Genomic DNA, 72,089 nt, shown 5'->3' with positions numbered 1-72,089 from the left:
CCAACATCCTCTATCTTTTCTAATAATACTAACCCTAACCCTAGCTAAGGGATTGGGTAGTTAGGGTTAGGGGTCAGATTTTCTTCAATGCAACCTAACACTCATTTAAGCAGAAAATATAACCCAGGGCATCAAGATATTAGTCAGAAAAGACTTAGCAGCCTTCCCACACCAAACAAAATGTATCAACTGTGGTACAATTTCATTTTTTCAGAAGTATTCTGTTTCTGAAAATTTTGCGTGGAATTGTACTCTCCATGAGCACGGTATCAGCGATAAATAAGTTAAGAATCTGGAAAACCCAATAAATTGTAGCTACAACTGTTAAAAACCAACTGCATTCAATGCCAAATGCAAGACAGTGAGACATGTAACCACTTTCTTTCAAATCTATTGCTTTTCGGGGATTTGGAGAACATTCCCATTTTTGGTAATGCAGTATATAGAGACATATATGCAAGAAAAAAAAGTGCAGTGAACATTAAAATATCACTCTTCCTAAATTTCACTTCTGTCCTAAAACACAGCCATGCCATCCAACATCCTCTATCTTTTCTAATAATACTAACCCTAACCCTAGCTAAGGGATTGGGTAGTTAGGGTTAGGGGTCAGATTTTCTTCAATGCAACCTAACATCATTTAAGCAGAAAATATAACCCAGAGCATCAAGATATTAGTCGGAAAAGACTTAGCAGCCTTCCCACACCAAACAAAATGTATCAACTGTGGTACAATTTCATTTTTTCAGAAGTATTCTGTTTCTGAAAATTTTGCGTGGAATTGTACTCTCCATGAGCACGGTATCAGCGATAAATAGGTTAAGAATCTGGAAAACCCAATAAATTGTAGCTACAACTGTTAAAAACCAACTGCATTCAGTGCCAAATGCAAGACAGTGAGACATGTAACCACTTTCTTTCAAATCTATTGCTTTTCGGGGATTTGGAGAACATTCCCATTTTTGGTAATGCAGTATATAGAGACATATATGCAAGAAAAAAAAAGTGCAGTGAACATTAAAATATCACTCTTCCTAAATTTCACTTCTGTCCTAAAACACAGCCATGCCATCCAACATCCTCTATCTTTTCTAATAATACTAACCCTAACCCTAGCTAAGGGATTGGGTAGTTAGGGTTAGGGGTCAGATTTTCTTCAATGCAACCTAACACTCATTTAAGCAGAAAATATAACCCAGGGCATCAAGATATTAGTCAGAAAAGACTTAGCAGCCTTCCCACACCAAACAAAATGTATCAACTGTGGTACAATTTCATTTTTTCAGAAGTATTCTGTTTCTGAAAATTTTGCGTGGAATTGTACTCTCCATGAGCACGGTATCAGCGATAAATAGGTTAAGAATCTGGAAAACCCAATAAATTGTAGCTACAACTGTTAAAAACCAACTGCATTCAATGCCAAATGCAAGACAGTGAGACATGTAACCACTTTCTTTCAAATCTATTGCTTTTCGGGGATTTGGAGAACATTCCCATTTTTGGTAATGCAGTATATAGAGACATATATGCAAGAAAAAAAAGTGCAGTGAACATTAAAATATCACTTTTCCTAAATTTCACTTCTGTCCTAAAACACAGCCATGCCATCCAACATCCTCTATCTTTTCTAATAATACTAACCCTAACCCTAGCTAAGGGATTGGGTAGTTAGGGTTAGGGGTCAGATTTTCTTCAATGCAACCTAACATCATTTAAGCAGAAAATATAACCCAGAGCAACAAGATATTAGTCGGAAAAGACTTAGCAGCCTTCCCACACCAAACAAAATGTATCAACTGTGGTACAATTTCATTTTTTCAGAAGTATTCTGTTTCTGAAAATTTTGCGTGGAATTGTACTCTCCATGAGCACGGTATCAGCGATAAATAAGTTAAGAATCTGGAAAACCCAATAAATTGTAGCTACAACTGTTAAAAACCAACTGCATTCAATGCCAAATGCAAGACAGTGAGACATGAAACCACTTTCTTTCAAATCAATTGCTTTTCGGGGATTTGGACAACATTCCCATTTTTGGTAATGCAGTATATAGAGACATATATGCAAGAAAAAAAAAGTGCAGTGAACATTAAAATATCACTCTTCCTAAATTTCACTTCTGTCCTAAAACACAGCCATGCCATCCAACATCCTCTATCTTTTCTAATAATACTAACCCTAACCCTAGCTAAGGGATTGGGTAGTTAGGGTTAGGGGTCAGATTTTCTTCAATGCAACCTAACATCATTTAAGCAGAAAATATAACCCAGAGCAACAAGATATTAGTCGGAAAAGACTTAGCAGCCTTCCCACACCAAACAAAATGTATCAACTGTGGTACAATTTCATTTTTTCAGAAGTATTCTGTTTCTGAAAATTTTGCGTGGAATTGTACTCTCCATGAGCACGGTATCAGCGATAAATAAGTTAAGAATCTGGAAAACCCAATAAATTGTAGCTACAACTGTTAAAAACCAACTGCATTCAATGCCAAATGCAAGACAGTGAGACATGAAACCACTTTCTTTCAAATCAATTGCTTTTCGGGGATTTGGACAACATTCCCATTTTTGGTAATGCAGTATATAGAGACATATATGCAAGAAAAAAAAAGTGCAGTGAACATTAAAATATCACTCTTCCTAAATTTCACTTCTGTCCTAAAACACAGCCATGCCATCCAACATCCTCTATCTTTTCTAATAATACTAACCCTAACCCTAGCTAAGGGATTGGGTAGTTAGGGTTAGGGGTCAGATTTTCTTCCATGCAACCTAACACTCATTTAAGCAGAAAATATAACCCAGGGCATCAAGATATTAGTCGGAAAAGACTTAGCAGCCTTCCCACACCAAACAAAATGTATCAACTGTGGTACAATTTCATTTTTTCAGAAGTATTCTGTTTCTGAAAATTTTGCGTGGAATTGTACTCTCCATGAGCACGGTATCAGCGATAAATAAGTTAAGAATCTGGAAAACCCAATAAATTGTAGCTACAACTGTTAAAAACCAACTGCATTCAATGCCAAATGCAAGACAGTGAGACATTAAACCACTTTCTTTCAAATCTTTTACTTTTCGAGGATTTGTACAACATTCCCATTTTGGGCAATGCAGTATATAGAGACATATATGCAAGAAAAAAAAAGTGCAGTGAACATTAAAATATCACTCTTCCTAAATTTCACTTCTGTCCTAAAACACAGCCATGCCATCCAACATCCTCTATCTTTTCTAATAATACTAACCCTAACCCTAGCTAAGGGATTGGGTAGTTAGGGTTAGGGGTCAGATTTTCTTCAATGCAACCTAACACTCATTTAAGCAGAAAATATAACCCAGGGCATCAAGATATTAGTTGGAAAAGACTTAGCAGCCTTCCCACACCAAACAAAATGTATCAACTGTGGTACAATTTCATTTTTTCAGAAGTATTCTGTTTCTGAAAATTTTGAGTGGAATTGTACTCTCCATGAGCACGGTATCAGCGATAAATAGGTTAAGAATCTGGAAAACCCAATAAATTGTAGCTACAACTGTTAAAAACCAACTGCATTCAATGCCAAATGCAAGACAGTGAGACATGTAACCACTTTCTTTCAAATCTATTGCTTTTCGGGGATTTGAAGAACATTCCCATTTTTGGTAATGCAGTATATAGAGACATATATGCAAGAAAAAAAAAGTGCAGTGAACATTAAAATATCACTCTTCCTAAATTTCACTTCTGTCCTAAAACACAGCCATGCCATCCAACATCCTCTATCTTTTCTAATAATACTAACCCTAACCCTAGCTAAGGGATTGGGTAGTTAGGGTTAGGGGTCAGATTTTCTTCAATGCAACCTAACACTCATTTAAGCAGAAAATATAACCCAGGGCATCAAGATATTAGTCAGAAAAGACTTAGCAGCCTTCCCACACCAAACAAAATGTATCAACTGTGGTACAATTTCATTTTTTCAGAAGTATTCTGTTTCTGAAAATTTTGCGTGGAATTGTACTCTCCATGAGCACGGTATCAGCGATAAATAAGTTAAGAATCTGGAAAACCCAATAAATTGTAGCTACAAATGTTAAAAACCAAATGCATTCAATGCCAAATGCAAGACAGTGAGACATGTAACCACTTTCTTTCAAATCTATTGCTTTTCGGGGATTTGGAGAATATTCCCATTTTTGGTAATGCAGTATATAGAGACATATATGCAAGAAAAAAAAGTGCAGTGAACATTAAAATATCACTCTTCCTTAATTTCACTTCTGTCCTAAAACACAGCCATGCCATCCAACATCCTCTATCTTTTCTAATAATACTAACCCTAACCCTAGCTAAGGGATTGGGTAGTTAGGGTTAGGGGTCAGATTTTCTTCAATGCCACATAACACTCATTTAAGCAGAAAATATAACCCAGGGCATCAAGATATTAGTTGGAAAAGACTTAGCAGCCTTCCCACACCAAACAAAATGTATCAACTGTGGTACAATTTCATTTTTTCAGAAGTATTCTGTTTCTGAAAATTTTGCGTGGAATTGTACTCTCCATGAGCACGGTATCAGCGATAAATAAGTTAAGAATCTGGAAAACCCAATAAATTGTAGCTACAACTGTTAAAAACCAACTGCATTCAATCCCAAATGCAAGACAGTGAGACATTTAACCACTTTCTTTCAAATCTTTTACTTTTCGAGGATTTGTACAACATTCCCATTTTGGGCAATGCAGTATATAGAGACATATATGCAAGAAAAAAAAAGTGCAGTGAACATTAAAATATCACTTTTCCTAAATTTCACTTCTGTCCTAAAACACAGCCATGCCATCCAACATCCTCTATCTTTTCTAATAATACTAACCCTAACCCTAGCTAAGGGATTGGGTAGTTAGGGTTAGGGGTCAGATTTTCTTCAATGCAACCTAACATCATTTAAGCAGAAAATATAACCCAGAGCATCAAGATATTAGTCGGAAAAGACTTAGCAGCCTTCCCACACCAAACAAAATGTATCAACTGTGGTACAATTTCATTTTTTCAGAAGTATTCTGTTTCTGAAAATTTTGCGTGGAATTGTACTCTCCATGAGCACGGTATCAGCGATAAATAGGTTAAGAATCTGGAAAACCCAATAAATTGTAGCTACAACTGTTAAAAACCAACTGCATTCAATGCCAAATGCAAGACAGTGAGACATGTAACCACTTTCTTTCAAATCAATTGCTTTTCGGGGATTTGGACAACATTCCCATTTTTGGTAATGCAGTATATAGAGACATATATGCAAGAAAAAAAAGTGCAGTGAACATTAAAATATCACTCTTCCTAAATTTCACTTCTGTCCTAAAACACAGCCATGCCATCCAACATCCTCTATCTTTTCTAATAATACTAACCCTAACCCTAGCTAAGGGATTGGGTAGTTAGGGTTAGGGGTCAGATTTTCTTCAATGCAACCTAACACTCATTTAAGCAGAAAATATAACCCAGGGCATCAAGATATTAGTTGGAAAAGACTTAGCAGCCTTCCCACACCAAACAAAATGTATCAACTGTGGTACAATTTCATTTTTTCAGAAGTATTCTGTTTCTGAAAATTTTGAGTGGAATTGTACTCTCCATGAGCACGGTATCAGCGATAAATAGGTTAAGAATCTGGAAAACCCAATAAATTGTAGCTACAACTGTTAAAAACCAACTGCATTCAATGCCAAATGCAAGACAGTGAGACATGTAACCACTTTCTTTCAAATCTATTGCTTTTCGGGGATTTGGAGAATATTCCCATTTTTGGTAATGCAGTATATAGAGACATATATGCAAGAAAAAAAAGTGCAGTGAACATTAAAATATCACTCTTCCTTAATTTCACTTCTGTCCTAAAACACAGCCATGCCATCCAACATCCTCTATCTTTTCTAATAATACTAACCCTAACCCTAGCTAAGGGATTGGGTAGTTAGGGTTAGGGGTCAGATTTTCTTCAATGCCACATAACACTCATTTAAGCAGAAAATATAACCCAGGGCATCAAGATATTAGTTGGAAAAGACTTAGCACCCTTCCCACACCAAACAAAATGTATCAACTGTGGTACAATTTCATTTTTTCAGAAGTATTCTGTTTCTGAAAATTTTGTGTGGAATTGTACTCTCCATGAGCACGGTATCAGCGATAAATAGGTTAAGAGTCTGGAAAACCCAATAAATTGTAGCTACAACTGTTAAACAACAACTGCATTCAATGCCAAATGCAAGACAGTGAGACATGTAACCACTTTCTTTCAAATCAATTGCTTTTCGGGGATTTGGACAACATTCCCATTTTTGGTAATGCAGTATATAGAGACATATATGCAAGAAGAAAAAGTGCAGTGAACATTAAAATATCACTCTTCCTAAATTTCACTTCTGTCCTAAAACACAGCCATGCCATCCAACATCCTCTATCTTTTCTAATAATACTAACCCTAACCCTAGCTAAGGGATTGGGTAGTTAGGGTTAGGGGTCAGATTTTCTTCAATGCAACCTAACACTCATTTAAGCAGAAAATATAACCCAGGGCATCAAGATATTAGTCAGAAAAGACTTAGCAGCCTTCCCACACCAAACAAAATGTATCAACTGTGGTACAATTTCATTTTTTCAGAAGTATTCTGTTTCTGAAAATTTTGCGTGGAATTGTACTCTCCATGAGCACGGTATCAGCGATAAATAAGTTAAGAATCTGGAAAACCCAATAAATTGTAGCTACAACTGTTAAAAACCAACTGCATTCAATGCCAAATGCAAGACAGTGAGACATGTAACCACTTTCTTTCAAATCTATTGCTTTTCGGGGATTTGGAGAACATTCCCATTTTTGGTAATGCAGTATATAGAGACATATATGCAAGAAAAAAAAGTGCAGTGAACATTAAAATATCACTCTTCCTAAATTTCACTTCTGTCCTAAAACACAGCCATGCCATCCAACATCCTCTATCTTTTCTAATAATACTAACCCTAACCCTAGCTAAGGGATTGGGTAGTTAGGGTTAGGGGTCAGATTTTCTTCAATGCAACCTAACATCATTTAAGCAGAAAATATAACCCAGAGCATAAAGATATTAGTCGGAAAAGACTTAGCAGCCTTCCCACACCAAACAAAATGTATCAACTGTGGTACAATTTCATTTTTTCAGAAGTATTCTGTTTCTGAAAATTTTGCGTGGAATTGTACTCTCCATGAGCACGGTATCAGCGATAAATAGGTTAAGAATCTGGAAAACCCAATAAATTGTAGCTACAACTGTTAAAAACCAACTGCATTCAGTGCCAAATGCAAGACAGTGAGACATGTAACCACTTTCTTTCAAATCTATTGCTTTTCGGGGATTTGGAGAACATTCCCATTTTTGGTAATGCAGTATATAGAGACATATATGCAAGAAAAAAAAAGTGCAGTGAACATTAAAATATCACTCTTCCTAAATTTCACTTCTGTCCTAAAACACAGCCATGCCATCCAACATCCTCTATCTTTTCTAATAATACTAACCCTAACCCTAGCTAAGGGATTGGGTAGTTAGGGTTAGGGGTCAGATTTTCTTCAATGCAACCTAACACTCATTTAAGCAGAAAATATAACCCAGGGCATCAAGATATTAGTCAGAAAAGACTTAGCAGCCTTCCCACACCAAACAAAATGTATCAACTGTGGTACAATTTCATTTTTTCAGAAGTATTCTGTTTCTGAAAATTTTGCGTGGAATTGTACTCTCCATGAGCACGGTATCAGCGATAAATAAGTTAAGAATCTGGAAAACCCAATAAATTGTAGCTACAACTGTTAAAAACCAACTGCATTCAATGCCAAATGCAAGACAGTGAGACATGTAACCACTTTCTTTCAAATCTATTGCTTTTCGGGGATTTGGAGAACATTCCCATTTTTGGAAATGCAGTATATAGAGACATATATGCAAGAAAAAAAAGTGCAGTGAACATTAAAATATCACTCTTCCTAAATTTCACTTCTGTCCTAAAACACAGCCATGCCATCCAACATCCTCTATCTTTTCTAATAATACTAACCCTAACCCTAGCTAAGGGATTGGGTAGTTAGGGTTAGGGGTCAGATTTTCTTCAATGCAACCTAACATCATTTAAGCAGAAAATATAACCCAGAGCATCAAGATATTAGTCGGAAAAGACTTAGCAGCCTTCCCACACCAAACAAAATGTATCAACTGTGGTACAATTTCATTTTTTCAGAAGTATTCTGTTTCTGAAAATTTTGCGTGGAATTGTACTCTCCATGAGCACGGTATCAGCGATAAATAGGTTAAGAATCTGGAAAACCCAATAAATTGTAGCTACAACTGTTAAAAACCAACTGCATTCAGTGCCAAATGCAAGACAGTGAGACATGTAACCACTTTCTTTCAAATCTATTGCTTTTCGGGGATTTGGAGAACATTCCCATTTTTGGTAATGCAGTATATAGAGACATATATGCAAGAAAAAAAAAGTGCAGTGAACATTAAAATATCACACTTCCTAAATTTCACTTCTGTCCTAAAACACAGCCATGCCATCCAACATCCTCTATCTTTTCTAATAATACTAACCCTAACCCTAGCTAAGGGATTGGGTAGTTAGGGTTAGGGGTCAGATTTTCTTCAATGCAACCTAACATCATTTAAGCAGAAAATATAACCCAGAGCATCAAGATATTAGTAGGAAAAGACTTAGCAGCCTTCCCACACCAAACAAAATGTATCAACTGTGGTACAATTTCATTTTTTCAGAAGTATTCTGTTTCTGAAAATTTTGCGTGGAATTGTACTCTCCATGAGCACGGTATCAGCGATAAATAAGTTAAGAATCTGGAAAACCCAATAAATTGTAGCTACAACTGTTAAAAACCAACTGCATTCAATGTCAAATGCAAGACAGTGAGACATGTAACCACTTTCTTTCAAATCTATTGCTTTTCGGGGATTTGGAGAATATTCCCATTTTTGGTAATGCAGTATATATAGACATATATGCAAGAAAAAAAAAGTGCAGTGAACATTAAAATATCACTCTTCCTAAATTTCACTTCTGTCCTAAAACACAGCCATGCCATCCAACATCCTCTATCTTTTCTAATAATACTAACCCTAACCCTAGCTAAGGGATTGGGTAGTTAGGGTTAGGGGTCAGATTTTCTTCAATGCCACCTAACACTCATTTAAGCAGAAAATATAACCCAGGGCATCAAGATATTAGTTGGAAAAGACTTAGCAGCCTTCCCACACCAAACAAAATGTATCAACTGTGGTACAATTTCATTTTTTCAGAAGTATTCTGTTTCTGAAAATTTTGCGTGGAATTGTACTCTCCATGAGCACGGTATCAGCGATAAATAGGTTAAGAATCTGGAAAACCCAATAAATTGTAGCTACAACTGTTAAAAACCAACTGCATTCAGTGCCAAATGCAAGACAGTGAGACATGTAACCACTTTCTTTCAAATCTATTGCTTTTCGGGGATTTGGAGAACATTCCCATTTTTGGTAATGCAGTATATAGAGACATATATGCAAGAAAAAAAAAGTGCAGTGAACATTAAAATATCACACTTCCTAAATTTCACTTCTGTCCTAAAACACAGCCATGCCATCCAACATCCTCTATCTTTTCTAATAATACTAACCCTAACCCTAGCTAAGGGATTGGGTAGTTAGGGTTAGGGGTCAGATTTTCTTCAATGCAACCTAACATCATTTAAGCAGAAAATATAACCCAGAGCATCAAGATATTAGTCGGAAAAGACTTAGCAGCCTTCCCACACCAAACAAAATGTATCAACTGTGGTACAATTTCATTTTTTCAGAAGTATTCTGTTTCTGAAAATTTTGCGTGGAATTGTACTCTCCATGAGCACGGTATCAGCGATAAATAAGTTAAGAATCTGGAAAACCCAATAAATTGTAGCTACAACTGTTAAAAACCAACTGCATTCAATGCCAAATGCAAGACAGTGAGACATTTAACCACTTTCTTTCAAATCTTTTACTTTTCGAGGATTTGTACAACATTCCCATTTTGGGCAATGCAGTATATAGAGACATATATGCAAGAAAAAAAAAGTGCAGTGAACATTAAAATATCACTTTTCCTAAATTTCACTTCTGTCCTAAAACACAGCCATGCCATCCAACATCCTCTATCTTTTCTAATAATACTAACCCTAACCCTAGCTAAGGGATTGGGTAGTTAGGGTTAGGGGTCAGATTTTCTTCAATGCAACCTAACATCATTTAAGCAGAAAATATAACCCAGAGCATCAAGATATTAGTCGGAAAAGACTTAGCAGCCTTCCCACACCAAACAAAATGTATCAACTGTGGTACAATTTCATTTTTTCAGAAGTATTCTGTTTCTGAAAAGTTTGCGTGGAATTGTACTCTCCATAAGCACGGTATCAGCGATAAATAGGTTAAGAATCTGGAAAACCCAATAAATTGTAGCTACAACTGTTAAAAACCAACTGCATTCAATGCCAAATGCAAGACAGTGAGACATGTAACCACTTTCTTTCAAATCTATTGCTTTTCGGGGATTTGGAGAACATTCCCATTTTTGGTAATGCAGTATATAGAGACATATATGCAAGAAAAAAAAGTGCAGTGAACATTAAAATATCACTCTTCCTAAATTTCACTTCTGTCCTAAAACACAGCCATGCCATCCAACATCCTCTATCTTTTCTAATAATACTAACCCTAACCCTAGCTAAGGGATTGGGTAGTTAGGGTTAGGGGTCAGATTTTCTTCAATGCCACCTACAACTCATTTAAGCAGAAAATATAACCCAGGGCATCAAGATATTAGTTGGAAAAGACTTAGGACCCTTCCCACACCAAACAAAATGTATCAACTGTGGTACAATTTCATTTTTTCAGAAGTATTCTGTTTCTGAAAATTTTGCGTGGAATTGTACTCTCCATGAGCACGGTATCAGCGATAAATAGGTTAAGAGTCTGGAAAACCCAATAAATTGTAGCTACAACTGTTAAAAACCAACTGCATTCAATGCCAAATGCAAGACAGTGAGACATGTAACCACTTTCTTTCAAATCAATTGCTTTTCAGGGATTTGGAGAACATTCCCATTTTTGGTAATGCAGTATATAGAGACATATATGCAAGAAAAAAAAAGTGCAGTGAACATTAAAATATCACTCTTCCTAAATTTCACTTCTGTCCTAAAACACAGCCATGCCATCCAACATCCTCTATCTTTTCTAATAATACTAACCCTAACCCTAGCTAAGGGATTGGGTAGTTAGGGTTAGGGGTCAGATTTTCTTCAATGCAACCTAACACTCATTTAAGCAGAAAATATAACCCAGGGCATCAAGATATTAGTCAGAAAAGACTTAGCAGCCTTCCCACACCAAACAAAATGTATCAACTGTGGTACAATTTCATTTTTTCAGAAGTATTCTGTTTCTGAAAATTTTGCGTGGAATTGTACTCTCCATGAGCACGGTATCAGCGATAAATAAGTTAAGAATCTGGAAAACCCAATAAATTGTAGCTACAAATGTTAAAAACCAAATGCATTCAATGCCAAATGCAAGACAGTGAGACATGTAACCACTTTCTTTCAAATCTATTGCTTTTCGGGGATTTGGACAACATTCCCATTTTTGGTAATGAAGTATATAGAGACATATATGCAAGAAAAAAAAGTGCAGTGAACATTAAAATATCACTCTTCCTAAATTTCACTTCTGTCCTAAAACACAGCCATGCCATCCAACATCCTCTATCTTTTCTAATAATACTAACCCTAACCCTAGCTGAGGGTTTGGGTAGTTAGTGGTAGGGGTCAGATTTTCTTCAGTGCAACCTAACACTCATTTAAGTAGAAAATATAACCCAGGGCATAAAGATATTAGTTGGAAAAGACTTAGCAGCCTTCCCACACCAAACAAAATGTATCAACTGTGGTACAATTTCATTTTTTCAGAAGTATTCTGTTTCTGAAAATTTTGCGTGGAATTGTACTCTCCATGAGCACGGTATCAGCGATAAATAAGTTAAGAATCTGGAAAACCCAATAAATTGTAGCTACAACTGTTAAAAACCAACTGCATTCAATGCCAAATGCAAGACAGTGAGACATGTAACCACTTTCTTTCAAATCTATTTCTTTTCGGGGATTTGGAGAATATTCCCATTTTTGGTAATGCAGTATATAGAGACATATATGCAAGAAAAAAAAAAGTGCAGTGAACATTAAAATATCACTCTTCCTAAATTTCACTTCTGTCCTAAAACACAGCCATGCCATCCAAAATCCTCTATCTTTTCTAATAATACTAACCCTAACCCTAGCTAAGGGATTGGGTAGTTAGGGTTAGGGGTCAGATTTTCTTCAATGCCACCTAACACTCATTTAAGCAGAAAATATAACCCAGGGCATCAAGATATTAGTTGGAAAAGACTTAGGACCCTTCCCACACCAAACAAAATGTATCAACTGTGGTACAATTTCATTTTTTCAGAAGTATTCTGTTTCTGAAAATTTTGCGTGGAATTGTACTCTCCATGAGCACGGTATCAGCGATAAATAGGTTAAGAGTCTGGAAAACCCAATAAATTGTAGCTACAACTGTTAAAAACCAACTGCATTCAATGCCAAATGCAAGACAGTGAGACATTTAACCACTTTCTTTCAAATCTTTTACTTTTCGAGGATTTGTACAACATTCCCATTTTGGGCAATGCAGTATATAGAGACATATATGCAAGAAAAAAAAAGTGCAGTGAACATTAAAATATCACTTTTCCTAAATTTCACTTCTGTCCTAAAACACAGCCATGCCATCCAACATCCTCTATCTTTTCTAATAATACTAACCCTAACCCTAGCTAAGGGATTAGGTAGTTAGGGTTAGGGGTCAGATTTTCTTCAATGCAACCTAACATAATTTAAGCAGAAAATATAACCCAGAGCATCAAGATATTAGTCGGAAAAGACTTAGCAGCCTTCCCACACCAAACAAAATGTATCAACTGTGGTACAATTTCATTTTTTCAGAAGTATTCTGTTTCTGAAAAGTTTGCGTGGAATTGTACTCTCCATAAGCACGGTATCAGCGATAAATAGGTTAAGAATCTGGAAAACCCAATAAATTGTAGCTACAACTGTTAAAAACCAACTGCATTCAATGCCAAATGCAAGACAGTGAGACATGTAACCACTTTCTTTCAAATCTATTGCTTTTCGGGGATTTGGAGAACATTCCCATTTTTGGTAATTGCAGTATATAGAGACATATATGCAAGAAAAAAAAAGTGCAGTGAACATTAAAATATCACTCTTCCTAAATTTCACTTCTGTCCTAAAACACAGCCATGCCATTCAACATCCTCTATCTTTTCTAATAATACTAACCCTAACCCTAGCTAAGGGATTGGGTAGTTAGGGTTAGGGGTCAGATTTTCTTCAATGCAACCTAACACTCATTTAAGCAGAAAATATAACCCAGGGCATCAAGATATTAGTCGGAAAAGACTTAGCAGCCTTCCCACACCAAACAAAATGTATCAACTGTGGTACAATTTCATTTTTTAAGAAGTATTCTGTTTCTGAAAATTTTGCGGGGAATTGTACTCTCCATGAGCACGGTATCAGCGATAAATAAGTTAAGAATCTGGAAAACCCAATAAATTGTAGCTACAACTGTTAAAAACCAACTGCATTCAATGCCAAATGCAAGACAGTGAGACATGTAACCACTTTCTTTCAAATCTATTGCTTTTCGGGGATTTGGAGAATATTCCCATTTTTGGTAATATAATAGAGACATATATGCAAGAAAAAAAAAGTGCAGTGAACATTAAAATATCACTCTTCCTAAATTTCACTTCTGTCCTAAAACACAGCCATGCCATCCAACATCCTCTATCTTTTCTAATAATACTAACCCTAACCCTAGCTAAGGGATTGGGTAGTTAGGGTTAGGGGTCAGATTTTCTTCAATGCCACCTAACACTCATTTAAGCAGAAAATATAACCCAGGGCATCAAGATATTAGTTGGAAAAGACTTAGCACCCTTCCCACACCAAACAAAATGTATCAACTGTGGTACAATTTCATTTTTTCAGAAGTATTCTGTTTCTGAAAATTTTGCGTGGAATTGTACTCTCCATGAGCACGGTATCAGCGATAAATAGGTTAAGAGTCTGGAAAACCCAATAAATTGTAGCTACAACTGTTAAAAACCAACTGCATTCAATGCCAAATGCAAGACAGTGAGACATGTAACCACTTTCTTTCAAATCAATTGCTTTTCGGGGATTTGGACAAAATTACCATTTTTGGTAATGCAGTATATAGAGACATATATGCAAGAAAAAAAAGTGCAGTGAACATTAAAATATCACTCTTCCTAAATTTCACTTCTGTCCTAAAACACAGCCATGCCATCCAACATCCTCTATCTTTTCTAATAATACTAACCCTAACCCTAGCTAAGGGATTGGGTAGTTAGGGTTAGGGGTCAGATTTTCTTCAATGCAACCTAACACTCATTTAAGCAGAAAATATAACCCAGGGCATCAAGATATTAGTCAGAAAAGACTTAGCAGCCTTCCCACACCAAACAAAATGTATCAACTGTGGTACAATTTCATTTTTTCAGAAGTATTCTGTTTCTGAAAATTTTGCGTGGAATTGTACTCTCCATGAGCACGGTATCAGCGATAAATAAGTTAAGAATCTGGAAAACCCAATAAATTGTAGCTACAAATGTTAAAAACCAAATGCATTCAATGCCAAATGCAAGACAGTGAGACATGTAACCACTTTCTTTCAAATCTATTGCTTTTCGGGGATTTGGACAACATTCCCATTTTTGGTAATGAAGTATATAGAGACATATATGCAAGAAAAAAAAGTGCAGTGAACATTAAAATATCACTCTTCCTAAATTTCACTTCTGTCCTAAAACACAGCCATGCCATCCAACATCCTCTATCTTTTCTAATAATACTAACCCTAACCCTAGCTGAGGGTTTGGGTAGTTAGTGGTAGGGGTCAGATTTTCTTCAGTGCAACCTAACACTCATTTAAGTAGAAAATATAACCCAGGGCATCAAGATATTAGTTGGAAAAGACTTAGCAGCCTTCCCACACCAAACAAAATGTATCAACTGTGGTACAATTTCATTTTTTCAGAAGTATTCTTTTTCTGAAAATTTTGCGTGGAATTGTACTCTCCATGAGCACGGTATCAGCGATAAATAAGTTAAGAATCTGGAAAACCCAATAAATTGTAGCTACAACTGTTAAAAACCAACTGCATTCAATGCCAAATGCAAGACAGTGAGACATGTAACCACTTTCTTTCAAATCTATTTCTTTTCCGGGATTTGGAGAATATTCCCATTTTTGGTAATGCAGTATATAGAGACATATATGCAAGAAAAAAAAAAGTGCAGTGAACATTAAAATATCACTCTTCCTAAATTTCACTTCTGTCCTAAAACACAGCCATGCCATCCAAAATCCTCTATCTTTTCTAATAATACTAACCCTAACCCTAGCTAAGGGATTGGGTAGTTAGGGTTAGGGGTCAGATTTTCTTCAATGCCACCTAACACTCATTTAAGCAGAAAATATAACCCAGGGCATCAAGATATTAGTTGGAAAAGACTTAGGACCCTTCCCACACCAAACAAAATGTATCAACTGTGGTACAATTTCATTTTTTCAGAAGTATTCTGTTTCTGAAAATTTTGCGTGGAATTGTACTCTCCATGAGCACGGTATCAGCGATAAATAGGTTAAGAGTCTGGAAAACCCAATAAATTGTAGCTACAACTGTTAAAAACCAACTGCATTCAATGCCAAATGCAAGACAGTGAGACATGTAACCACTTTCTTTCAAATCAATTGCTTTTCGGGGATTTGTACAACATTCCCATTTTTGGTAATGCAGTATATAGAGACATATATGCAAGAAAAAAAAAGTGCAGTGAACATTAAAATATCACTCTTCCTAAATTTCACTTCTGTCCTAAAACACAGCCATGCCATCCAACATCCTCTATCTTTTCTAATAATACTAACCCTAACCCTAGCTAAGGGATTGGGTAGTTAGGGTTAGGGGTCAGATTTTCTTCAATGCAACCTAACACTCATTTAAGCAGAAAATATAACCCAGGGCATCAAGATATTAGTCGGAAAAGACTTAGCAGCCTTCCCACACCAAACAAAATGTATCAACTGTGGTACAATTTCATTTTTTCAGAAGTATTCTGTTTCTGAAAATTTTGCGTGGAATTGTACTCTCCATGAGCACGGTATCAGCGATAAATAAGTTAAGAATCTGGAAAACCCAATAAATTGTAGCTACAACTGTTAAAAACCAACTGCATTCAATGCCAAATGCAAGACAGTGAGACATGTAACCACTATCTTTCAAATCTATTGCTTTTCGGGGATTTGGAGAACATTCCCAATTTTGGTAATGCAGTATATAGAGACATATATGCAAGAAAAAAAAAGTGCAGTGAACATTAAAATATCACTCTTCCTAAATTTCACTTCTGTCCTAAAACACAGCCATGCCATCCAACATCCTCTATCTTTTCTAATAATACTAACCCTAACCCTAGCTAAGGGATTGGGTAGTTAGGGTTAGGGGTCAGATTTTCTTCAATGCCACCTAACACTCATTTAAGCAAAAAATATAACCCAGGGCATCAAGATATTAGTTGGAAAAGACTTAGCACCCTTCCCACACCAAACAAAATGTATCAACTGTGGTACAATTTCATTTTTTCAGAAGTATTCTGTTTCTGAAAATTTTGCGTGGAATTGTACTCTCCATGAGCATGGTATCAGCGATAAATAGGTTAAGAGTCTGGAAAACCCAATAAATTGTAGCTACAACTATTAAACACCAACTGCATTCAATGCCAAATGCAAGACAGTGAGACATGTAACCACTTTCTTTCAAATCAATTGCTTTTCGGGGATTTGGAGAACATTCCCATTTTTGGTAATGCAGTATATAGAGACATATATGCAAGAAAAAAAAAGTGCAGTGAACATTAAAATATCACTCTTCCTAAATTTCACTTCTGTCCTAAAACACAGCCATGCCATCCAACATCCTCTATCTTTTCTAATAATACTAACCCTAACCCTAGCTAAGGGATTGGGTAATTAGGGTTAGGGGTCAGATTTTCTTCAATGCAACATAACACTCATTTAAGCAGAAAATATAACCCAGGGCATCAAGATATTAGTCAGAAAAGACTTAGCAGCCTTCCCACACCAAACAAAATGTATCAACTGTGGTACAATTTCATTTTTTCAGAAGTATTCTGTTTCTGAAAATTTTGCGTGGAATTCTACTCTCCATGAGCACGGTATCAGCGATAAATAAGTTAAGAATCTGGAAAACCCAATAAATTGTAGCTACAACTGTTAAAAACCAACTGCATTCAATGCCAAATGCAAGACAGTGAGACATGTAACCACTTTCTTTCAAATCTATTGCTTTTCGGGGATTTGGAGAACATTCCCATTTTTGGTAATGCAGTATATAGAGACATATATGCAAGAAAAAAAAGTGCAGTGAACATTAAAATATCACTCTTCCTAAATTTCACTTCTGTCCTAAAACACAGCCATGCCATCCAACATCCTCTATCTTTTCTAATAATACTAACCCTAACCCTAGCTGAGGGTTTGGGTAGTTAGGGTTAGGAGTCAGATTTTCTTCAGTGCAACCTAACACTCATTTAAGTAGAAAATATAACCCAGGGCATCAAGATATTAGTTGGAAAAGACTTAGCACCCTTCCCACACCAAACAAAATGTATCAACTGTGGTACAATTTCATTTTTTCAGAAGTATTCTGTTTCTGAAAATTTTGCGTGGAATTGTACTCTCCATGAGCACGGTTTCAGCGATAAATAGGTTAAGAGTCTGGAAAACCCAATAAATTGTAGCTACAACTGTTAAAAACCAACTGCATTCAATGCCAAATGCAAGACAGTGAGACATGTAACCACTTTCTTTCAAATCTATTGCTTTTCAGGGATTTGGAGAATATTCCAATTTTTGGTAATGCAGTATACAGAGACATATATGCAAGAAAAAAAAAGTGCAGTGAACATTAAAATATCACTCTTCCTAAATTTCACTTCTGTCGTAAAACACAGCCATGCCATCCAACATCCTCTATCTTTTCTAATAATACTAACCCTAACCCTAGCTAAGGGATTGGGTAGTTAGGGTTAGGGGTCAGATTTTCTTCAATGCCACCTAACACTCATTTAAGCAGAAAATATAACCCAGGGCATCAAGATATTAGTTGGAAAAGACTTAGCAGCCTTTCCACACCAAACAAAATGTATCAACTGTGGTACAATTTCATTTTTTCAGAAGTATTCTGTTTCTAAAAATGTTGCGTGGAATTGTACCCTCCATGAGCACGGTATCAGCGATAAATAAGTTAAGAATCTGGAAAACCCAATAAATTGTAGCTACAACTGTTAAAAACCAACTGCATTCCATGCCAAATGCAAGACAGTGAGACATGTAACCACTTTCTTTCAAATCTATTGCTTTTCGGGGATTTGGAGAATATTCCCATTTTTGGTAATGCAGTATATAGAGACATATATGCAAGAAAAAAAAAGTGCAGTGAACATTAAAATATCACTCTTCCTAAATTTCACTTCTGTCCTAAAACACAGCCATGCCATCCAACATCCTCTATCTTTTCTAATAATACTAACCCTAACCCTAGCTAAGGGATTGGGTAGTTAGGGTTAGGGGTCAGATTTTCTTCAATGCAACCTAACACTCATTTAAGCAGAAAATATAACCCAGGGCATCAAGATATTAGTCGGAAAAGACTTAGCAGCCTTCCCACACCAAACAAAATGTATCAACTGTGGTACAATTTCATTTTTTCAGAAGTATTCTGTTTCTGAAAATTTTGCGTGGAATTGTACTCTCCATGAGCACGGTATCAGCGATAAATAGGTTAAGAATCTGGAAAACCCAATAAATTGTAGCTACAACTGTTAAAAACCAACTGCATTCAATGCCAAATGCAAGACAGTGAGACATGTAACCACTTTCTTTCAAATCAATTGCTTTTCGGGGATTTGGACAACATTCCCATTTTTGGTAATGCAGTATATAGAGACATATATGCAAGAAAAAAAAAGTGCAGTGAACATTAAAATATCACTCTTCCTAAATTTCACTTTTGTCCTAAAACACAGCCATGCCATCCAACATCCTCTATCTTTTCTAATAATACTAACCCTAACCCTAGCTAAGGGATTGGGTAGTTAGGGTTAGGGGTCAGATTTTCTTCAATGCCACCTAACACTCATTTAAGCAGAAAATATAACCCAGGGCATCAAGATATTAGTTGGAAAAGACTTAGCACCCTTCCCACACCAAACAAAATGTATCAACTGTGGTACAATTTCATTTTTTCAGAAGTATTCTGTTTCTGAAAATTTTGCGTGGAATTGTACTCTCCATGAGCATGGTATCAGCGATAAATAGGTTAAGAGTCTGGAAAACCCAATAAATTGTAGCTACAACTGTTAAAAACCAACTGCATTCAATGCCAAATGCAAGACAGTGAGACATGTAACCACTTTCTTTCAAATCTATTGCTTTTCGGGGATTTGGAGAATATTCCCATTTTTGGTAATGCAGTATATAGAGACATATATGCAAGAAAAAAAAAGTGCAGTGAACATTAAAATATCACTCTTCCTAAATTTCACTTCTGTCCTAAAACACAGCCATGCCATCCAACATCCTCTATCTTTTCTAATAATACTAACCCTAACCCTAGCTAAGGGATTGGGTAGTTAGGGTTAGGGGTCAGATTTTCTTCAATGCAACGTAACACTCATTTAAGCAGAAAATATAACCCAGGGCATCAAGATATTAGTCAGAAAAGACTTAGCAGCCTTCCCACACCAAACAAAATGTATCAACTGTGGTACAATTTCATTTTTTCAGAAGTATTCTGTTTCTGAAAATTTTGCGTGGAATTCTACTCTCCATGAGCACGGTATCAGCGATAAATAGGTTAAGAGTCTGGAAAACCCAATAAATTGTAGCTACAACTGTTAAAAACCAACTGCATTCAATGCCAAATGCAAGACAGTGAGACATGAAACCACTTTCTTTCAAATCAATTGCTTTTCGGGGATTTGGACAACATTCCCATTTTTGGTAATGCAGTATATAGAGACATATATGCAAGAAAAAAAAAGTGCAGTGAACATTAAAATATCACTCTTCCTAAATTTCACTTCTGTCCTAAAACACAGCCATGCCATCCAACATCCTCTATCTTTTCTAATAATACTAACCCTAACCCTAGCTAAGGGATTGGGTAGTTAGGGTTAGGGGTCAGATTTTCTTCCATGCAACCTAACACTCATTTAAGCAGAAAATATAACCCAGGGCATCAAGATATTAGTCGGAAAAGACTTAGCAGCCTTCCCACACCAAACAAAATGTATCAACTGTGGTACAATTTCATTTTTTCAGAAGTATTCTGTTTCTGAAAATTTTGCGTGGAATTGTACTCTCCATGAGCATGGTATCAGGGATAAATAGGTTAAGAGTCTGGAAAACCCAATAAATTGTAGCTACAACTGTTAAAAACCAACTGCATTCAATGCCAAATGCAAGACAGTGAGACATGTAACCACTTTCTTTCAAATCTATTGCTTTTCGGGGATTTGGAGAATATTCCCATTTTTGGTAATGCAGTATATAGAGACATATATGCAAGAAAAAAAAAGTGCAGTGAACATTAAAATGTCACTCTTCCTAAATTTCACTTCTGTCCTAAAACACAGCCATGCCATCCAACATCCTCTATCTTTTCTAATAATACTAACCCTAACCCTAGCTAAGGGATTGGGTAGTTAGGGTTAGGGGTCAGATTTTCTTCAATGCAACGTAACACTCATTTAAGCAGAAAATATAACCCAGGGCATCAAGATATTAGTCAGAAAAGACTTAGCAGCCTTCCCACACCAAACAAAATGTATCAACTGTGGTACAATTTCATTTTTTCAGAAGTATTCTGTTTCTGAAAATTTTGCGTGGAATTGTACTCTCCATGAGCACGGTATCAGCGATAAATAAGTTAAGAGTCTGGAAAACCCAATAAATTGTAGCTACAACTGTTAAAAACCAACTGCATTCAATGCCAAATGCAAGACAGTGAGACATGAAACCACTTTCTTTCAAATCAATTGCTTTTCGGGGATTTGGACAACATTCCCATTTTTGGTAATGCAGTATATAGAGACATATATGCAAGAAAAAAAAAGTGCAGTGAACATTAAAATATCACTTTTCCTAAATTTCACTTCTGTCCTAAAACACAGCCATGCCATCCAACATCCTCTATCTTTTCTAATAATACTAACCCTAACCCTAGCTAAGGGATTGGTAGTTAGGGTTAGGGGTCAGATTTTCTTCCATGCAACCTAACACTCATTTAAGCAGAAAATATAACCCAGGGCATCAAGATATTAGTCGGAAAAGACTTAGCAGCCTTCCCACACCAAACAAAATGTATCAACTGTGGTACAATTTCATTTTTTCAGAAGTATTCTGTTTCTGAAAATTTTGCGTGGAATTGTACTCTCCATGAGCACGGTATCAGCGATAAATAGGTTAAGAGTCTGGAAAACCCAATAAATTGTAGCTACAACTGTTAAAAACCAACTGCATTCAATGCCAAATGCAAGACAGTGAGACATGTAACCACTTTCTTTCAAATCAATTGCTTTTCGGGGATTTGGACAACATTCCCATTTTTGGTGATGCAGTATATAGAGACATATATGCAAGAAAAAAACGTGCAGTGAACATTAAAATATCACTCTGCCTAAATTTCACTTCTGTCCTAAAACACAGCCATGCCATCCAACATCCTCTATCTTTTCTAATAATACTAACCCTAACCCTAGCTAAGGGATTGGGTAGTTAGGGTTAGGGGTCAGATTTTCTTCAATGCAACCTAACACTCATTTAAGCAGAAAATATAACCCAGGGCATCAAGATATTAGTCAGAAAAGACTTAGCAGCCTTCCCACACCAAACAAAATGTATCAACTGTGGTACAATTTCATTTTTTCAGAAGTATTCTGTTTCTGAAAATTTTGCGTGGAATTGTACTCTCCATGAGCACGGTATCAGCGATAAATAAGTTAAGAATCTGGAAAACCCAATAAATTGTAGCTACAACTGTTAAAAACCAACTGCATTCAATGCCAAATGCAAGACAGTGAGACATGAAACCACTTTCTTTCAAATCAATTGCTTTTCGGGGATTTGGACAACATTCCCATTTTTGGTAATGCAGTATATAGAGACATATATGCAAGAAAAAAAAAGTGCAGTGAACATTAAAATATCACTCTTCCTAAATTTCACTTCTGTCCTAAAACACAGCCATGCCATCCAACATCCTCTATCTTTTCTAATAATACTAACCCTAACCCTAGCTAAGGGATTGGGTAGTTAGGGTTAGGGGTCAGATTTTCTTCAATGCAACCTAACACTCATTTAAGCAGAAAATATAACCCAGGTCATCAAGATATTAGTCAGAAAAGACTTAGCAGCCTTCCCACACCAAAGAAAATGTATCAACTGTGGTACAATTTCATTTTTTCAGAAGTATTCTGTTTCTGAAAATTTTGCGTGGAATTGTACTCTCCATGAGCACGGTATCAGCGATAAATAAGTTAAGAATCTGGAAAACCCAATAAATTGTAGCTACAACTGTTAAAAACCAACTGCATTCAATGCCAAATGCAAGACAGTGAGACATTAAACCACTTTCTTTCAAATCTTTTACTTTTCGAGGATTTGTACAACATTCCCATTTTGGGGAATGCAGTATATAGAGACATATATGCAAGAAAAAAAAAGTGCAGTGAACATTAAAATATCACTCTTCCTAAATTTCACTTCTGTCCTAAAACACAGCCATGCCATCCAACATCCTCTATCTTTTCTAATAATACTAACCCTAACCCTAGCTAAGGGATTGGGTAGTTAGGGTTAGGGGTCAGATTTTCTTCAATGCCACCTAACACTCATTTAAGCAGAAAATATAACCCAGGGCATCAAGATATTAGTCGGAAAAGACTTAGCAGCCCTCCCACACCAAACAAAATGTATCAACTGTGGTACAATTTCATTTTTTCAGAAGTATTCTGTTTCTGAAAATCTTGCGTGGAATTCTACTCTCCATGAGCACGGTATCAGCGAAAAATAAGTTAAGAATCTGGAAAACCCAATAAATTGTAGCTACAACTGTTAAACACCAACTGCATTCAATGCCAAATGCAAGACAGTGAGACATGAAACCACTTTCTTTCAAATCAATTGCTTTTCGGGGATTTGGACAACATTCCCATTTTTGGTAATGCAGTATATAGAGACATATATGCAAGAAAAAAAAAGTGCAGTGAACATTAAAATATCACTCTTCCTAAATTTCACTTCTGTCCTAAAACACAGCCATGCCATCCAACATCCTCTATCTTTTCTAATAATACTAACCCTAACCCTAGCTAAGGGATTGGGTAGTTAGGGTTAGGGGTCAGATTTTCTTCAATGCAACCTAACACTCATTTAAGCAGAAAATATAACCCAGGGCATCAAGATATTAGTCAGAAAAGACTTAGCAGCCTTCCCACACCAAAGAAAATGTATCAACTGTGGTACAATTTCATTTTTTCAGAAGTATTCTGTTTCTGAAAATTTTGCGTGGAATTGTACTCTCCATGAGCACGGTATCAGCGATAAATAAGTTAAGAATCTGGAAAACCCAATAAATTGTAGCTACAACTGTTAAAAACCAACTGCATTCAATGCCAAATGCAAGACAGTGAGACATTGAACCACTTTCTTTCAAATCTTTTACTTTTCGAGGATTTGTACAACATTCCCATTTTGGGCAATGCAGTATATAGAGACATATATGCAAGAAAAAAAAAGTGCAGTGAACATTAAAATATCACTCTTCCTAAATTTCACTTCTGTCCTAAAACACAGCCATGCCATCCAACATCCTCTATCTTTTCTAATAATACTAACCCTAACCCTAGCTAAGGGATTGGGTAGTTAGGGTTAGGGGTCAGATTTTCTTCAATGCCACCTAACACTCATTTAAGCAGAAAATATAACCCAGGGCATCAAGATATTAGTCAGAAAAGACTTAGCAGCCTTCCCACACCAAACAAAATGTATCAACTGTGGTACAATTTCATTTTTTCAGAAGTATTCTGTTTCTGAAAATTTTACGTGGAATTGTACTCTCCATGAGAACGGTATCAGCGATAAATAAGTTAAGAATCTGGAAAACCCAATAAATTGTAACTACAACTGTTAAAAACCAAATGCATTCAATGCCAAATGCAAGACAGTGAGACATGTAACCCCTTTCTTTCAAATCTATTGCTTTTCGGGGATTTGGAGAATATTCCCATTTTTGGTAATGCAGTATATAGAGACATATATGCAAGAAAAAGAAAGTGCAGTGAACATTAAAATATCACTCTTCCTAAATTTCACTTCTGTCCTAAAACACAGCCATGCCATCCAACATCCTCTATCTTTTCTAATAATACTAACCCTAACCCTAGCTAAGGGATTGGGTAGTTAGGGTTAGGGGTCAGATTTTCTTCAATGCAACCTAACACTCATTTAAGCAGAAAATATAACCCAGGGCATCAAGATATTAGTCAGAAAAGACTTAGCAGCCTTCCCACACCAAACAAAATGTATCAACTGTGGTACAATTTCATTTTTTCAGAAGTATTCTGTTTCTGAACATTTTGCATGGAATTGTACTCTCCATGAGCACGGTATCAGCGATAAATAGATTAAGAGTCTGGAAAACCCAATAAATTGTAGCTACAACTGTTAAAAACCAACTGCATTCAATGCCAAATGCAAGACAGTGAGACATGTAACCACTTTCTTTCAAATCTATTGCTTTTTGGGGATTTGGAGAACATTCCCATTTTTGGTAAAGCAGTATATAGAGACATATATGCAAGAAAAAAAAAGTGCAGTGAACATTAAAATAGCACTCTTCCTAAATTTCACTTCTGTCCTAAAACACAGCCATGCCATCCAACATCCTCTATCTTTTCTAATAATACTAACCCTAACCCTAGCTGAGGGTTTGGGTAGTTAGGGTTAGGGGTCAGATTTTCTTCAATGCCACCTAACACTCATTTAAGCAGAAAATATAACCCAGGGCATCAAGATATTAGTTGGAAAAGACTTAGCAGCCTTCCCACACCAAACAAAATGTATCAACTGTGGTACAATTTCATTTTTTCAGAAGTATTCTGTTTCTGAAAATTTTACGTGGAATTGTACCCTCCATGAGCACGGTATCAGCGATAAATAAGTTAAGAATCTGGAAAACCCAATAAATTGTAGCTACAACTGTTAAAAACCAACTGCATTCAATGCCAAATGCAAGACAGTGAGACATGTAACCACTTTCTTTCAAATCTATTGCTTTTCGGGGATTTGGAGAATATTCCCATTTTTGGTAATGCAGTATATAGAGACATATATGCAAGAAAAAAAAAGTGCAGTGAACATTAAAATATCACTCTTCCTAAATTTCACTTCTGTCCTAAAACACAGCCATGCCATCCAACATCCTCTATCTTTTCTAATAATACTAACCCTAACCCTAGCTAAGGGATTGGGTAGTTAGGGTTAGGGGTCAGATTTTCTTCAATGCAACGTAACACTCATTTAAGCAGAAAATATAACCCAGGGCATCAAGATATTAGTCAGAAAAGACTTAGCAGCCTTCCCACACCAAACAAAATGTATCAACTGTGGTACAATTTCATTTTTTCAGAAGTATTCTGTTTCTGAAAATTTTGCGTGGAATTCTACTCTCCATGAGCACGGTATCAGCGATAAATAAGTTAAGAATCTGGAAAACCCAATAAATTGTAGCTACAACTGTTAAAAACCAACTGCATTCAATGCCAAATGCAAGACAGTGAGACATGAAACCACTTTCTTTCAAATCAATTGCTTTTCGGGGATTTGGACAACATTCCCATTTTTGGTAATGCAGTATATAGAGACATATATGCAAGAAAAAAAAAGTGCAGTGAACATTAAAATATCACTCTTCCTAAATTTCACTTCTGTCCTAAAACACAGCCATGCCATCCAACATCCTCTATCTTTTCTAATAATACTAACCCTAACCCTAGCTAAGGGATTGGTAGTTAGGGTTAGGGGTCAGATTTTCTTCCATGCAACCTAACACTCATTTAAGCAGAAAATATAACCCAATGCATCAAGATATTAGTCAGAAAAGACTTAGCAGCCTTCCCACACCAAAGAAAATGTATCAACTGTGGTACAATTTCATTTTTTCAGAAGTATTCTGTTTCTGAAAATTTTGCGTGGAATTGTATTCTCCATGAGCACGGTATCAGCGATAAATAAGTTAAGAATCTGGAAAACCCAATAAATTGTAGCTACAACTGTTAAAAACCAACTGCATTCAATGCCAAATGCAAGACAGTGAGACATGAAACCACTTTCTTTCAAATCAATTGCTTTTCGGGGATTTGGACAACATTCCCATTTTGGGCAATGCAGTATATAGAGACATATATGCAAGAAAAAAAAAGTGCAGTGAACATTAAAATATCACTCTTCCTAAATTTCACTTCTGTCCTAAAACACAGCCATGCCATCCAACATCCTCTATCTTTTCTAATAATACTAACCCTAACCCTAGCTAAGGGATTGGGTAGTTAGGGTTAGGGGTCAGATTTTCTTCAATGCCACCTAACACTCATTTAAGCAGAAAATATAACCCAGGGCATCAAGATATTAGTCGGAAAAGACTTAGCAGCCCTCCCACACCAAACAAAATGTATCAACTGTGGTACAATTTCATTTTTTCAGAAGTATTCTGTTTCTGAAAATCTTGCGTGGAATTCTACTCTCCATGAGCACGGTATCAGCGATAAATAAGTTAAGAATCTGGAAAACCCAATAAATTGTAGCTACAACTGTTAAAAACCAACTGCATTCAATGCCAAATGCAAGACAGTGAGACATGAAACCACTTTCTTTCAAATCAATTGCTTTTCGGGGATTTGGACAACATTCCCATTTTTGGTAATGCAGTATATAGAGACATATATGCAAGAAAAAAAAAGTGCAGTGAACATTAAAATATCACTCTTCCTAAATTTCACTTCTGTCCTAAAACACAGCCATGCCATCCAACATCCTCTATCTTTTCTAATAATACTAACCCTAACCCTAGCTAAGGGATTGGGTAGTTAGGGTTAGGGGTCAGATTTTCTTCAATGCCACCTAACACTCATTTAAGCAGAAAATATAACCCAGGGCATCAAGATATTAGTCAGAAAAGACTTAGCAGCCTTCCCACACCAAAGAAAATGTATCAACTGTGGTACAATTTCATTTTTTCAGAAGTATTCTGTTTCTGAAAATCTTGCGTGGAATTGTACTCTCCATGAGAACGGTATCAGCGATAAATAAGTTAAGAATCTGGAAAACCTAATAAATTGTAGCTACAACTGTTAAACACCAAATGCATTCAATGCCAAATGCAAGACAGTGAGACATGTAACCCCTTTCTTTCAAATCTATTGCTTTTCAGGGATTTGGAGAATATTCCCATTTTTGGTAATGCATTATATAGAGACATATATGCAAGAAAAAGAAAGTGCAGTGAACATTAAAATATCACTCTTCCTAAATTTCACTTCTGTCCTAAAACACAGCCATGCCATCCAACATCCTCTATCTTTTCTAATAATACTAACCCTAACCCTAGCTAAGGGATTGGGTAGTTAGGGTTAGGGGTCAGATTTTCTTCAATGCAACCTAACACTCATTTAAGCAGAAAATATAACCCAGGGCATCAAGATATTAGTCAGAAAAGACTTAGCAGCCTTCCCACACCAAACAAAATGTATCAACTGTGGTACAATTTCATTTTTTCAGAAGTATTCTGTTTCTGAAAATTTTGCGTGGAATTGTACTCTCCATGAGCACGGTATCAGCGATAAATAAGTTAAGAATCTGGAAAACCCAATAAATTGTAGCTACAAATGTTAAAAACCAAATGCATTCAATGCCAAATGCAAGACAGTGAGACATGTAACCACTTTCTTTCAAATCTATTGCTTTTCGGGGATTTGGAGAATATTCCCATTTTTGGTAATGCAGTATATAGAGACATATATGCAAGAAAAAAAAGTGCAGTGAACATTAAAATATCACTCTTCCTAAATTTCACTTCTGTCCTAAAACACAGCCATGCCATCCAACATCCTCTATCTTTTCTAATAATACTAACCCTAACCCTAGCTAAGGGATTGGGTAGTTAGGGTTAGGGGTCAGATTTTCTTCAATGCAACGTAACACTCATTTAAGCAGAAAATATAACCCAGGGCATCAAGATATTAGTCAGAAAAGACTTAGCAGCCTTCCCACACCAAACAAAATGTATCAACTGTGGTACAATTTCATTTTTTCAGAAGTATTCATTTTCTGAAAATTTTGCGTGGAATTGTACTCTCCATGAGCACGGTATCAGCGATAAATAAGTTAAGAATCTGGAAAACCCAATAAATTGTAGCTACAACTGTTAAAAACCAACTGCATTCAATGCCAAATGCAAGACAGTGAGACATGAAACCACTTTCTTTCAAATCAACTGCTTTTCGGGGATTTGGACAACATTCCCATTTTTGGTAATGCAATATATAGAGACATATATGCAAGAAAAAAAAGTGCAGTGAACATTAAAATATCACTCTTCCTAAATTTCACTTCTGTCCTAAAACACAGCCATGCCATCCAACATCCTCTATCTTTTCTAATAATACTAACCCTAACCCTAGCTAAGGGATTGGGTAGTTAGGGTTAGGGGTCAGATTTTCTTCAATGCAACGTAACACTCATTTAAGCAGAAAATATAACCCAGGGCATCAAGATATTAGTCAGAAAAGACTTAGCAGCCTTCCCACACCAAACAAAATGTATCAACTGTGGTACAATTTCATTTTTTCAGAAGTATTCATTTTCTGAAAATTTTGCGTGGAATTGTACTCTCCATGAGCACGGTATCAGCGATAAATAAGTTAAGAATCTGGAAAACCCAATAAATTGTAGCTACAACTGTTAAAAACCAACTGCATTCAATGCCAAATGCAAGACAGTGAGACATGAAACCACTTTCTTTCAAATCAACTGCTTTTCGGGGATTTGGACAACATTCCCATTTTTGGTAATGCAATATATAGAGACATATATGCAAGAAAAAAAAAGTGCAGTGAACATTAAAATATCACTCTTCCTAAATTTCACTTCTGTCCTAAAACACAGCCATGCCATCCAACATCCTCTATCTTTTCTAATAATACTAACCCTAACCCTAGCTAAGGGATTGGGTAGTTAGGGTTAGGGGTCAGATTTTCTTCAATGCCACCTAACACTCATTTAAGCAGAAAATATAACCCAGGGCATCAAGATATTAGTCAGAAAAGACTTAGCAGCCTTCCCACACCAAACAAAATGTATCAACTGTGGTACAATTTCATTTTTTCAGAAGTATTCTGTTTCTGAAAATTTTGCGTGGAATTGTACTCTCCATGAGAACGGTATCAGCGATAAATAAGTTAAGAATCTGGAAAACCCAATAAATTGTAACTACAACTGTTAAAAACCAAATGCATTCAATGCCAAATGCAAGACAGTGAGACATGTAACCACTTTCTTTCAAATCTATTGCTTTTCGGGGATTTGGAGAATATTCCCATTTTTGGTAATGCAGTATATAGAGACATATATGCAAGAAAAAAAAAGTGCAGTGAACATTAAAATATCACTCTTCCTAAATTTCACTTCTGTCCTAAAACACAGCCATGCCATCCAACATCCTCTATCTTTTCTAATAATACTAACCCTAACCCTAGCTAAGGGATTGGGTAGTTAGGGTTAGGGGTCAGATTTTCTTCAATGCCACCTAACACTCATTTAAGCAGAAAATATAACCCAGGGCATCAATATATTAGTTGGAAAAGACTTAGCAGCCTTCCCACACCAAACAAAATGTATCAACTGTGGTACAATTTCATTTTTTCAGAAGTATTCTGTTTCTGAAAATTTTGCGTGGAATTGTACTCTCCATGAGCACGGTATCAGCGATAAATAAGTTAAGAATCTGGAAAACCCAATAAATTGTAGCTACAACTGTTAAAAACCAACTGCATTCAATGCCAAATGCAAGACAGTGAGACATGAAACCACTTTCTTTCAAATCAATTGCTTTTCGGGGATTTGGACAACATTCCCATTTTTGGTAATGCAGTATATAGAGACATATATGCAAGAAAAAAAAAGTGCAGTGAACATTAAAATATCACTCTTCCTAAATTTCACTTCTGTCCTAAAACACAGCCATGCCATCCAACATCCTCTATCTTTTCTAATAATACTAACCCTAACCCTAGCTAAGGGATTGGTAGTTAGGGTTAGGGGTCAGATTTTCTTCCATGCAACCTAACACTCATTTAAGCAGAAAATATAACCCAATGCATCAAGATATTAGTCAGAAAAGACTTAGCAGCCTTCCCACACCAAAGAAAATGTATCAACTGTGGTACAATTTCATTTTTTCAGAAGTATTCTGTTTCTGAAAATTTTGCGTGGAATTGTATTCTCCATGAGCACGGTATCAGCGATAAATAAGATAAGAATCTGGAAAACCCAATAAATTGTAGCTACAACTGTTAAAAACCAACTGCATTCAATGCCAAATGCAAGACAGTGAGACATGAAACCACTTTCTTTCAAATCAATTGCTTTTCGGGGATTTGGACAACATTCCCATTTTGGGCAATGCAGTATATAGAGACATATATGCAAGAAAAAAAAAGTGCAGTGAACATTAAAATATCACTCTTCCTAAATTTCACTTCTGTCCTAAAACACAGCCATGCCATCCAACATCCTCTATCTTTTCTAATAATACTAACCCTAACCCTAGCTAAGGGATTGGGTAGTTAGGGTTAGGGGTCAGATTTTCTTCAATGCCACCTAACACTCATTTAAGCAGAAAATATAACCCAGGGCATCAAGATATTAGTCGGAAAAGACTTAGCAGCCCTCCCACACCAAACAAAATGTATCAACTGTGGTACAATTTCATTTTTTCAGAAGTATTCTGTTTCTGAAAATCTTGCTTGGAATTCTACTCTCCATGAGCACGGTATCAGCGATAAATAAGTTAAGAATCTGGAAAACCCAATAAATTGTAGCTACAACTGTTAAAAACCAACTGCATTCAATGCCAAATGCAAGACAGTGAGACATGAAACCACTTTCTTTCAAATCAATTGCTTTTCGGGGATTTGGACAACATTCCCATTTTTGGTAATGCAGTATATAGAGACATATATGCAAGAAAAAAAAAGTGCAGTGAACATTAAAATATCACTCTTCCTAAATTTCACTTCTGTCCTAAAACACAGCCATGCCATCCAACATCCTCTATCTTTTCTAATAATACTAACCCTAACCCTAGCTAAGGGATTGGGTAGTTAGGGTTAGGGGTCAGATTTTCTTCAATGCCACCTAACACTCATTTAAGCAGAAAATATAACCCAGGGCATCAAGATATTAGTCAGAAAAGACTTAGCAGCCTTCCCACACCAAAGAAAATGTATCAACTGTGGTACAATTTCATTTTTTCAGAAGTATTCTGTTTCTGAAAATCTTGCGTGGAATTGTACTCTCCATGAGAACGGTATCAGCGATAAATAAGTTAAGAATCTGGAAAACCTAATAAATTGTAGCTACAACTGTTAAACACCAAATGCATTCAATGCCAAATGCAAGACAGTGAGACATGTAACCCCTTTCTTTCAAATCTATTGCTTTTCAGGGATTTGGAGAATATTCCCATTTTTGGTAATGCATTATATAGAGACATATATGCAAGAAAAAGAAAGTGCAGTGAACATTAAAATATCACTCTTCCTAAATTTCACTTCTGTCCTAAAACACAGCCATGCCATCCAACATCCTCTATCTTTTCTAATAATACTAACCCTAACCCTAGCTAAGGGATTGGGTAGTTAGGGTTAGGGGTCAGATTTTCTTCAATGCAACCTAACACTCATTTAAGCAGAAAATATAACCCAGGGCATCAAGATATTAGTCAGAAAAGACTTAGCAGCCTTCCCACACCAAACAAAATGTATCAACTGTGGTACAATTTCATTTTTTCAGAAGTATTCTGTTTCTGAAAATTTTGCGTGGAATTGTACTCTCCATGAGCACGGTATCAGCGATAAATAAGTTAAGAATCTGGAAAACCCAATAAATTGTAGCTACAAATGTTAAAAACCAAATGCATTCAATGCCAAATGCAAGACAGTGAGACATGTAACCACTTTCTTTCAAATCTATTGCTTTTCGGGGATTTGGAGAATATTCCCATTTTTGGTAATGCAGTATATAGAGACATATATGCAAGAAAAAAAAGTGCAGTGAACATTAAAATATCACTCTTCCTAAATTTCACTTCTGTCCTAAAACACAGCCATGCCATCCAACATCCTCTATCTTTTCTAATAATACTAACCCTAACCCTAGCTAAGGGATTGGGTAGTTAGGGTTAGGGGTCAGATTTTCTTCAATGCAACGTAACACTCATTTAAGCAGAAAATATAACCCAGGGCATCAAGATATTAGTCAGAAAAGACTTAGCAGCCTTCCCACACCAAACAAAATGTATCAACTGTGGTACAATTTCATTTTTTCAGAAGTATTCATTTTCTGAAAATTTTGCGTGGAATTGTACTCTCCATGAGCACGGTATCAGCGATAAATAAGTTAAGAATCTGGAAAACCCAATAAATTGTAGCTACAACTGTTAAAAACCAACTGCATTCAATGCCAAATGCAAGACAGTGAGACATGAAACCACTTTCTTTCAAATCAACTGCTTTTCGGGGATTTGGACAACATTCCCATTTTTGGTAATGCAATATATAGAGACATATATGCAAGAAAAAAAAAGTGCAGTGAACATTAAAATATCACTCTTCCTAAATTTCACTTCTGTCCTAAAACACAGCCATGCCATCCAACATCCTCTATCTTTTCTAATAATACTAACCCTAACCCTAGCTAAGGGATTGGGTAGTTAGGGTTAGGGGTCAGATTTTCTTCAATGCAACGTAACACTCATTTAAGCAGAAAATATAACCCAGGGCATCAAGATATTAGTCAGAAAAGACTTAGCAGCCTTCCCACACCAAACAAAATGTATCAACTGTGGTACAATTTCATTTTTTCAGAAGTATTCATTTTCTGAAAATTTTGCGTGGAATTGTACTCTCCATGAGCACGGTATCAGCGATAAATAAGTTAAGAATCTGGAAAACCCAATAAATTGTAGCTACAACTGTTAAAAACCAACTGCATTCAATGCCAAATGCAAGACAGTGAGACATGAAACCACTTTCTTTCAAATCAACTGCTTTTCGGGGATTTGGACAACATTCCCATTTTTGGTAATGCAATATATAGAGACATATATGCAAGAAAAAAAAAGTGCAGTGAACATTAAAATATCACTCTTCCTAAATTTCACTTCTGTCCTAAAACACAGCCATGCCATCCAACATCCTCTATCTTTTCTAATAATACTAACCCTAACCCTAGCTAAGGGATTGGGTAGTTAGGGTTAGGGGTCAGATTTTCTTCAATGCCACCTAACACTCATTTAAGCAGAAAATATAACCCAGGGCATCAAGATATTAGTCAGAAAAGACTTAGCAGCCTTCCCACACCAAACAAAATGTATCAACTGTGGTACAATTTCATTTTTTCAGAAGTATTCTGTTTCTGAAAATTTTGCGTGGAATTGTACTCTCCATGAGAACGGTATCAGCGATAAATAAGTTAAGAATCTGGAAAACCCAATAAATTGTAACTACAACTGTTAAAAACCAAATGCATTCAATGCCAAATGCAAGACAGTGAGACATGTAACCACTTTCTTTCAAATCTATTGCTTTTCGGGGATTTGGAGAATATTCCCATTTTTGGTAATGCAGTATATAGAGACATATATGCAAGAAAAAAAAAGTGCAGTGAACATTAAAATATCACTCTTCCTAAATTTCACTTCTGTCCTAAAACACAGCCATGCCATCCAACATCCTCTATCTTTTCTAATAATACTAACCCTAACCCTAGCTAAGGGATTGGGTAGTTAGGGTTAGGGGTCAGATTTTCTTCAATGCCACCTAACACTCATTTAAGCAGAAAATATAACCCAGGGCATCAATATATTAGTTGGAAAAGACTTAGCAGCCTTCCCACACCAAACAAAATGTATCAACTGTGGTACAATTTCATTTTTTCAGAAGTATTCTGTTTCTGAAAATTTTGCGTGGAATTGTACTCTCCATGAGCACGGTATCAGCGATAAATAAGTTAAGAATCTGGAAAACCCAATAAATTGTAGCTACAACTGTTAAACACCAACTGCATTCAATGCCAAATGCAAGACAGTGAGACATTTAACCGCTTTCTTTCAAATCTTTTACTTTTCGAGGATTTGTACAACATTCCCATTTTGGGCAATGCAGTATATAGAGACATATATGCAAGAAAAAAAAAGTGCAGTGAACATTAAAAAATCACTTTTCCTAAATTTCACTTCTGTCCTAAAACACAGCCATGCCATCCAACATCCTCTATCTTTTCTAATAATACTAACCCTAACCCTAGCTAAGGGATTGGGTAGTTAGGGTTAGGGGTCAGATTTTCTTCCATGCAACCTAACACTCATTTAAGCAGAAAATATAACCCAATGCATCAAGATATTAGTCAGAAAAGACTTAGCAGCCTTCCCACACCAAAGAAAATGTATCAACTGTGGTACAATTTCATTTTTTCAGAAGTATTCTGTTTCTGAAAATTTTGCGTGGAATTGTATTCTCCATGAGCACGGTATCAGCGATAAATAAGTTAAGAATCTGGAAAACCCAATAAATTGTAGCTACAACTGTTAAAAACCAACTGCATTCAATGCCAAATGCAAGACAGTGAGACATGAAACCACTTTCTTTCAAATCAATTGCTTTTCGGGGATTTGGACAACATTCCCATTTTGGGCAATGCAGTATATAGAGACATATATGCAAGAAAAAAAAAGTGCAGTGAACATTAAAATATCACTCTTCCTAAATTTCACTTCTGTCCTAAAACACAGCCATGCCATCCAACATCCTCTATCTTTTCTAATAATACTAACCCTAACCCTAGCTAAGGGATTGGGTAGTTAGGGTTAGGGGTCAGATTTTCTTCAATGCCACCTAACACTCATTTAAGCAGAAAATATAACCCAGGGCATCAAGATATTAGTCGGAAAAGACTTAGCAGCCCTCCCACACCAAACAAAATGTATCAACTGTGGTACAATTTCATTTTTTCAGAAGTATTCTGTTTCTGAAAATCTTGCGTGGAATTCTACTCTCCATGAGCACGGTATCAGCGATAAATAAGTTAAGAATCTGGAAAACCCAATAAATTGTAGCTACAACTGTTAAAAACCAACTGCATTCAATGCCAAATGCAAGACAGTGAGACATGAAACCACTTTCTTTCAAATCAATTGCTTTTCGGGGATTTGGACAACATTCCCATTTTTGGTAATGCAGTATATAGAGACATATATGCAAGAAAAAAAAAGTGCAGTGAACATTAAAATATCACTCTTCCTAAATTTCACTTCTGTCCTAAAACACAGCCATGCCATCCAACATCCTCTATCTTTTCTAATAATACTAACCCTAACCCTAGCTAAGGGATTGGGTAGTTAGGGTTAGGGGTCAGATTTTCTTCAATGCCACCTAACACTCATTTAAGCAGAAAATATAACCCAGGGCATCAAGATATTAGTCAGAAAAGACTTAGCAGCCTTCCCACACCAAAGAAAATGTATCAACTGTGGTACAATTTCATTTTTTCAGAAGTATTCTGTTTCTGAAAATCTTGCGTGGAATTGTACTCTCCATGAGAACGGTATCAGCGATAAATAAGTTAAGAATCTGGAAAACCTAATAAATTGTAGCTACAACTGTTAAACACCAAATGCATTCAATGCCAAATGCAAGACAGTGAGACATGTAACCCCTTTCTTTCAAATCTATTGCTTTTCAGGGATTTGGAGAATATTCCCATTTTTGGTAATGCATTATATAGAGACATATATGCAAGAAAAAGAAAGTGCAGTGAACATTAAAATATCACTCTTCCTAAATTTCACTTCTGTCCTAAAACACAGCCATGCCATCCAACATCCTCTATCTTTTCTAATAATACTAACCCTAACCCTAGCTAAGGGATTGGGTAGTTAGGGTTAGGGGTCAGATTTTCTTCAATGCAACCTAACACTCATTTAAGCAGAAAATATAACCCAGGGCATCAAGATATTAGTCAGAAAAGACTTAGCAGCCTTCCCACACCAAACAAAATGTATCAACTGTGGTACAATTTCATTTTTTCAGAAGTATTCTGTTTCTGAAAATTTTGCGTGGAATTGTACTCTCCATGAGCACGGTATCAGCGATAAATAAGTTAAGAATCTGGAAAACCCAATAAATTGTAGCTACAAATGTTAAAAACCAAATGCATTCAATGCCAAATGCAAGACAGTGAGACATGTAACCACTTTCTTTCAAATCTATTGCTTTTCGGGGATTTGGAGAATATTCCCATTTTTGGTAATGCAGTATATAGAGACATATATGCAAGAAAAAAAAGTGCAGTGAACATTAAAATATCACTCTTCCTAAATTTCACTTCTGTCCTAAAACACAGCCATGCCATCCAACATCCTCTATCTTTTCTAATAATACTAACCCTAACCCTAGCTAAGGGATTGGGTAGTTAGGGTTAGGGGTCAGATTTTCTTCAATGCAACGTAACACTCATTTAAGCAGAAAATATAACCCAGGGCATCAAGATATTAGTCAGAAAAGACTTAGCAGCCTTCCCACACCAAACAAAATGTATCAACTGTGGTACAATTTCATTTTTTCAGAAGTATTCATTTTCTGAAAATTTTGCGTGGAATTGTACTCTCCATGAGCACGGTATCAGCGATAAATAAGTTAAGAATCTGGAAAACCCAATAAATTGTAGCTACAACTGTTAAAAACCAACTGCATTCAATGCCAAATGCAAGACAGTGAGACATGAAACCACTTTCTTTCAAATCAACTGCTTTTCGGGGATTTGGACAACATTCCCATTTTTGGTAATGCAATATATAGAGACATATATGCAAGAAAAAAAAAGTGCAGTGAACATTAAAATATCACTCTTCCTAAATTTCACTTCTGTCCTAAAACACAGCCATGCCATCCAACATCCTCTATCTTTTCTAATAATACTAACCCTAACCCTAGCTAAGGGATTGGGTAGTTAGGGTTAGGGGTCAGATTTTCTTCAATGCCACCTAACACTCATTTAAGCAGAAAATATAACCCAGGGCATCAAGATATTAGTCAGAAAAGACTTAGCAGCCTTCCCACACCAAACAAAATGTATCAACTGTGGTACAATTTCATTTTTTCAGAAGTATTCTGTTTCTGAAAATTTTGCGTGGAATTGTACTCTCCATGAGAACGGTATCAGCGATAAATAAGTTAAGAATCTGGAAAACCCAATAAATTGTAACTACAACTGTTAAAAACCAAATGCATTCAATGCCAAATGCAAGACAGTGAGACATGTAACCACTTTCTTTCAAATCTATTGCTTTTCGGGGATTTGGAGAATATTCCCATTTTTGGTAATGCAGTATATAGAGACATATATGCAAGAAAAAAAAAGTGCAGTGAACATTAAAATATCACTCTTCCTAAATTTCACTTCTGTCCTAAAACACAGCCATGCCATCCAACATCCTCTATCTTTTCTAATAATACTAACCCTAACCCTAGCTAAGGGATTGGGTAGTTAGGGTTAGGGGTCAGATTTTCTTCAATGCCACCTAACACTCATTTAAGCAGAAAATATAACCCAGGGCATCAATATATTAGTTGGAAAAGACTTAGCAGCCTTCCCACACCAAACAAAATGTATCAACTGTGGTACAATTTCATTTTTTCAGAAGTATTCTGTTTCTGAAAATTTTGCGTGGAATTGTACTCTCCATGAGCACGGTATCAGCGATAAATAAGTTAAGAATCTGGAAAACCCAATAAATTGTAGCTACAACTGTTAAACACCAACTGCATTCAATGCCAAATGCAAGACAGTGAGACATTTAACCGCTTTCTTTCAAATCTTTTACTTTTCGAGGATTTGTACAACATTCCCATTTTGGGCAATGCAGTATATAGAGACATATATGCAAGAAAAAAAAAGTGCAGTGAACATTAAAAAATCACTTTTCCTAAATTTCACTTCTGTCCTAAAACACAGCCATGCCATCCAACATCCTCTATCTTTTCTAATAATACTAACCCTAACCCTAGCTAAGGGATTGGGTAGTTAGGGTTAGGGGTCAGATTTTCTTCAATGCAACCTAACATCATTTAAGGAGAAAATATAACCCAGAGCATCAAGATATTAGTCGGAAAAGACTTAGCAGCCTTCCCACACCAAACAAAAAGTATCAACTGTGGTACAATTTCATTTTTTCAGAAGTATTCTGTTTCTGAAAATTTTGCGTGGAATTTTACTCTCCATGAGCACGGTATCAGCGATAAATAAGTTAAGAATCTGGAAAACCCAATAAATTGTAGCTACAACTGTTAAAAACCAACTGCATTCAATGCCAAATGCAAGACAGTGAGATATGTAACCACTTTCTTTCAAATCTATTGCTTTTCGGGGATTTGGAGAATATTCCCATTTTTGGTAATGCATTATATAGAGACATATATGCAAGAAAAAAACGTGCAGTGAACATTAAAATATCACTCTTCCTAAATTTCACTTCTGTCCTAAAACACAGCCATGCCATCCAACATCCTCTATCTTTAAAAAATATAACCCAGGGCATCAAGATATTAGTCAGAAAAGACTTAGCAGCCTTCCCACACCAAACAAAATGTATCAACTGTGGTACAATTTCATTTTTTCAGAAGTATTCTGTTTCTGAAAATTTTGCGTGGAATTGTACTGTCCATGAGCACGGTATCAGCGATAAATAAGTTAAGAATCTGGAAAACCCAATAAATTGTAGCTACAAATGTTAAAAACCAAATGCATTCAATGCCAAATGCAAGACAGTGAGACATGTAACCACTTTCTTTCAAATCTTTTACTTTTCGAGGATTTGTACAACATTCCCATTTTGGGCAATGCAGTATATAGAGACATATATGAAAGAAAAAAAAAGTGCAGTGAACATTAAAATATCACTCTTCCTAAATTTCACTTCTGTCCTAAAACACAGCCATGCCATCCAACATCCTCTATCTTTTCTAATAATACTAACCCTAACCCTAGCTAAGGGATTGGGTAGTTAGGGTTAGGGGTCAGATTTTCTTCAATGCAACCTAACACTCATTTAAGCAGAAAATATAACCCAGGGCATCAAGATATTAGTCGGAAAAGACTTAGCAGCCTTCCCACACCAAACAAAATGTATCAACTGTGGTACAATTTCATTTTTTCAGAAGTATTCTGTTTCTGAAAATCTTGCGTGGAATTCTACTCTCCATGAGCACGGTATCAGCGATAAATAAGTTAAGAATCTGGAAAACCCAATAAATTGTAGCTACAACTGTTAAAAACCAACTGCATTCAATGCCTAATGCAAGACAGTGAGACATGTAAACACTTTCTTTCAAATCTATTGCTTTTCGGGGATTTGGAGAACATTCCCATTTTTGGTAATGCAGTATATAGAGACATATATGCAAGAAAAAAAAGTGCAGTGAACATTAAAATATCACTCTTCCTAAATTTCACTTCTGTCCTAAAACACAGCCATGCCATCCAACATCCTCTATCTTTTCTAATAATACTAACCCTAACCCTAGCTAAGGGATTGGGTAGTTAGGGTTAGGGGTCAGATTTTCTTCAATGCCACCTAACACTCATTTAAGCAGAAAATATAACCCAGGGCATCAAGATATTTGTCAGAAAAGACTTAGCAGCCTTCCCACACCAAACAAAATGTATCAACTGTGGTACAATTTCATTTTTTCAGAAGTATTCTGTTTCTGAAAATTTTGCGTGGAATTGTACTCTCCATGAGCACGGTATCAGCGATAAATAAGTTAAGAATCTGGAAAACCCAATAAATTGTAGCTACAACTGTTAAACACCAACTGCATTCAATGCCAAATGCAAGACAGTGAGACATGTAACCACTTTCTTTCAAATCTATTGCTTTTCGGGGATTTGGAGAATATTCCCATTTTTGGTAATGCATTATATAGAGACATATATGCAAGAAAAAAACGTGCAGTGAACATTAAAATATCACTCTGCCTAAATTTCACTTCTGTCCTAAAACACAGCCATGCCATCCAACATCCTCTATCTTTTCTAATAATACTAACCCTAACCCTAGCTAAGGGATTGGGTAGTTAGGGTTAGGGGTCAGATTTTCTTCAATGCAACCTAACACTCATTTAAGCAGAAAATATAACCCAGGGCATCAAGATATTAGTCAGAAAAGACTTAGCAGCCTTCCCACACCAAACAAAATGTATCAACTGTGGTACAATTTCATTTTTTCAGAAGTATTCTGTTTCTGAAAATTTTGCGTGGAATTGTACTCTCCATGAGCACGGTATCAGCGATAAATAAGTTAAGAATCTGGAAAACCCAATAAATTGTAGCTACAACTGTTAAAAACCAACTGCATTCAATGCCAAATGCAAGACAGTGAGACATGAAACCACTTTCTTTCAAATCAATTGCTTTTCGGGGATTTGGACAACATTCCCATTTTTGGTAATGCAGTATATAGAGACATATATGCAAGAAAAAAAAGTGCAGTGAACATTAAAATATCACTCTTCCTAAATTTCACTTCTGTCCTAAAACACAGCCATGCCATCCAACATCCTCTATCTTTTCTAATAATACTAACCCTAACCCTAGCTAAGGGATTGGGTAGTTAGGGTTAGGGGTCAGATTTTCTTCAATGCAACCTAACACTCATTTAAGCAGAAAATATAACCCAGGGCATCAAGATATTAGTCAGAAAAGACTTAGCAGCCTTCCCACACCAAACAAAATGTATCAACTGTGGTACAATTTCATTTTTTCAGAAGTATTCTGTTTCTGAAAATTTTGCGTGGAATTGTACTCTCCATGAGCACGGTATCAGCGATAAATAAGTTAAGAATCTGGAAAACACAATAAATTGTAGCTACAACTGTTAAAAACCAACTGCATTCAATGCCAAATGCAAGACAGTGAGACATTAAACCACTTTCTTTCAAATCTTTTACTTTTCGAGGATTTCTACAACATTCCCATTTTGGGCAATGCAGTATATAGAGACATATATGCAAGAAAAAAAAAGTGCAGTGAACATTAAAATATCACTCTTCCTAAATTTCACTTCTGTCCTAAAACACAGCCATGCCATCCAACATCCTCTATCTTTTCTAATAATACGAACCCTAACCCTAGCTAAGGGATTGGGTAGTTAGGGTTAGGGGTCAGATTTTCTTCAATGCAACCTAACACTCATTTAAGCAGAAAATATAACCCAGGGCATCAAGATATTAGTCGGAAAAGACTTAGCAGCCTTCCCACACCAAACAAAATGTATCAACTGTGGTACAATTTCATTTTTTCAGAAGTATTCTGTTTCTGAAAATTTTGCGTGGAATTCTACTCTCCATGAGCACGGTATCAGCGATAAATAAGTTAAGAATCTGGAAAACCCAATAAATTGTAGCTACAACTGTTAAAAACCAACTGCATTCAATGCCAAATGCAAGACAGTGAGACATGAAACCACTTTCTTTCAAATCAATTGCTTTTCGGGGATTTGGACAACATTCCCATTTTTGGTAATGCAATATATAGAGACATAAATGCAAGAAAAAAAAAGTGCAGTGAACATTAAAATATCACTTTTCCTAAATTTCACTTCTGTCCTAAAACACAGCCATGCCATCCAACATCCTCTATCTTTTCTAATAATACTAACCCTAACCCTAGCTAAGGGATTGGGTAGTTAGGGTTAGGGGTCAGATTTTCTTCAATGCAACCTAACACTCATTTAAGCAGAAAATATAACCCAGGGCATCAAGATATTAGTCGGAAAAGACTTAGCAGCCTTTCCACACCAAACAAAATGTATCAACTGTGGTACAATTTCATTTTTTCAGAAGTATTCTGTTTCTGAAAATTTTGCGTGGAATTGTACTCTCCATGAGCACGGTATCAGCGATAAATAAGTTAAGAATCTGGAAAACCCAATAAATTGTAGCTACAACTGTTAAAAACCAACTGCATTCAATGCCAAATGCAAGACAGTGAGACATTAAACCACTTTCTTTCAAATCTTTTACTTTTCGAGGATTTCTACAACATTCCCATTTTGGGCAATGCAGTATATAGAGACATATATGCAAGAAAAAAAAAGTGCAGTGAACATTAAAATATCACTTTTCCTAAATTTCACTTCTGTCTTAAAACACAGCCATGCCATCCAACATCCTCTATCTTTTCTAATAATACTAACCCTAACCCTAGCTAAGGGATTGGGTAGTTAGGGTTAGGGGTCAGATTTTCTTCAATGCCACCTAACACTCATTTAAGCAGAAAATATAACCCAGGGCATCAAGATATTAGTCGGAAAAGACTTAGCAGCCTTCCCAAACCAAACAAATTTTATCAACTGTGGTACAATTTCATTTTTTCAGAAGTATTCTGTTTCTGAAAATTTTGCGTGGAATTTAACTCTCCATGAGCACGGTATCAGCGATAAATAGGTTAAGAGTCTGGAAAACCCAATAAATTGTAGCTACAACTGTTAAAAACCAACTGCATTCAATGCCAAATGCAAGACAGTGAGACATGTAACCACTTTCTTTCAAATCTATTGCTTTTCCGGGGATTTGGAGAACATTCCCATTTTTGGAAATGCAGTATATAGAGACATATATGCAAGAAAAAAAAAGTGCAGTGAACATTAAAATATCACTCTTCCTAAATTTCACTTCTGTCCTAAAACACAGCCATGCCATCCAACATCCTCTATCTTTTCTAATAATACTAACCCTAACCCTAGCTAAGGGATTGGGTAGTTAGGGTTAGGGGTCAGATTTTCTTCAATGCAACCTAACACTCATTTAAGCAGAAAATATAACCCAGGGCATCAAGATATTAGTCGGAAAAGACTTAGCAGCCTTCCCACACCAAACAAAATGTATCAACTGTAGTACAATTTCATTTTTTCACAAATATTCTGTTTCTGAAAATTTTGCGTGGAATGGTACTATCCATGAGCACGGTATCAGCGATAAATAGGTTAAGAGTCTGGAAAACCCAATAAATTGTAGCTACAACTGTTAAAAACCAACTGCATTCAATGCCAAATGCAAGACAGTGAGACATGTAACCACTTTCTTTCAAATCTATTGCTTTTCGGGGATTTGGAGAATATTCCCATTTTTGGTAATGCATTATATAGAGACATATATGCAAGAAAAAAACGTGCAGTGAACATTAAAATATCACTCTGCCTAAATTTCACTTCTGTCCTAAAACACAGCCATGCCATCCAACATCCTCTATCTTTTCTAATAATACTAACCCTAACCCTAGCTAAGGGATTGGGTAGTTAGGGTTAGGGGTCAGATTTTCTTCAATGCAACCTAACACTCATTTAAGCAGAAAATATAACCCAGGGCATCAAGATATTAGTCAGAAAAGACTTAGCAGCCTTCCCACACCAAACAAAATGTATCAACTGTGGTACAATTTCATTTTTTCAGAAGTATTCTGTTTCTGAAAATTTTGCGTGGAATTGTACTCTCCATGAGCACGGTATCAGCGATAAATAAGTTAAGAATCTGGAAAACCCAATAAATTGTAGCTACAACTGTTAAAAACCAACTGCATTCAATGCCAAATGCAAGACAGTGAGACATGAAACCACTTTCTTTCAAATCAATTGCTTTTCGGGGATTTGGACAACATTCCCATTTTTGGTAATGCAGTATATAGAGACATATATGCAAGAAAAAAAAGTGCAGTGAACATTAAAATATCACTCTTCCTAAATTTCACTTCTGTCCTAAAACACAGCCATGCCATCCAACATCCTCTATCTTTTCTAATAATACTAACCCTAACCCTAGCTAAGGGATTGGGTAGTTAGGGTTAGGGGTCAGATTTTCTTCAATGCAACCTAACACTCATTTAAGCAGAAAATATAACCCAGGGCATCAAGATATTAGTCAGAAAAGACTTAGCAGCCTTCCCACACCAAACAAAATGTATCAACTGTGGTACAATTTCATTTTTTCAGAAGTATTCTGTTTCTGAAAATTTTGCGTGGAATTGTACTCTCCATGAGCACGGTATCAGCGATAAATAAGTTAAGAATCTGGAAAACACAATAAATTGTAGCTACAACTGTTAAAAACCAACTGCATTCAATGCCAAATGCAAGACAGTGAGACATTAAACCACTTTCTTTCAAATCTTTTACTTTTCGAGGATTTCTACAACATTCCCATTTTGGGCAATGCAGTATATAGAGACATATATGCAAGAAAAAAAAAGTGCAGTGAACATTAAAATATCACTCTTCCTAAATTTCACTTCTGTCCTAAAACACAGCCATGCCATCCAACATCCTCTATCTTTTCTAATAATACGAACCCTAACCCTAGCTAAGGGATTGGGTAGTTAGGGTTAGGGGTCAGATTTTCTTCAATGCAACCTAACACTCATTTAAGCAGAAAATATAACCCAGGGCATCAAGATATTAGTCGGAAAAGACTTAGCAGCCTTTCCACACCAAACAAAATGTATCAACTGTGGTACAATTTCATTTTTTCAGAAGTATTCTGTTTCTGAAAATTTTGCGTGGAATTGTACTCTCCATGAGCACGGTATCAGCGATAAATAAGTTAAGAATCTGGAAAACCCAATAAATTGTAGCTACAACTGTTAAAAACCAACTGCATTCAATGCCAAATGCAAGACAGTGAGACATTAAACCACTTTCTTTCAAATCTTTTACTTTTCGAGGATTTCTACAACATTCCCATTTTGGGCAATGCAGTATATAGAGACATATATGCAAGAAAAAAAAAGTGCAGTGAACATTAAAATATCACTTTTCCTAAATTTCACTTCTGTCTTAAAACACAGCCATGCCATCCAACATCCTCTATCTTTTCTAATAATACTAACCCTAACCCTAGCTAAGGGATTGGGTAGTTAGGGTTAGGGGTCAGATTTTCTTCAATGCCACCTAACACTCATTTAAGCAGAAAATATAACCCAGGGCATCAAGATATTAGTCGGAAAAGACTTAGCAGCCTTCCCAAACCAAACAAATTTTATCAACTGTGGTACAATTTCATTTTTTCAGAAGTATTCTGTTTCTGAAAATTTTGCGTGGAATTTAACTCTCCATGAGCACGGTATCAGCGATAAATAGGTTAAGAGTCTGGAAAACCCAATAAATTGTAGCTACAACTGTTAAAAACCAACTGCATTCAATGCCAAATGCAAGACAGTGAGACATGTAACCACTTTCTTTCAAATCTATTGCTTTTCCGGGGATTTGGAGAACATTCCCATTTTTGGAAATGCAGTATATAGAGACATATATGCAAGAAAAAAAAAGTGCAGTGAACATTAAAATATCACTCTTCCTAAATTTCACTTCTGTCCTAAAACACAGCCATGCCATCCAACATCCTCTATCTTTTCTAATAATACTAACCCTAACCCTAGCTAAGGGATTGGGTAGTTAGGGTTAGGGGTCAGATTTTCTTCAATGCAACCTAACACTCATTTAAGCAGAAAATATAACCCAGGGCATCAAGATATTAGTCGGAAAAGACTTAGCAGCCTTCCCACACCAAACAAAATGTATCAACTGTGGTACAATTTCATTTTTTCAGAAGTATTCTGTTTCTGAAAATTTTGCGTGGAATTCTACTCTCCATGAGCACGGTATCAGCGATAAATAAGTTAAGAATCTGGAAAACCCAATAAATTGTAGCTACAGCTGTTAAAAACCAACTGCATTCAATCCCAAATGCAAGACAGTGAGACATGTAACCACTTTCTTTCAAATCAATTGCTTTTCGGGGATTTGGACAACATTCCCATTTTTGGTAATGCAGTATATAGAGACATATATGCAAGAAAAAAAAATGCAGTGAACATTAAAATATCACTTTTCCTAAATTTCACTTCTGTCCTAAAACACAGCCATGCCATCCAACATCCTCTATCTTTTCTAATAAAACTAACCCTAACCCTAGCTAAGGGATTACGTAGTTAGGGTTAGGGGTCAGATTTTCTTCAATGCAACCTAACATCATTTAAGCAGAAAATATAACCCAGAGCATCAAGATATTAGTCGGAAAAGAGTTAGCAGCCTTCCCACACCAAACAAAATGTATCAACTGTGGTACAATTTCATTTTTTCAGAAGTATTCTGTTTCTGAAAATTTTGCGTGGAATTGTACTCTCCATGAGCACGGTATCAGCGATAAATAGGTTAAGAATCTGGAAAACCCAATAAATTGTAGCTACAACTGTTAAAAACCAACTGCATTCAGTGCCAAATGCAAGACAGTGAGACATGTAACCACTTTCTTTCAAATCTATTGGTTTTCGGGGATTTGGAGAACATTCCCATTTTTGGTAATGCAGTATATATAGACATATGTGCAAGAAAAAAAAAGTGCAGTGAACATTAAAATATCACTCTTCCTAAATTTCACTTCTGTCCTAAAACACAGCCATGCCATCCAACATCCTCTATCTTTTCTAATAATACTAACCCTAACCCTAGCTAAGGGATTAGGTAGTTAGGGTTAGGGGTCAAATTTTCTTCAATGCCACCTAACACTCATTTAAGCAGAAAATATAACCCAGGGCATCAGGATATTAGTCAGAAAAGACTTAGCAGCCTTCCCACACCAAACAAAATGTATCAACTGTGGTACAATTTCATTTTTTCAGTAGTATTCTGTTTCTGAAAATTTTGCGTGGAATTGTACACTCCATGAGCACGGTATCAGCGATAAATAAGTTAAGAATCTGGAAAACCCAATAAATTGTAGCTACAACTGTTAAAAACCAACTGCATTCAATGCCAAATGCAAGACAGTGAGACATTAAACCACTTTCTTTCAAATCTTTTACTTTTCGAGGATTTGTACAACATTCCCATTTTGGGCAATGCAATATATAGAGACATATATGCAAGAAAAAAAAAGTGCAGTGAACATTAAAATATCACTTTTCCTAAATTTCACTTCTGTCCTAAAACACAGCCATGCCATCCAACATCCTCTATCTTTTCTAATAATACTAACCCTAACCCTAGCTAAGGGATTGGGTAGTTAGGGTTAGGGGTCAGATTTTCTTCAATGCCACCTAACATCATTTAAGCAGAAAATATAACCCAGAGCATCAAGATATTAGTCGGAAAAGACTTAGCAGCCTTCCCACACCAAACAAAATGTATCAACTGTAGTACAATTTCATTTTTTCACAAATATTCTGTTTCTGAAAATTTTGCGTGGAATGGTACTATCCATGAGCACGGTATCAGCGATAAATAGGTTAAGAGTCTGGAAAACCCAATAAATTGTAGCTACAACTGTTAATAACCAACTGCATTCAATGCCAAATGCAAGACAGTGAGACATTTAACCACTTACTTTAAAATCTTTTACTTTTCGAGGATTTGTACAACATTCCCATTTTGGGCAATGCAGTATATAGAGACATATATGCAAGAAAAAAAAAGTGTAGTGAACATTAAAATATCACTTTTCCTAAATTTCACTTCTGTCCTAAAACACAGCCATGCCATCAAACATCCTCTATCTTTTCTAATAATACTAACCCTAACCCTAGCTGAGGGTTTGGGAAGTTAGGGTTAGGGGTCGGATTTTCTTCAATGCAACCTAACACTCATTTAAGCAGAAAATATAACCCAGGGCATCAAGATATTAGTCGGAAAAGACTTAGCAGCCTTCCCACACCAAACAAAATGTATCAACTGTGGTACAATTTCATTTTTACGAAGTATAATGTTTCTGAAAATTTTGCGTGGAGTTGTACTCTCCATGAGCACGGTATCAGCGATAAATAAGTTAAGAATCTTGAAAACCCAATAAATTGTAGCTACAACTGTTAAAAACCAACTGCATTCAATGCCAAATGCAAGACAGTGAGACATTAAACCACTTTCATTCAAATCTTTTACTTTTCGAGGATTTGTACAAGATTCCCATTTTGGGCAATGCAGTATATAGAGACATATATGCAAGAAAAAAAAAGTGCAGTGAACATTAAAATATCACTTTTCCTAAATTTCACTTCTGTCCTAAAACACAGCCATGCCATCCAACATCCTCTATCTTTTCTAATAATTCTAACCCTAAGCCTAGCTGAGGGTTTGGGTAGTTTGGGTTAGGGGTCAGATTTTCTTCAATGCCACCTAACACTCATTTAAGCAGAAAATATAACCCAGGGCATCAAGATATTAGTCGGAAAAGACTTAGCAGCCTTCCCACACAAAACAAAATGTATCAACTGTGGTACAATTTCATTTTTTCAGAAGTATTCTGTTTCTGAAAATTTTGCGTGGAATTGTACTCTCCATGAGCACGGTATCAGCGATAAATAGGTTAAGAGTCTGGAAAACCCAATAAATTGTAGCTACAACTGTTAAAAACCAACTGCATTCAATGCCAAATGCAAGACAGTGAGACATGTAACCACTTTCTTTCAAATCTATTGCTTTTCGGGGATTTGGAGAATATTCCCATTTTTGGTAATGCAGTATATAGAGACATATATGCAAGAAAAAAAAGTGCAGTGAACATTAAAATATCACTTTTCCTAAATTTCACTTCTGTCCTAAAACACAGCCATGCCATCCAACATCCTCTATCTTTTCTAATAATACTAACCCTAACCCTAGCTAAGGGATTGGGTAGTTAGGGTTAGGGGTCAGATTTTCTTCAATGCCACCTAACACTCATTTAAGCAGAAAATATAACCCAGGGCATCAAGATATTAGTTGGAAAAGACTTAGCAGCCTTCCCACACCAAACAAAATGTATCAACTGTGGTACAATTTCATTTTTTCAGAAGTATTGTGTTTCTGAAAATTTTGCGTGGAATTGTACTCTCCATGAGCACGGTATCAGCGATAAATAGGTTAAGAGTCTGGAAAACCCAATAAATTGTAGCTACAACTGTTAAAAACCAACTGCATTCAATGCCAAATGCAAGACAGTGAGACATGTAACCACTTTCTTTCAAATCTATTGCTTTTCGGGGATTTGGAGAATATTCCCATTTTTGGTAATGCAGTATATAGAGACATATATGCAAGAAAAAAAAGTGCAGTGAACATTCAAATATCACTCTTCCTAAATTTCACTTCTGTCCTAAAACACAGCCATGCCATCCAACATCCTCTATCTTTTCTAATAATACTAACCCTAACCCTAGCTAAGGGATTGGGTAGTTAGGGTTAGGGGTCAGATTTTCTTCAATGCCACCTAACACTCATTTAAGCAGAAAATATAACCCAGGGCATCAAGATATTAGTTGGAAAAGACTTAGCAGCCTTCCCACACCAAACAAAATGTATCAACTGTGGTACAATTTCATTTTTTCAGAAGTATTGTGTTTCTGAAAATTTTGCGTGGAATTGTACTCTCCATGAGCACGGTATCAGCGATAAATAGGTTAAGAGTCTGGAAAACCCAATAAATTGTAGCTACAACTGTTAAAAACCAACTGCATTCAATGCCAAATGCAAGACAGTGAGACATGTAACCACTTTCTTTCAAATCTATTGCTTTTCGGGGATTTGGACAACATTCCCATTTTTGGTAATGCAGTATATAGAGACATATATGCAAGAAAAAAAAAGTGCAGTGAACATTAAAATATCACTCTTCCTAAATTTCACTTCTGTCTTAAAACACAGCCATGCCATCCAACATCCTCTATCTTTTCTAATAATACTAACCCTAACCCTAGCTAAGGGATTGGGTAGTTAGGGTTAGGGGTCAGATTTTCTTCAATGCCACCTAACACTCATTTAAGCAGAAAATATAACCCAGGGCATCAAGATATTAGTCGGAAAAGACTTAGCAGCCTTCCCAAACCAAACAAATTTTATCAACTGTGGTACAATTTCATTTTTTCAGAAGTATTCTGTTTCTGAAAATTTTGCGTGGAATTTAACTCTCCATGAGCACGGTATCAGCGATAAATAGGTTAAGAGTCTGGAAAACCCAATAAATTGTAGCTACAACTGTTAAAAACCAACTGCATTCAATGCCAAATGCAAGACAGTGAGACATGTAACCACTTTCTTTCAAATCTATTGCTTTTCCGGGGATTTGGAGAACATTCCCATTTTTGGAAATGCAGTATATAGAGACATATATGCAAGAAAAAAAAAGTGCAGTGAACATTAAAATATCACTCTTCCTAAATTTCACTTCTGTCCTAAAACACAGCCATGCCATCCAACATCCTCTATCTTTTCTAATAATACTAACCCTAACCCTAGCTAAGGGATTGGGTAGTTAGGGTTAGGGGTCAGATTTTCTTCAATGCAACCTAACACTCATTTAAGCAGAAAATATAACCCAGGGCATCAAGATATTAGTCGGAAAAGACTTAGCAGCCTTCCCACACCAAACAAAATGTATCAACTGTGGTACAATTTCATTTTTTCAGAAGTATTCTGTTTCTGAAAATTTTGCGTGGAATTCTACTCTCCATGAGCACGGTATCAGCGATAAATAAGTTAAGAATCTGGAAAACCCAATAAATTGTAGCTACAGCTGTTAAAAACCAACTGCATTCAATCCCAAATGCAAGACAGTGAGACATGTAACCACTTTCTTTCAAATCAATTGCTTTTCGGGGATTTGGACAACATTCCCATTTTTGGTAATGCAGTATATAGAGACATATATGCAAGAAAAAAAAATGCAGTGAACATTAAAATATCACTTTTCCTAAATTTCACTTCTGTCCTAAAACACAGCCATGCCATCCAACATCCTCTATCTTTTCTAATAAAACTAACCCTAACCCTAGCTAAGGGATTACGTAGTTAGGGTTAGGGGTCAGATTTTCTTCAATGCAACCTAACATCATTTAAGCAGAAAATATAACCCAGAGCATCAAGATATTAGTCGGAAAAGAGTTAGCAGCCTTCCCACACCAAACAAAATGTATCAACTGTGGTACAATTTCATTTTTTCAGAAGTATTCTGTTTCTGAAAATTTTGCGTGGAATTGTACTCTCCATGAGCACGGTATCAGCGATAAATAGGTTAAGAATCTGGAAAACCCAATAAATTGTAGCTACAACTGTTAAAAACCAACTGCATTCAGTGCCAAATGCAAGACAGTGAGACATGTAACCACTTTCTTTCAAATCTATTGGTTTTCGGGGATTTGGAGAACATTCCCATTTTTGGTAATGCAGTATATATAGACATATGTGCAAGAAAAAAAAAGTGCAGTGAACATTAAAATATCACTCTTCCTAAATTTCACTTCTGTCCTAAAACACAGCCATGCCATCCAACATCCTCTATCTTTTCTAATAATACTAACCCTAACCCTAGCTAAGGGATTAGGTAGTTAGGGTTAGGGGTCAAATTTTCTTCAATGCCACCTAACACTCATTTAAGCAGAAAATATAACCCAGGGCATCAGGATATTAGTCAGAAAAGACTTAGCAGCCTTCCCACACCAAACAAAATGTATCAACTGTGGTACAATTTCATTTTTTCAGTAGTATTCTGTTTCTGAAAATTTTGCGTGGAATTGTACACTCCATGAGCACGGTATCAGCGATAAATAAGTTAAGAATCTGGAAAACCCAATAAATTGTAGCTACAACTGTTAAAAACCAACTGCATTCAATGCCAAATGCAAGACAGTGAGACATTAAACCACTTTCTTTCAAATCTTTTACTTTTCGAGGATTTGTACAACATTCCCATTTTGGGCAATGCAATATATAGAGACATATATGCAAGAAAAAAAAAGTGCAGTGAACATTAAAATATCACTTTTCCTAAATTTCACTTCTGTCCTAAAACACAGCCATGCCATCCAACATCCTCTATCTTTTCTAATAATACTAACCCTAACCCTAGCTAAGGGATTGGGTAGTTAGGGTTAGGGGTCAGATTTTCTTCAATGCCACCTAACATCATTTAAGCAGAAAATATAACCCAGAGCATCAAGATATTAGTCGGAAAAGACTTAGCAGCCTTCCCACACCAAACAAAATGTATCAACTGTAGTACAATTTCATTTTTTCAGAAGTATTCTGTTTCTGAAAATTTTGCGTGGAATTGTACTCTCCATGAGCACGGTATCAGCGATAAATAGGTTAAGAGTCTGGAAAACCCAATAAATTGTAGCTACAACTGTTAATAACCAACTGCATTCAATGCCAAATGCAAGACAGTGAGACATTTAACCACTTACTTTAAAATCTTTTACTTTTCGAGGATTTGTACAACATTCCCATTTTGGGCAATGCAGTATATAGAGACATATATGCAAGAAAAAAAAAGTGTAGTGAACATTAAAATATCACTTTTCCTAAATTTCACTTCTGTCCTAAAACACAGCCATGCCATCAAACATCCTCTATCTTTTCTAATAATACTAACCCTAACCCTAGCTGAGGGTTTGGGAAGTTAGGGTTAGGGGTCGGATTTTCTTCAATGCAACCTAACACTCATTTAAGCAGAAAATATAACCCAGGGCATCAAGATATTAGTCGGAAAAGACTTAGCAGCCTTCCCACACCAAACAAAATGTATCAACTGTGGTACAATTTCATTTTTACGAAGTATAATGTTTCTGAAAATTTTGCGTGGAGTTGTACTCTCCATGAGCACGGTATCAGCGATAAATAAGTTAAGAATCTTGAAAACCCAATAAATTGTAGCTACAACTGTTAAAAACCAACTGCATTCAATGCCAAATGCAAGACAGTGAGACATTAAACCACTTTCATTCAAATCTTTTACTTTTCGAGGATTTGTACAAGATTCCCATTTTGGGCAATGCAGTATATAGAGACATATATGCAAGAAAAAAAAAGTGCAGTGAACATTAAAATATCACTTTTCCTAAATTTCACTTCTGTCCTAAAACACAGCCATGCCATCCAACATCCTCTATCTTTTCTAATAATTCTAACCCTAAGCCTAGCTGAGGGTTTGGGTAGTTTGGGTTAGGGGTCAGATTTTCTTCAATGCCACCTAACACTCATTTAAGCAGAAAATATAACCCAGGGCATCAAGATATTAGTCGGAAAAGACTTAGCAGCCTTCCCACACAAAACAAAATGTATCAACTGTGGTACAATTTCATTTTTTCAGAAGTATTCTGTTTCTGAAAATTTTGCGTGGAATTGTACTCTCCATGAGCACGGTATCAGCGATAAATAGGTTAAGAGTCTGGAAAACCCAATAAATTGTAGCTACAACTGTTAAAAACCAACTGCATTCAATGCCAAATGCAAGACAGTGAGACATGTAACCACTTTCTTTCAAATCTATTGCTTTTCGGGGATTTGGAGAATATTCCCATTTTTGGTAATGCAGTATATAGAGACATATATGCAAGAAAAAAAAGTGCAGTGAACATTAAAATATCACTTTTCCTAAATTTCACTTCTGTCCTAAAACACAGCCATGCCATCCAACATCCTCTATCTTTTCTAATAATACTAACCCTAACCCTAGCTAAGGGATTGGGTAGTTAGGGTTAGGGGTCAGATTTTCTTCAATGCCACCTAACACTCATTTAAGCAGAAAATATAACCCAGGGCATCAAGATATTAGTTGGAAAAGACTTAGCAGCCTTCCCACACCAAACAAAATGTATCAACTGTGGTACAATTTCATTTTTTCAGAAGTATTGTGTTTCTGAAAATTTTGCGTGGAATTGTACTCTCCATGAGCACGGTATCAGCGATAAATAGGTTAAGAGTCTGGAAAACCCAATAAATTGTAGCTACAACTGTTAAAAACCAACTGCATTCAATGCCAAATGCAAGACAGTGAGACATGTAACCACTTTCTTTCAAATCTATTGCTTTTCGGGGATTTGGAGAATATTCCCATTTTTGGTAATGCAGTATATAGAGACATATATGCAAGAAAAAAAAGTGCAGTGAACATTCAAATATCACTCTTCCTAAATTTCACTTCTGTCCTAAAACACAGCCATGCCATCCAACATCCTCTATCTTTTCTAATAATACTAACCCTAACACTAGCTAAGGGATTGGGTAGTTAGGGTTAGGGGTCAGATTTTCTTCAATGCCACCTAACACTCATTTAAGCAGAAAATATAACCCAGGGCATCAAGATATTAGTTGGAAAAGACTTAGCAGCCTTCCCACACCAAACAAAATGTATCAACTGTGGTACAATTTCATTTTTTCAGAAGTATTGTGTTTCTGAAAATTTTGCGTGGAATTGTACTCTCCATGAGCACGGTATCAGCGATAAATAGGTTAAGAGTCTGGAAAACCCAATAAATTGTAGCTACAACTGTTAAAAACCAACTGCATTCAATGCCAAATGCAAGACAGTGAGACATGTAACCACTTTCTTTCAAATCTATTGCTTTTCGGGGATTTGGACAACATTCCCATTTTTGGTAATGCAGTATATAGAGACATATATGCAAGAAAAAAAAAGTGCAGTGAACATTAAAATATCACTCTTCCTAAATTTCACTTCTGTCCTAAAACACAGCCATGCCATCCAACATCCTCTATCTTTTCTAATAATACTAACCCTAACCCTAGCTAAGGGATTGGGTAGTTAGGGTTAGGGGTCAGATTTTCTTCAATGCAACCTAACACTCATTTAAGCAGAAAATATAACCCAGGGCATCAAGATATTAGTCGGAAAAGACTTAGCAGCCTTCCCACACCAAACAAAATGTATCAACTGTGGTACAATTTCATTTTTTCAGAAGTATTCTGTTTCTGAAAATTTTGCGTGGAATTGTACTCTCCATGAGCACGGTATCAGCGATAAATAAGTTAAGAATCTGGAAAACCCAATAAATTGTAGCTACAACTGTTAAAAACCAAATGCATTCAATGCCAAATGCAAGACAGTGAGACATTTAACCACTTTCTTTCAAATCTTTTACTTTTCGAGGATTTGTACAACATTCCCATTTTTGGGCAATGCAGTATATTGAGACATATATGCAAGAAAAAAAAAGTGCAGTGAACATTAAAATATCACTTTTCCTAAATTTCACTTCTGTCCTAAAACACAGCCATGCCATCCAACATCCTCTATCTTTTCTAATAATACTAACCCTAACCCTAGCTAAGGGATTGGGTAGTTAGGGTTAGGGGTCAGATTTTCTTCAATGCAACCTAACACTCATTTAAGCAGAAAATATAACCCAGGGCATCAAGATATTAGTCGGAAAAGACTTAGCAGCCTTCCCACACCAAAGAAAATGTATCAACTGTGGTACAATTTCATTTTTTCAGAAGTATTCTGTTTCTGAAAATTTTGCGTGGAATTGTACTCTCCATGAGCACGGTATCAGCGATAAATAGGTTAAGAATCTGGAAAACCCAATAAATTGTAGCTACAACTGTTAAAAACCAACTGCATTCAATGCCAAATGCAAGACAGTGAGACATGTAACCACTTTCTTTCAAATCTATTGCTTTTCGGGGATTTGGAGAATATTCCCATTTTTGGTAATGCAGTATATAGAGACATATATGCAAGAAAAAAAAAGTGCAGTGAACATTAAAATATCACTCTTCCGAAATTTCACTTCTGTCCTAAAACACAGCCATGCCATCCAACATCCTCTATCTTTTCTAATAATACTAACCCTAACCCTAGCTAAGGGATTGGGTAGTTAGGGTTAGGGGTCAGATTTTCTTCAATGCAACCTAACACTCATTTAAGTAGAAAATATAACCCAGGGCATCAAGATATTAGTCGGAAAAGACTTAGCAGCCTTCCCACACCAAAGAAAATGTATCAACTGTGGTACAATTTCATTTTTTCAGAAGTATTCTGTTTCTGAAAATTCTGCGTGGAATTGTACTCTCTATGAGCACGGTATCAGCGATAAATAAGTTAAGAATCTGGAAAACCCAATAAATTGTAGCTACAACTGTTAAAAACCAAATGCATTCAATGCCAAATGCAAGACAGTGAGACATTTAACCACTTTCTTTCAAATCTTTTACTTTTCGAGGATTTGTACAACATTCCCATTTTTGGTAATGCAGTATATAGAGACATATATGCAAGAAAAAAAAAGTGCAGTGAACATTAAAATATCACTTTTCCTAAATTTCACTTCTGTCCTAAAACACAGCCATGCCATCCAACATCCTCTATCTTTTCTAATAATACTAACCCTAACCCTAGCTGAGGGTTTGGGTAGTTAGGGTTAGGGGTCAGATTTTCTTCAATGCAACCTAACACTCATTTAAGCAGAAAATATAACCCAGGGCATCAAGATATTAGTCGGAAAAGACTTAGCAGCCTTCCCACACCAAAGAAAATGTATCAACTGTGGTACAATTTCATTTTTTCAGAAGTATTCTGTTTCTGAAAATTTTGCGTGGAATTGTACTCTCTATGAGCACGGTATCAGCGATAAATAGGTTAAGAGTCTGGAAAACCCAATAAATTGTAGCTACAACTGTTAAAAACCAACTGCATTCAATGCCAAATGCAAGACAGTGAGACATGTAACCACTTTCTTTCAAATCTATTGCTTTTCGGGGATTTGGACAACATTCCCATTTTCGCTAATGCAGTATATAGAGACATACAGTATATGCAAGAAAAAAAAAGTGCAATGAACATTAATATATCACTTTTTCTAAATTTCACTTCTGTCCTAAAACACAGCCATGCCATCAAACAACCTCTATCTTTTCTAATAATACTAACCCTAACCCTAGCTAAGGTTTTGGGTAGTCAGTGTTAGGGGTCAGATTTTCTTCAATGCAACCTAACACTCATTTAAGCAGAAAATATAACCGAGGGCATCAAGATATTAGTCGGAAAAGACTTCGCAGCCTTCCCACACCAAACAAAATGTATCAACTGTGGTACAATTTCATTTTTTCAGAAGTATTCTGTTTCTGAAAATTTTGCGAGGAATTATACTCTCCATGAGCACGGTATCAGCGATAAATCAGTTAAGAATCTGGAAAACCCAATAAATTGTAGCTACAACTGTTAAAAACCAAGTGCATTCAATGCCAAATGTAAGACAGTGAGACATTTAACCACCTTCTTTCAAATCTTTTACTTTTCGAGGATTTGTACAACATTCCCATTTTGGGCAATGCAGTATATAGAGACATATATGCAAGAAAAAAAAAGTGTAGTGAACATTAAAATATCACTTTTCCTAAATTTCACTTCTGTCCTAAAACACAGCCATGCCATCAAACATCCTCTATCTTTTCTAATAATACTAACCCTAACCCTAGCTGAGGGTTTGGGATGTTAGGGTTAGGGGTCAGATTTTCTTCAATGCAACCTAACACTCATTTAAGCAGAAAATATAACCCAGGGCATCAAGATATTAGTCGGAAAAGACTTAGCAGCCTTCCCACACCAAACAAAATGTATCAACTGTAGTACAATTTCATTTTTTCAGAAATATTCTGTTTCTGAAAATTTTGCGTGGAATGGTACTATCCATGAGCATGGTATCAGCGATAAATAGGTTAAGAGTCTGGAAAACCCAATAAATTGTAGCTACAACTGTTAAAAACCAACTGCATTCAATGCCAAATGCAAGACAGTGAGACATGTAACCACTTTCTTTCAAATCTATTGCTTTTCGGGGATTTGGACAACATTCCCATTTTGGGCAATGCAGTATATAGAGACATATATGCAAGAAAAAAAAAGTGCAGTGAACATTAAAATATCACTTTTCCTAAATTTCACTTCTATCCTAAAACACAGCCATGCCATCCAACATCCTTTATCTTTTCTAATAATACTAACCCTAACCCTAGCTAAGGGATTGGGTAGTTAGGGTTAGGGGTCAGATTTTCTTCAATGCAACCTAACACTCATTTAAGCAGAAAATATAACCCAGGGCATCAAGATATTAGTCGGAAAAGACATAGCAGCCTTCCCACACCAAAGAAAATGTATCAACTGTGGAACAATTTCATTTTTTCAGAAGTATTCTGTTTCTGAAAATTTTGCGTGGAATTGTACTCTCCATGAGCAAGGTATCAGCGATAAATAGGTTAAGAGTCTGGAAAACCCAATAAATTGTAGCTACAACTGTTAAAAACCAACTGCATTTAATGCCAAATGCAAGACAGTGAGACATTTAACCATCTTCTTTCAAATCTTTTACTTTTCGGGGATTTGGACAACATTCCCATTTTTGGCAATGCAGTATATAGAGACATATATGCAATAAAACACAAGTGCAGAGAACATTAAAATATCACTTTTCCTAAATTTCACTTCTGTCCTAAAACACAGCCATGCCATCAAACATCCTCTATCTTTTCTAATAATACTAACCCTAACCCTAGCTAAGGGTTTGGGTATTCAGGGTTAGGGGTTGGATTTTCTTCAATGCAACCTAACACTCATTTAAGCAGGAAATATAACCCAGGGCATCAAGATATTAGTCTGAAAAGACTTAGCAGCCTTGCCACACCAAACAAAATGTATCAACTGTGGTACAATTTCATTTTTTGACAAGTATTCTGTTAGTGGAAATTTTGTGTGGATGGTACTCTCCATGAGCATGGTATCAGCGATAAATAGGTTAAGAGTCTGGAAAACCCAATAAAATGTAGCTACAACTGTTAAAAACCAACTGCATTCAATGCCAAATGCGAGACAGTGAGACATTTAACCACTTTCTTTCAAATCTTTTGCTTTTCGGGGATTTGGACAACATTCCCATTTTGGGCAATGCAGTATATAGACACATATATGCACGGAAAAAAACGTGCAGAGAACATTAAAATATCACTTTTTCTAAATTTCACTTCTGTCCTAAAACACAGCCATGCCATCAAACATCCTCTGTTTTTTAATAATACTAACCCTAACCCTAGCTAAGGGTTTGGGTAGTTAGGGTTAGGGTTTAGATACGCGATTCCTTATTATATTCACGATTTTAAAACAGATAATCCTGGTCCTGAAATCTGATTGGTTGATACCTTTCTGAAGCCGTGCCATATTATCTCGTATACGCACACCCCAGAATTTTGACTTTTTAACTACTTCTTAAAGACTACTTCTTAGTGTAGATAAGAAAGCGTAGATAAAAAAGCTTGGATTCTCATGTATCTGATACACATATCTTTTTCTGCTCTTTTTGTTGCGCTCTTGAGGATCCTTGTGATATTTTGAGTTCTCGTTTAATGATAAGTGTCGCATAGTTTAAATCAATTTCATTCTTAGCAATTATGAAACGCTCTGTTAAAAGCAAGGTAATTTTTATATCAGTTACAGTGAAATAAAATGCCTGACGAACTAGGGATTGGACAGTTTTTCAGTGCTTGTACAATCGATGGAAATGTTCAAATAAATGTGCTAAATAAATAAACAAAAAACAAGTCATTTATTCCTTTATCATATTGGCTAGCTAATATCCTGTCCTTGTTAGTTAGATCAACGAAATGCTGTGGTGTTACGTTTTGTCAATGAAAAAATAAAGTATTTTCGTTTAAAATGATGGTTATAAAGAATGTGGACCAGCGTAATACTTTGAGTTTACAGCTTGTCCAAGGTCATTAACTATTAATACTATTAGTAATATTTTCGGTAAAGACTTTGATGCATAAAATATTTCTGCATAATTAAAATATTTATGATAAAGGTAGGTTGTGTACTTTTGCCCAACTGAGCAATCTTGCTTTCATAAAATATACCAACTTTTTAATGAATGATGATTAACATGCTGTAATACACAGTTTCAATTTAAAAGCTCAAATGCTGTACATGAGAGGTTAAGCTTTATTGGCTCTTCCTGGCGGTTTTATAAGGTGATTCCGGATACTATTAACAATTTAAGTTGCATATGGTAATATTCGGTATGACGACAAGTGACGCGTTATATCACGTCATACCGCGTTTTAATGCGAAAGCTCACCGAGTTTACCGCGGCGTACCCCGCTTGTGTTGAATGGCTGCATCTGTATATGTCTGGAAAGCTATGCATTTAGAGTGTCCTCAACTATTCACCAATAGGAATTAATGTAAGTTGAGCCATGGGAGGAAAATTGGTGTTGACCATCTCTAGCAACATACACTAGGCTGAAAATATCCCTTTCAATAAGAGGTACTATTATTGTGTGGATACTCAAACAAGGTAAATAAAGAGTAAGCTAAGAGGTGAATGGAAGATCCAGGAAAACCAACCTAGCTTATCAAAAGTAAGGCTTGCAATAGCTTTTGGTTAGTACATTTTGACTCATTCTTTGTAAAGAAGCAAGACACTGAGTACCACCTGCCTATTGACCCAAACCACAGGCAATTCAACTTCTAAGAGATATTTCTGAACACAAAATAGGCTGAAAATAAACTCAGCAGAGACGGTTCTCAAATGGAAAGACTGGAGTAGCACTCATGAACTGGAGAGTTGCTAATGCAATGCCCATCAGAAGGGGGTCAAAACTGAAGCAACATTTGAAAACATAACCATGTCTTCTACTACATCTAAGGTTATGTAAACAATTCTGTCCATCCATTTGCTAACTGCCTACTCCCAGTGAGGGTTACGGTGGTAACAGGTTGAGAGCATGGCAAATCTGACTTCCCTTTCCCCAGCCACAATCTCCAGCTCCTCCTGAGGGATTCCCTGGCAATCCCATGTTATCTGAAAGTTATAATCCCTCCAGCGTGTTCTGGCTCTTCCCTAGGGTCTCTTCTCATTAGGCCATGCCTGGTACACCTCCACCCTGTTTTATTTCAAGAATGAAATTTTTTGCTTTCAAAGGTTTGGAGACCTAACCAAACGAGGTGGCTGTAGATGGACCAAATACAGTAGCTCCCTCTCATTTTTAACAGTTCTTATGCTCTCACAATTTGGCATCAGTTTCAGATAGCAGACTGTCTTGAAGAGCGACTTCCTTTAGTTCCTTTAGCAGTGACTGCTAGGGCAAGACAGGATAGCTTTGGGCTGTAGGAAACCTAGGTTCAGGGGCTTGCTGTCTTTGAAAATAATTTGTAAATAACAGTTTGTGTAGTCATGTGTTAAGTGTTGTAAAGAGATATTTGTTTGTCTTTAAGGTTTGTGCCTCCTCATTGCTCTGCTATCTCACAGTGCCAGAGAAACAAAGTAAACACATAATCTGCTTGGATGGTTTTCATTCCAGACTATAGGATCCTGCCATGGTGTCTGGTATTTTAAAATGGTATTGAGATTATTTTTTTTTTACTTTCATCCAGGGCCCCTAATTTATTACATCACTAAATAAAATTGATTTCTGTTCAAACATGTTATTCAGTTTTCTTTTGCAGGTTCATATTTTTGCAGCATGGATCACTGCACTAGTTACTATTATTACTATAAATAAGAAGTTAACAGGAAATTCTCATCCCTTTCTTGGCTGTGTTTTGAGCATTGAAATCAATTATGAAACATAGGACTGTGGAATTTGTATGGATTCAATGCAAATATTTAATTGGCTTTAAGGTTTTTTTCCTAGTTATTGTACAACCAGAACACTATTTGAAAAATATACAGTACATCCAACATGACAACCAAACATAATAAATAAGATACCAAAATACCTAACTATTACAATCACAACCTTCTCACCAATTAGAACCCTTCTTTCATATCAGCAAAGTTTTTTTTTTCAGCATTGGTAGTAACCACACAGTAACCATTGGCAAACCTGACTCTAGCCAAGTCAGTCAGTATCTTAGGATACTTACACACAAGATTGTTGACAGTTAATACGTTTAGTGATTATTTATTACTCTATTAATATAAATATGTATTATTCCTTAAAATTAATTCAAATATATGGTAAACAGGAATAAATACCAAAGCCTTTATTAGATTTATTTTCAAACGTATGGCACTACAATTAAAAATCTAAGGAATAATTCAGTAACTTCTTGTACAATGGTTACAAATACTGAAATAATAGACTGCAAACCGATGAGAGGCTGAAAATGACAGAAATGGTCAAAGACTAATGAATTTAGCTTAGATAATTTTAATTATAAGTGTATCCAAATTGCTCAAGGTGACAATTACAATGAGACAGCCCACAGGCTCAGATATCCCCATTTAAAACTAATTGTACTGTGTGTTGACTGTAACTGAATAGTTGTTAATTCTTTAATGTATCAGATGTGGTGAACAAGGGCAAGAGTGGACAATGTCCCTTACATCAGTTAGTTGAAATTACATCAAAGCTACTCTGATGGAAGGTCAAGGGTTTGGAAGCCACATATTTATGGTGACATGATACCCAAAGACAAACATCTATAACATTGTGGGAGGCATCCATCACCCATCTGAGTTAGTCTTTGTCCAGCTGAGCCAGTTTCCAAACTTCAGAAAAAGTCCAAACTCTATTCGTGAACCAGTAGGTGGCACAGAGAACTGCATTTCTAAACTAATGAGCAACCATGGTGGTTAAGGATAGATGCAGTCCTTCAGATGAGACGTTAAACAAAGGTTCTGACTAGGGTGGATTAGGTAGCTGCTTCAGCATGTGCAGGTTGCAAAGGAACAGGAAAAGGTTTACTCCATTTCAGCCGAAATGTTGTGTCTCCTTTCTTTTCCATTCAGCATTGAAGGTTCCGTAGCACTATTCTTAAGTGTAGTGTACAGTAGGCTTGTATAACCTGGCCTTCCAAAATGTTCACCCTTAATTCAAGCACTGAAGCAATTTCTCAGTTCTTTAAGTAATCAATCATGTAGTGGGGTGCTGACACATACATTGTATTGCAATGGCTGCCATGTGTGGGAGGAAGAGTGTGCGGCACTTAAGTGGTGGTTAAAGTTGGTCTACTCCTTAAGTGGCAGCAAAAAGTTCGCACACTCCTGATATAATTATATGAATGACAATTTGTTTAGTCAAACCCAATCTTTTCTTAAATACCCAAAGGATTTATATTTTCCAATTCAATGTCTCTATCTTATATCTCAAGAAGGTTAAAGCAGGTTATCTTAATCTTTTATTAAGACTTTCTTGAAGATCTTATTACATTTTAGGTCTAAAATATGTGAAAATACACGGAATACTAGGGGGTTCATAAATTTGTTCTCAGCACTGTATATCTAAAACATTTTGCGTATATAAATGCAATGAACACTTAAAACTCTTTTTACATTGTTCAGCTCTAAAATGCATGGATTATGCAATGTGAAAATCAAACAAGAAGAGTTCTTTACATAAACTACTTCTATTGGAGATTATTTAAATCCGCAATTACAAATTTAATTTTCATGATTTTTAACATACAATACACTAAGCAGCCACAGAATTAACATAACTATTTCCTTGAACATAGTAAATGGAGTTTTCCCAACAATTTCAGATTATCGTTAGTAAGACATTATTGATACATAACACAAGAAAAAAGCAAATATTATATTTTTCTCATGGTCTTATGAACATTTTTGAAGATAATACTGGTTTGCAAAACATTTGTTCTAGGACAATGATATAAAATCTTCTAAAATGTCTATTTTTTAATTTGCAATTGTTATATTTAAGGTGAGATGCCTATTGAAAATGGAAGCTGAATATTTATTAAGCCAGATGGCTTGGAAAATGGAACATGGCCAAGCACTGGCATAAAATGGTTATGCCATGTGTCTGTGCATTAAATGAGAAACAGCAGTTTCCAGTAAACATGTTTCTACCGTTTTAGCCCATCTGTTGTTCATTTTAACGTTTTCCCACTTGCTGAGAGAGACTAACTTTGTGAAAGCACTGGTCTGTGAAATTAAGAAATTTAAGCTTCTAAGGTTATGATAGCACGACCTTGTTGATCGACTTTCATTTCTTGAAACAGTTGTGGAAAGGCAATGGAGAATTACGTTCAGGTTAATTCTGAACTATCCATAACACTACTTTTAAATTTTGCTGTAAAAATTAAACTGAGTAGTGAAATGGTACATTTTAGTTTTATCGTTTTTTTTTCATATTTCTTCATCTGTTTTGCAGACATTGATGAATTATGTCATAATAAAATCATTTCATGGATGATTGTGTAGACAACAAGCTTAGCAGCCAACCAAATTACATCTGATATTTCTCTATTAATGTAGTTCATTCAAATTCAAGGGCTTTGTTTGTTGTCATACCTATTTTCTGAAAGAATATACTGTGTATATATATATTACCATGAAACCATAAAAGGAATTATACAGTTTGCGCATTCAAGCTTTTATTAAAATATTCACTTTAAAAAAAACCCTTTGAATTTCAATAGAATGGGACGTGATTGGAAGAGGTTAAATATGGAAGATACTGTTTGTGTCAGTGTGTTACTGCCAAAAACCTGCAATCAGGTGAACACTGTTTTTCCAACAGAAAATTAATTTTACCAAGAGCTTCTATGCAACTCCAAAAGTCACCACTTGTTTTAGAATTGTCCAATGGAGAGACTATGCAGAAATCATTTCCTAACCTTACATTCAAGAAAAAATGGCACCAACCTGATTCACAAAGACTAACCCTCATAGTATTCTTAACACTAACCTTATCAGTAGTGGTTATTTTGAGATTCACAAAGAAGCCCCTGTCGAAGTTAGATGACCAGCATTCAGCCTTGACGAACTCATACACGTCATAATTTATTCCCATTTTTATTATAAAAATAATGTTACCCGTGTTACTCAAGTGCAATCAAAACAAGGAGTCCAGTGATAGTGTTACCCAGATACTGTGTAGTTTGCATATTTAGAATAATTAAAACCATATAAACTATTGTGTAGTATATGAAAAACACAGCCTTTTAAGTCCAGAGAATAAAACTAGAGAATTCAATGCACAGTCTGATGCATAATGTTCTGTTTCTTTAAGGAAAAGAAAAGTAAGTTTTTTTCTTTGCAGTAAGCAAATCCTGCAGAATATAACAGATATATGGTATGTCATCATTTAGTTTCACTGATAATAAAACTGACTGCATTTTGAACTACAATATTGATCATCAAAAATTATTTCTCTGAATAATCTATGGGGATCTGTTTTTAATGTTTGTAAGATATACATTTTTGAATATTGTATTTAGCCTAGTAGACTGAATGTTTTCAGAAAATTGTGCTAAATTCAAGCATTCTTTTTGAAGATAATGCATAAATACAGTAGCTCATACATTTTGTTCTTACTCTGATATTTTTATATACATACATAAAAAATAAACATTGACATCACATAAATGGTTATAAAAACCACTTAATTTCCAAATGGATCATACCTTATACAGTAGCACTGAACCAGAAAGTATGTTTCAAATTTTGAAGTACTATGTGAAAAAGCCCAGAATAAGCAGGAAAATATACCATTGCTCAACAGTTCCTGTTTCAATTTCTAAAGCCAGCGTGTAACACACTACATAATCTTTTTTAATAAATGAGATCAGTCACTTAAGTGTCTGTTCTCCCAGGAACTCAAAACATCATCTGCTGTAATTGCTTTGCTTTTTAAGCCTGTCTAGTAATTTTCCATCAGGTTTAAAATTGTTGCATGTCATCAATGACAGAAAAAAGCAATAATCTAAAAGGGCTGAGAGGAAGCTAAAAGTTTCATCACTTAACTGTCCATTTATATAGGCTGCACTGCCAATTAACAGGAGCATTTGCATCAGGTTAACCTTAGAATGTGAAAAATACAATATGGGCTAAAAATGTATCTTTTCAACTGGGAGTCATTCATTAAGAAAAGCACTACATACTGTAGCTTACATTTACCTTGCTCCTATGCAAGCATTTCAAATTACACTCTGCTACTAACTCCACCAGATCTGTGCCTTAGTTTCTGTGCATAGTTCTATACATGTACAATATATTGTACATGCATGCATATGCAAAAGTCTTACACATTTTTCATTTGTCTGCTGTTTTCAATCAATGTTTTTCCTTCTTTATTCAGAAATACAAAGGATGTGCTGAGAGAAATACATTTTGTACTAATGAGAACTGATTAATAATGGGTTAATTAGATTTATACATAATGGTAGAAAACACCAGTGATGACTATGAGTAAATTAATGATACTCATACTTTTACATGTCACTGGGGACAGTATTTTTATGTCATTTATTTGTTTTTCTGTTTACCCATTCTTCAATAATGTGCATTCATTAAGTCATTTCATTAAATAATTATGTCAGAAAAATATGTGTTTAAGTACATTAGAAATACTTTCTAAAAGATTAAAGTCTTTTATCCCCAGAGAGAACTTTAATTTAACCCAATGGTAGATTAGTATTTTTGGCAGGAAAGGGCATCTTATCTTTTATCTTACATCCTTTTTCCTTGTACCCTCTGGGACAAAAGTGAAGACATTTGAATGAATGTGTGGTTCCTTTAGGGAAAAAAACACTGCATGCGAGTTCTCTTTAATGTTATTCAAAGTTGACAGGAAAACGTGTAAGATTTACACAGGCAAACGGTGGTGAGGACTAATGAATCTTAGCTCACCCAAATTTATCTGTAAATCTGTGAGCTGTTCTCCAGCCTTACCAGAGAATGCAATAAAGAATGCTGCAGTGTTACTGCTGTTAGTTGAGTTGTGCTCTTAGTGGTTCAGTGACAAGATAATTTAGCTTGAAATTTCCAAAAAAGGTGAAATACATTATCCTAACGAGCAAATTAAAATTAAGGACAAAAACAAACTTTAGCATAAACAAGATGCACAAAGTGTTTTGGAAAATGCAGAGATATCTACTTTAATACTAACAGAATTAAAACCTGATGACATAAGCAAAGAAAGCAAAATTGTAGACACTTGTAATGAATATAATGCATACATGGCTGCTACTAGCACAAGTGGCTGTAATGATTTCAGAATGGAGACACAATTGAATGGTCCCACACAGAGACAGCTGGCTAATTATCCTAAACATTCTTTGGCAATATGACAAATTTTGAATATAAGAGAAAATGGATTGACTATCAGATAGAAAGTAAATTGGGTACACTTGCATCTCTGAGTTTAACTTCTCACAAGGGCTCTATTAAGGAAAACAGGACATGCCAGAAAATTTTCAGATTTGCTTCTTCCCATTAGGGACTGGCTCTTGGAGATCACAATGAAGCATGAACATCAGACAGCATGGATAATTTTCTTGTTTGCTACTCACAAAGAATGATGAGCCCTTTGAAGGAAAACTGCTTTGCATTTAACTTGACAAACTCAAAGTTCAAAACATGGTACTGGGTATTGTGGTACTGTAGTGAGGAGGCACTCAACAGAAACTCTAAAAAAAGGGGTTTTATTGTTTGGTTGCCGATAAGAGCAACTCTAAATCTGTTACTCTACAACTATCAACATGTACTGTGTGACACAAAGACTTAACCTTGTCCTCAGAGATAATTGGAAAATAATCAAGCGGATTTCAATATTGTGCATCCACTCTAGAGCTTTTTCTTTATGTTGGGGAACCATAATGTTTTCTGCAACAGTATGTACAATATTATCTCATACTAAAGCCAATTGATTTATATCTACTTATTGATGTGCTTTAAAGACTGGTATTATAGGAAATAATCAATACCTGTTTCACATCTCCTGTACCATAGAAAATTAGAAACATCTGGGAAGAGGCCTTAATATGTGCACAAGGTTGCCTTTTGGGAACTAAGAATATCAAAATGAGTGACTTTTTCTCTGTATTTGATCTTTGGAAAGAAACAACATTCTCTCTATGAACTGCAAAACTGTAAACAATAGTAGTCTGAGCAGGTTTTATTCTAAATTATCCAGGCACTTCCCAGTTTACACTATGGGATCTATGGGAATACTGCAAGAATCAGTGCCAGTTTAGTATAAATATATACTCATGCAAATTAGAAAAGTTGAGTTGATATTTAATGAGGCAAAATGTTTGCGATATTTGCAGAACCGTTAAGATTTACATTGATAGCTTTGTTATTCCCTCATTTGTTTGTACAAATTCAGTTTACACTTACAGTACATTACATACTGTATTACAGTAGATTAGTGAGGTCTTAAATTAAATATGTTTCACAATGATGCCTCATTTGAAGGTATACCTGAAGTCAGTAATGACTGAGGAAAGAATGTAAGTGCTGGCTGAATCCTGAAATATAAACTTAGAATAACAAAGATCATCAATCCCACAAAAACTGCAGAGGTTTATACAGCAGAGGGCTGGGCAGAACACTCATAATACAGTTCTAAGTTAAGAGCATGTGTTTGTTTTTTTATGTGTATATGTAACAGGGGGCTGCACAGTGGTACTGTGGTTAGCCTTGCACCAAAACCTAGATGACCCAAAATTCCCTTAATTTAAACTGCGACAAGACTGAAGTCATGCTTCTCAGCGCCTTCCATCAACTTGCTAAAGCCAGTGCAGTAATCCTATCTGTAGAAGGCACTGTACTAGAATTTCAATCGAAATTTATATTGCATACAGGCTTAACGTTTGACCCATGTGCAAAATATTGTAAGAACATTAGCCTTCCATCTCAGAAATATCGCCAGACTGCATCTTATGTTGTCTCTGACTGTAGCTTAAAAGATGGTCAACACATTTGTTTTCTCTAAAATACAATGTATTCATAACTGCAATGCCTTACTTACTGGGGCATCTAATTTCACTTTGGACAAACTTCAGTATGTCCAAAATCCAGACCAGGTCGTGTTCAAGTGATCACATTACTCTTGTCCTGGAGTCCTTGTAGACTTCAAAACTTCATGCTTACCCATAAGGCCATATTGAATATTGCTTGGCATCTCAATACCTGTCTGACTTATTATCTATTACTCACTTTACAGCATTAGTTCACCTGACTCTGGTCTTCTGTCTTCCATGCTTGTCTGCATACTATGGGTGACAAGGCCTTCTCTTTCTATGGCCCAAAGCTCTGCAATTCCAGACTCCAGATGTTCTTCATTAAGAAAGGATTTTATTTAATTGAACTGCGTCTGCCCCTTTGCATTCTAAACCTTTTTTTTTAATTGTGCCAATATTGTATAGCTCAGATTTGTGTTGCTGTTCTTGTTGTTTTAATTATTTTTTTTATTGCTTCCTCTAAAACGTTTTGGGAGCATGCTTCTAAGGTCACTATGTAAAATAAAGTTCCCTGCAATGGACTAGTATCCTTACTCTGGTGTATCTCGCCTGCACCTGTTAATTACTGGGATAGGCTCCAGCTACCCCATGTCCCTGTACTGGATAATTAATGTAATTGAATAAATATGCATGACCCAGTTACAGAAATGATGACACCCCATCTGAAATCAAGACAGTGTAAAACTCTGCAGCCTAGAGCGTAGTGCTGTGTATACTCGGGCCCTAAGAGCAAACCCCAGCAGGGCCATGTCAAACGACATGCATTGCACTTACTGTATGAAGAGGTTTGTTTCATTCATAATTAATATGTTGACTAATAAGGTGGCACAATGGTATAGTAATTAGCACTAACATTAGCATTAACATCCTCAAAGTTAGTAGGTACTGTACTAGGTTAAAAACCTGGATAAGCATGTGTTTTCCAGTTGTTCTAGCTTGCTCCCATCTTCAAAAGACATGCAAGCTACTGTAGCTTAATTGAAGACTACACATTGTCTGCATCTACTGCATGTGTGGCTCCGCAATGGACTATCATCCTAGTCTACCTTAGTCTACCACGGCCACCACTGAAATGACCCTTTTTGACCAACAACTAACTAATCGATTTGTCGTTGTGCACCCGGTCAAAAACTTTGTGTTAAGTTAGCAATTACCACTCATTTAAATTTACAGCTTTAATTGTTAAATTAAAGCAGATCTACTGTGACGTTTTATTGAAAGATCTTTCCTTTACACTCTTCTGTTTCTACGACAGTTTGTATCGCTAAAAAGAAAGTACCTTCCTTTGTTTGTCCCTAGATAGAAGACTGGAGCCTTGACTGTTGACGGGAGCCACGACTCTTGCTAATAAAAACATTAAGTAGGGCAAATGATGCTCTCATCCTTTTTTGCCTTTTTCCTGACCTGCAAATTCAATATAGGTATTGATTGGTGGTCTCTCAATAAAGTGTTGAAGCCACAAATTGATTTTCAAAACCTTGAGACCAGGAGCTCCTGTACAATTGCAGAGTCTATCGGGATATGCCCCCATTTGTTTGTTTTGTTTTTTTTAACTTTTCCCAGAAGGAGTGTTGTTTAAATAAAGCACATTTAAACAGGGTCTCAGAAAACAGAACCCTCATTTCAAAACAAAAATACCCCTCGAAGTATGAGTAGATGTTGAAAAAACAAGACGAGTAGATTTACAAATTTATCTTTTTTTTTATAATAGCTTCTTCAATTAGAGTCGAGAACTGAAATATAAAAAATAAACAGCCGCTCTCATTTTAATACTGCCTTTTTGATACTGTGCTTTTTTGGAGTTGTAGAGTAAGTAGTAACAAACCAAAAGGGTTTATAAATACAGTTTATATTTAATTTTGCTTCTTTTTCCTTGTTAGATTTCTTAGAAAGCTGTAAATATTCATGCATTGGCTTTCTTTCAAATTTAAAATGGATCTTCCCACATATTAATAATTTACAGATGACCTCTCATGTGGAGTATCTCAATATACAATGCACAATGCATGTACAATGCATGTAACAACAAACAAGTCTCATTTTTAAAATACATATCAAAACATTCACAGAAAACTAACAGAAACGAAAAGTAACACTGTCACAATAAAAAAAAACATTACAGTTAGTAAGACATATGATTTCCTCAAGTATTAATATATTCCTAGCAGCACAGATGCAGAAACATGATTATCCTTTGGGTAGACTGTTGTGGGACATCCACCACTCTTCCACAACCACCTCTGAACGCTTCTTCCTACACTATTATTCCTAATGCAGCTGACAAAGTTCGACCAGTCAAGGTTAATTTCTTTGTTTACATTGTTTTGTTGCTTCCACAGATGTTCAGGGTTCGAAAAACATCAGGCAACAACATTATTATTTTAGGTGCCATTGTAATAGTAGCAAATCAGCGTATTTGATTTCATACAGCTCAGTTGTATTGGTTATACAGTATAACTAATACCACTAACTTCTGAATGCAATGCATAAAATTACTCAGCTTTCCAAAATCTTTAATTCATAAGGCACATTCCTTTTAAAGAAAAATAATTTCCTCATAACAGTTCTACATACTGTACATATCCATTTATGCCCAGTAGTACTTCAGGATGTTTGATTCATCCTTTACATTTCTTTGAAATATTTTTATGGCCTCAATCAATTGGCTCAGCCACCGCATAATAGGGGGTAAAACATATTTAGCTTTCCTCATCTTTAATCATTAGTTGTGCTTTTCCTCCCAAGAAACTGTAAGTAAAATTACAATTTAATTGTCTCTCATGAGAATATGCCCCTTTTGTGTCCAGAACACAATGTCAATGCCCTATAATGAGAAACAGTGTAAAATCTAGGCACATTATCCATTATGTGGTAAAAATAAAATAACATTTGCAATT

The sequence above is a fragment of the Lepisosteus oculatus genome, chromosome 1 (assembly GCF_040954835.1).
Source record: "Lepisosteus oculatus isolate fLepOcu1 chromosome 1, fLepOcu1.hap2, whole genome shotgun sequence".
NCBI lineage: Eukaryota > Metazoa > Chordata > Actinopteri > Semionotiformes > Lepisosteidae > Lepisosteus > Lepisosteus oculatus.
The sequence above is the reverse complement of the archived record's forward strand: the minus strand, read 5'-3'. Positions refer to the sequence as shown.